This window comes from Hyla sarda, chromosome 2 (assembly GCF_029499605.1).
Source record: "Hyla sarda isolate aHylSar1 chromosome 2, aHylSar1.hap1, whole genome shotgun sequence".
NCBI classification, from domain to species: Eukaryota; Metazoa; Chordata; class Amphibia; order Anura; family Hylidae; genus Hyla; species Hyla sarda.
This window is the reverse complement of record NC_079190.1, coordinates 151,062,152-151,134,240: the sequence shown is the minus strand read 5'-3', so window position 1 is coordinate 151,134,240 and position 72,089 is coordinate 151,062,152. Positions and strand designations below refer to the sequence as shown.

The following is a 72,089-nucleotide window of genomic DNA, read 5'->3' as shown; positions in this document are numbered from 1 at the left end:
ACAAAAGACCACCTTTAGGTCCCTGTGAACATGCCTGGGAGACCCCTCTCAAAGAAAATCCTTTGTTTAGAACAAACTCCATGTGGCTTTCTGGTATAGGAACACCAAAAATAGCTATTCCATAGCATTCCACCTCTTGGTCCTATACCACAAAACCACATTAAAGGGGAATTCCAGGCAAAAACATCTTATCCCCTATCCAAATCTCCCTGCAGCACCCGCGTTCTATGCGGGTCTGCTTCTCCAGTTTCGGAAACCTTCAAGCCCTCTCCCATAGACATGAATGGAGGGGGCGTGGCGTGACGTCACGTCCCCAGTCCCGGAAGCACGGAGGTTTCCGAAACTGGAGAAGCAGCCCCGCATAGAATGCGGGTGTTGCAGGGAGATCGCAAAGGTCTAAGCAGCGGGCCCCTCGCGATCAGACATCTTATCCCCTATCCTTTGGATAGGGGATAAGATGTTTTTGCCTGGAATACCCCTGTAAAGCTGCTTGCTGGATCGGTAACCTTCTAAGTTCAGTATTCACAAGTTTTTAAGCTTACAATAGGTAGCCCTTAGCCCAACCACAAAAACAGTCCAATGTTCAGTGTTCCATGGAGTTATTTCCTTGATAACTGTCATCTTACATAGATCATGGTTATTATCACCCTCATTGTTCACTATGTAGCTGTAGCAAGAATCTAGGGCTAAGGTGATTGTTAGAGCTAGGACTCTCATTTGTAGCTTCTCTTCTCTTTAAAACGTCCATTGTGGTGTCCAAAGCATTTTCCACAATGTGTTGATGCTTTGCTTTTACTGGGTTCTCCTGTCTCGCAATGTCATCCAAACCCAGTCTTGTCGACTTGATCCTTGTCGTGTTCCAACCACAGGACGCAGAGGAACGGGTAACCTTCTTCACTCCATCAAAGGCATTGGTCATCTGGTCATCATCTTTGTGTAGTGAGCCTGGATTCTTATGGATGAGTTGGAGGCAGGGGCATGGCTTTAGAGCAGGATTGCACTGCCACTTATCTGCTGAATGGAAAATAAACAGGTTTAGAATCACTTTCCAACAATACAATTTTATTGTTTCCAGGCCCATCAGAGATTCTCTCTCCCTTCTGCCTGTGCTGATCAGTGGACATTGGAACTCCCCTGTGTAACCTTGGAACTCCCCTGTGTAGACAGAAACTCCCCTGTGTAACTTCAATGTAAACCAGTGGCAGCTCATACGTGACACCTGCCATTTGCTCCGGCCCTTTCAGGAAGCCACATTATTAGTCAGTTGGCAGGATTACGGGATGGACAATGTAATTCCACTGCTTCATCTACTACAACATGTGTTGGAAACGATGGCTAGTCAGGCCACTGGAGACGTGGCGCCTACATCTCACGGCCACATGAGCCCTGTGGTGGCTGAACTGGAGGAGGAGGAGAAGGAGGGGGAGGGTTCGAGTGGAGTACAGTTTAGATTTTCATGAGATGGACGGTTTTTCTAGTCATCTGACAGTAGAGGAGCAGGAGCAGCTAGAGAAGCTAGAGGGTTATGAGGAAGGCGAGACAGAGGACCCAGACACACTGTGGCAATATGCAGTGGAGATGGAGGCCGGCAGTCCCTCCGAGTCATTTGCACAAATGGCACGATGCATGCTCACTTGCTTGTGTAGTGACCGCCGAATAGTCACCATTCGGCAGCGGAATGACTTCTGGCTCTCCACCTTATTGGATCCTCACTACCACCAAAAAATGGGGTCCTTTTTTACACCCACTGAGAGGTAGGACAAACTTACCTACTACAGATCCTACGTAGTCAGTTGGCCAGTGCCTATCGGTGCCATCATCCATCCTCTCGCAGGTCTCACTCGGGGGGGGGGGGGGCCTCTGCGCTCACCTTCCACTGCCATGGCTGCTGGAGAGGGGAGGGGTGGCAGGAGCAGTATCAGCTCCATCAGAAGCCTGAGTCTACAGTCACTGATGAGTAGCTTTCTTCATCCGAATAGTGAAGCAGCTCATCAGCACCAGGTAGACCTGGAGCAGGACCGGAAACAGCAAGTGTTGGCATATTTTTACATGACCATGCCAACACACCTTGAAGATCCGCTGGACTCCTGGGCAGCCAAACTTGATTTGTGGCTGCAACTAGCAGAGTTTCATCTGCAAAAGCTGTCCTGCCTCGACAGTAGTGTGCCATCAGAGCAGGTGTTTAGTGTGCCGGGGGCAATAGTAACCCCAAGGAGAACTCGTCAGTCCACAAAAAATGTGGAGAGACTGACCTTTGTGAAGATGAATCAGGCATGGATCAGCCAGGATTTCCACCCACCAATGTCTGATGCATCAGAGTAGATTGATCATGGTGCCACACCAACACTTTATAAATATGGATAGTGCTAAACATATTTAAGGCGCTGCTCTTGAGTTACAGACATTCTTCTGCATCTGACCACAAGTAAGTTTTGAGGATACGCATTACGTAAAACTTAACTTTTAACAATATTCTTAGGATAAAATACATGTACCTAAAATATTTTTTAAATTAAACAAAAGGAAATGTATGCAAAAAACACCATGTGCCACCTACACCACAAAGTTTTGATGTGATGCAAAGGCCTCTAAAAGGTGGAAGGGAACAACGTATGGTCCATTGTAACCGGTGGCGGTAAAAACTTCCCCTGAAAGGCCCTACTTTCGCATTGTTAATTCCCTTCTTGGCAAAAGGGCAGCCCCACACAGGAACCTCTCCCTATTTCCCCCTTCAAACACTGCCATTTGCCAGGGTTTTTAGGTGGAAATAGAGATAGTTTTCTGTGTGGGGCCCCCCTTTTTAGGGTGAGTAACACTTGCCAAGAAGGGAATTAATAGGGCGAGAGTAGGGCCTTACAGGGGAAGTTTTTACCCCCATCTGCTACAATGGAAAATACTTTGTTTCCTTCCACCTTTTCGAGGAAAGTTTTACCTGTCTTAAAAAGGGCGGCCCCACACAGGAACAATCCCTATTTCAACCTACAGTGGGGATCAAAAGTTTGGGCACTCCAGGTAAAAAATTGTATTAATGTGCATAAAGAGGTCAAGGAAAGATGGAAACATCTCCAAAAGGCATCAAAATACAGATTAGACATTCTTATAATTTGTCAAAAAAAAGTTAGATTTTATTTCCATCATTTACACTTTCAAAATAACAGAAAACAAAAAAATGGCATCCTCAAAAGTTTGGGCACACTTCAGAATTTATAGCATGCACTGCCCCTTTTGCAAAGCTGAGACCTGCCAGTGTCATGGATTGTTCTTAATCATCATCTGGGAAGACCAGGTGATGTCAATCTCAAAGGTTTTAAATGCCCAGACTCATCTGACCTTGCCCCAACAATCAGCACCATGAGTTCTTCCAAGCAGTTGTCTAGAAATCTAAAACTGAAAATAGCCCATGCTCACAAAACTGGAGAAGGCTATAAGAAGATAGCAAAACATTTTCAGATGTCAATATCCTCTGTTCGGAATGTAATTAAGAAATGGCAGTCATCAGGAACAGTGGAAGTTAAAGCAAGATCTGGAAGACCAAGAAAAATATCAGACAGAACAGCTCGCAGGATTGTGAGAAAAACTATTCAAAACCCACGTTTGACTGCACAATCCCTCCAGAAAGATCTGGCAGACACTGGAGTTGTGTTACACTATTCCACTATAAAGAGATACTTATAGAAATATGGTCTTCATGGAAGAGTCATCAGAAGAAAACCTCTTCTACGTCCTCACCACAAAAACCAGCATTTAAACTTTGCAAATGAGCATATAGACAAGCCTGATGCATGTTGGAAACAAGTTCTGTGGACCTATCAATGAGGTTAAAATTGAACTTTTTGGCCGGAATGAGCAAAGATATGTTTGGAGAAGAAGGGGAACAGAATTTAATGAAAAGAACCTCTGTCCAACTGTTAATTCAATAAAATTTCAGCAAATTTTGGATGCTAACTTGATGCCATCTGTGAAAAAGCTGAAGTTAAAGAGAGGATGGCTTCTACAAATGCATAATGATCCAAAACAAACCTCTAAATCCACGGGGAATTACATCAAGATGTGTAAACTGAAGGTTTTGCCATGGCCTTCACAATCTCCTGACCTCAACATAATTGAAAATCTATGGATAGACCTTAAAAGAGCAGTGTGTGACAGACAGCCCAGAAATCTCAAAGAACTGGAAGACTGTTGTAAGGAAGAATGGGCAAAGATACCTCAAACAAGAATTGAAAGACTCTTGGCTGGCTACAAAAAGTGTTTGAAAGCTGTGGTACTTGCCAAAGGGGGCAGTACAAGATATTAACTCTGCAGGGTGCCCAAACTTTTGCAGACGCCATTTTTTTGTTTTCTGTTATTTTGAAAGTGTAAATGATGGAAATAAAATCTAACTTTTGTTGACATATTATAAGAATGTCTAATCTGTAATTTGATGCCTTTTGGAGATTTTTATGCACATTAATGCAAATTTTTACCTGGGGTGCCAAAACTTTTGATCCCCACTGTAAAAACCCTGGGAAATGGCAGTGTTTGCAGGTGGAAAAAGGGAGAGGATCTTGTGTGGGGCCACCCTTTTTAGGGCGAGTAACACTAGCCAAGAAGGGAATTAATAACGTCCAACGGCGCAGAAGTTGAATGTACTCCTGTCCTAGTTGCTGGTGCTGCAGTCCCTCCCTTTTCAAGTGGACACTCAGTCATGAGCATGGGGGTGTGCTCAGAGGCAGGGGCTGGGACAGTCAGTAACTGGCCTCCAGACCAACAGCTCGATTTTAAGATACAAGTACAAGCTTTTTCATTGCAGCAACTTATACATTGCAGCAATTATACACTATTGGAGCTGGAATTGCCTTGGCTGCTGGCACCAAACTTGCCCTCCAATGGGTCCTCAAAACAGAATTTAAAGTTTGCTCATTCCAATTACCAGGCCCTGTCATTGTTCCGATGTGCGGCAGTGATTCTAATAGCGACGCCTGTAATCTGCATGTCATACTGTATAACACGCTCCCTGTGCGTGTTTCGACAAGGCAAAATGTTCTACACCCCTATTAATGCTCTCTGTGGCCCATATATAGCCATAGTTAACCCCTTAAGGATGCAGGGCATACCTGTACACCCTGAGTCCACTCCATTTCTATAATGCAGGGCCACGGCGTGGCATCAAACTTGCCTTCCAATGGGTCCTCAAAAAAGGATTTAAAGTTTGCTCATTCCAATTACCAGGCTCTGTCAATGTGCCACTTTGCGGCAGTGATTCTAATAGCGACACCTGTAACCTGCGTGTCATACTGTAGAACACACTCCTTATGAGTGTTGTGACAAGTCAAAATGTTCTACACCCCTATTGATGCTCTCTGTGGCCCGTAGCGGGTTAATAAAGTTAGAGGCTGGGACCCATGGCTAATAGTGCATGGCACTGATCGAGGTGTCGCGCGCTATTAACCCTTTAGATGCGGCGTTCAAAGTTAATTGCCACGTCTAAAGTGAAAGTAAACTGCTCCCGGCTAGCTCAGTGGGCTATTCGGGACCGAAGCGGGATCCCGAACTGTTGGAGCACACAAGGAGGGTCTTTACCTTCCTCCTGTGTGTCCGATCGCTGAATGACTGAGATCCAGGCATGAGCAGTCAAGCGGCAGAATCAGTGATCAATGTTATCCTATGAGATAATAAAAATCGATGTAAAAGATCAGTTAGGGCAGTATTATAGCCACTAGAGGGGGCAATAACACTGCAAAACAAAGTGAAAAAAATAAGTTAATAAAGATCATTTAACCCTTTCCCTAATAAAAGTCCCATAAAAAAAAAACAGTGTACGTAAAAATAAAAATAAACATATCTGGAATCGCTGCGTGCGGAAATGTCTGAATTATAAAAATATATAGTTAATTAAAATGCACAGTCAATGGCATACACGCAAAGAAATTTATTCCAAAGTCCAAAATAGCTTCTTTTTGGTCACTTTTTATATCATGAAAAAATGAATAAAAAGTGTTCAATAAGTCCGATCAATACAAAAATGGTACCACTAAAAACTTCAGATCATGGCACAAAATATTAGCCCCATGCCGCCCCATATGCTGAAAAATAAAATAGTTATAGGGGTCAGAAGATGACAATTTTAAAAGTATAAATTTTTGTGCATGTAGTTATGATTTTTTCCAGAAGTACAACTAAATCAAACCTATATAAGTAGGGTATCATTTTAATTGTATGGACATACAGAATATAGAAAAGGTGTGATTTTTACTGAAAAAATTACTGCATAAAAACGGAAGCCCCCAAAATCAGCAAAATTGAATTTTTTCTTCAATTTTGTCACACAATATTTTTTTTTTCCATTTCGCCATGGATTTATGAGTAAAATGACTGATGTCATTACAAAGTAAAATTGGTGGCGCAAAAAATAAGCCATCATATGGATTTTTAGGTGCAAAATTGAAAGAATTATGATTTTTTAAATGTGAGGAGGAAAAAATGAAAATGAAAAGGAAAAACCTGAAAAACCCTGAGTCCTTAAGGGGTTAATAGCAATTTGCCGCAAGTAAATTCGGATCAAACCACATTTTTTCAGAAAATTTGGCAATCGCCTGAATCAAACTTTTCAAAAATTCTATCATCTCTAGCATTCACCATAAGAAAAAGAAAGAAAAAACACAGCACTCACCAGGCTATAGTTTGCTCCTTTATTCAATGATTACATACCTGGGAGGAAAGGGAATGGTGCTGGGACAACATAGCAGTCTGTAGTCCCGGCATCATTACTTGTCTTCGTATGTTTGTAATAATTGAATAAAGAAGCAAACTACATCCAGTTGAGTGCGACTGTTTTTCCTTACTTATGGTCAAATAATTTTTTTCCTTCACTATAGTTGAAAATATTCCATTTCTTTCTTTCTGGTAAAATAAAAACGGAGCCCAGATAACATAAGCATAGTTATTTTTAATAAACATTTTTGATAAATGAGGCCCATGTGGCAGAGATTAATACAATATTTAGAAGAATAAAATATTGAATCTCATAGTTTTAAGTGAATGTGATTTGGAAGAGAGAATGTTAAGAGTTGTTGTTGGGCTTTGTATTAAAAGTTTGACAATGTGCAATATGTATGCTCCAAATAATCGAAGTAAAGCTTATTTTGCAGAATTGACTGAAAGGATTTTAAAGGATTAAATTGTAATATTGTGGGGAGACATTTTAATTCAGTAAAAGATGCTAGATTGGATCCATGGAGATTACTGAATCCCACTGAAAAAGATTATACTTTTATCAGTCCATAGTTCACTGAGGTCAGACAATTTTTTTTATCTCTTCAGATTTGTTGGGTAAGATCTAAGGCACTCAAGTTCATCAAATAATTACTGAATATATATCAGGGTTGGATGATTTCCTACAGGTAATCTGGAATGTACTATGATATAAAAAGTATACAAACATAACCCCAAGACCAAAGGACTTGGTCTTCTCTAAACTTTGCTTTGCCTCTTACTTCACTTACTCTCTTATGACCTCTCTAACCACAAGCTTTTCTCCTTCTCTATCAAAAACTCTTCTCCTATTTTGGACACCCAACCTCATACACTTACAGAAACCTATGTGCCATAAACACAAATCAACTGATATATTCTTTACGATCTTGATTGTCCTCAATCTCTTCTTTCGCCAGCCTCAATCTATCAGCTGAGCATTATTAGGAAACCTAAGACTTCCCTTAGCGAAGCAGCAACCCCCAAAATCTGACACACACCAGCACCACACAATCATATGCAAAGAACCTTCTTTCTTCTGTGGTGAGCTAAGTAAACATTTTACTCTGCTGTTAACCTTGTCAAATAAGCATTTTTTTTTTTTTTTTTTTTTACTCTCATCTTCTTATCTCCTTTCCAACAACACAAAAGACTATTTAACACATTCAACCCTCTTATTAGGCCTAAAGTGCAGGTGCCTATCATGGACCTCCTTGACCTGGCCTCCTATTTTAAAGTTAAAATTGATGATCTCTGTCATGATATCATATCTCAGTACCCTAGTATTGGTGATTCTATTCACTGCCACACTTCCTTTTCATCCTTTTTGAGCCAGTAACTGAGAATAAAGTGCCCAAGCTCCTCTCTTCCTATCGCACCACTACCTGCACAAATGACTCTATCCCCTCACACCTCATCCAGTCTCACCCACACTGTCAACAGTAATTTAACCCTTTAAGGACTCAGCCCATTTGGGCCTGAAGGACCCAGACAATTTTATTTTTATGTTTTTGTTTTTTCCTCCTCACCTTCAAAAAATTATTACTCTTTTATAGTTTCATCCACAGACTAGTGTGAGGGCTTGTTTTTTGCGAGACCAGTTGTCTGTTGTAATGCCATCACTCACTTTACCATAAAATGTATGGCACAACCAAAAAAATACTATTTGTGTGGGGAAATTAAAAAGAAAACCGCAATTTTGCGATTTTTGGAAGGTTTCATTTTCACACCGTACAATTTACGTTAAAAATAACATGTGTTCCTTATTCTTTGGGTCAATATGATAAAAAATCTAGTCATGATAATATACTTTTCTATTACTGTTGTGCTTAAAAAAAATCTCAAACTGTTTAACCAAATTAGTATGTTTAAAATCCCCCTATTTTGAAGACCTATAACTTTTTCATTTTTCGGTACACACTGCAGTATGAGCGCTCATTTTTTGCGCCGTGATCTTTACTTTTTATTGATACCATATTTGCTTATATAAAGCTTTTAATCCTTTTTTTTATAAAAATTTTTTGGAATAAAATGTTATAAAAAGCATCTATTTTTTTTTTTTTTTCGTTCACCGTACGGTATCATTAACATTTTATTTTAATATTTGGGATATTTATGCATGCGACAATACCAAATATGTATATAAAAAAATGTTTACACTTTTGGGGGTGAAATAGGGAAAATGGGACAATTTATGTTTTCATTGGGGGAGGGTGTTTTTCACATTTTTTTTTACTTTAATTTTTACTTTTTTTACTTTTATTTTTACACTTTAATAGTCCCCATAGGGGACTATTTATAGCAATCATTCGATGGCTAATACTGTGCAGTGCTATGCATAGGACATAGCACTGATCAGTATTATCGGTCATCTTCTGCTCTGGTCTGCTCGAGGGGACCTCCGGCTGCCATACCGGATGATCAGATTGCCGTGGCAGCGCTGCGGGTGATCCGATCATCCATTCAAAGTACCGTGATGCTGCAGATGCCGTGATCTGTATTGATAACGGCATCTGAGGGGTTAATGATCGCGGATGTCCGCCATTACGGGCAGGTCCCTGGCTGCTATCAGCAGCCGGGACCTGCCGCGCATGACACGAGCATTGCTCCGATGATCGCAGTTATGCATAGGATGTAAATGTACGTCCTGGTGCGTTAAGTACCAGCTCACCAGGAAATACATTTACATCCTGTGTCGTTAAGGGGTTAAAGGGGTACTTTGAAGGATTTTTTTTTTTTTAAACAATAGATACCAGAAAGTTTTGTAGATTTGTAAATTACTTCCTGGCAAAGACAGAGGTGTCAGCAGAGACCACTGTGGTCAGACTGGAAAGAACTACACAACTTCCTCTGGAGCATACAGCAGCTGATAAGTACTGGAAGGATTAAAATGTTTAAATAGAAGTAATTTTCTAATATAACTTTCTGACACCCGTTCATTTAAGAACATTTAAATAAAATGTTTAAACTTTCTCTTTCCTCTGGTATCTTTGCCCTCCCTTTCATACATTTTGTCATAACCCCATTGCTACAAAAAAAAAAAATTGAAAAAAAAACATTAAAGGGGTACAGATTTGTAAATTACTTCTATTAAAAAATCTTAATCCTTCCAGTACTTCTTAGCTGCTTAATACTACAGAGGATTTTTTTTTTTTTTGGAACACAGAGAGCTGACATCACGAGCACAGTGCTTTCTGCTGACATCTCTGTCCATTTTAGGAACTGTCCAGAGCAGCATATGTTTGTTATGGGGATTTTCTCCTACTCTGGACAGTTCTTAAAATGGACAAAGATGTCAGCAGAGAGCACTGTGCTTGTGATGTCAGCAGAGATGTGAGTAAAGATGTGAAACAGACAGGCTCAGGTGTTGCGCTGTCCAATAATATCCTTTAGAGGTGGCTGAAGCTGTATAACATAATTAAATCAAAGCTTTAGGGGGGGGTCTCCTGTTAAACAAAGCATCAAAGCATCAAATGGCAGCTACCCGTGTGAGGACATGAGGCAAGGAAGTCTGGGAAGGTGGGATCACCTTGAATCACATGGAGGCATGCAGCAGCTAGCAGGCCCTGGGATGTCACAGTCCTATATATTTGGCAGCCATTGCCGAAAATGAGCATTTCCTTCCTGGACGTTTCCCGGAGCAGAGACTGTGTGTGCGCACTAATCACCGTTATTGACAATACAGATCTTTACAGTGGTGAATCCATTTCCTTCAAGCCAGCATTTGTTCTGGCTAGAGAGAGAGAGCAGACACTGTTAGGTCACTAATCAGCGTTACTGACAATACAGATCAGCACACGGGAAATCCATTGACTTCAAGCCAGCATCACTGCAGACAAGCAGGCAGGGAGAGTTTAGAAGTTGTCTCATAATCTGCCAATTGAGATCATCACAGGAAGCACTCCCCATTCAAAGACTGCAAGCAACCATCAGGCTCTGTGTCAGTGATTCTAATAGCAATGGCTGTAATCTGCATGTCATACTGAATGACAATATTATTTCACTACCCCAGCACACTCTCTATGCGTGTTACGGCAAGGCAAAGTGTTCTACACCCCTATTGAGGCTCTTTGTAGCCTGGAAATAGCAGCTTTTAATAGCAATTATATATTCGGATCGAAACAAATTTCTACGGAAAATTTGGCAAATCGGCCAAAATCGAATTTTTGAAAAATTCACCCATCTCTAGTATTTAGCTTTCAATCCGGGGAAAATATGACTATAAATATTTGTTTATCTCTAAAATGTAGTAATAGCAACTCAAATTTTGTACAGATGTAGCCAGAGCCAGCTTTATAGTTGCCACACTAAATTTCATGAAAAGCTATAAGCAAGATTGCTTTTGGACAGAAATTCCAACTCCATTTGCAAAGGTTCGGTAACGCTCTGTGCAGTTTGTATTGACTGTCAATGCTTTAAATGCCCATCAATATGATATATATAAAAGCAATTTTTCATATTCTTCAGAGTCTTTTTATTTTTATTTTTTCAAAATTTCCGGTGTCACTAATTTCAAACTGAGGAATTGGCAGTTAATTTAAGCTAATAACATATAAAAGAGATGGCAAATTGATTTTATTATATGGAACTAATTTATTCTTAGTTTCATAAAGGCACTAAAATACAGTATATTTGTGAGAAAACATATAAAATAGACAATAAATAGTTTAAAAGTTTGCTGGAAAATAAAGCTTTAGTGCATCATACTGCAATTCATCTGAAGAGTTTCGGCTGTTTTGTGACATTTTACAGTAGTGGGTGAGTATATAAGCCTATAAGTCATCTACTATACGCATCAAAATACTTATATTCTCTGAAATATTAATGTCAAGACTGAGTGTCTCAGCATCTGACTATTTACTACAAGATATGGCATTTACACATAGAAATACATTACTGTACAATGAAAAATCTTTAATTTTAAGTATTTACCCATTTTTAGTGTATGCAATTATTTAGGAAAATATATACATAGGAATCAGATGAATAAGCACACACAGGTCTATATGTACATCATGCATAATTTATATGTGAGATAAATGTTTGTGTAAATGTGTGTTTCGCATTTATAATGGAAACAGGTCGCAAAACAAGTATTGACATTGTGGATGTCCTAGAAATTTCACTTCAGTACTAAATGCACTTTACATTTTCAACAACAACAGTTGTACAAGAGGCAAATCAATGGTTTTCTTCATGTGGGGCCAACACAGGTAGATCCATGGTAAAATGTATGACTGCATTTGGCTATATTCACACATTGTAAAATAAATAGAAAAATATGGTTATAAAATAGGAATAAGTGAAAGTCAATAGAAAAAGGGGCTTGTTAATGCATTATTCCAACATTGAAGTTACCTTTTTTTTTTTTTTTTTTACAACATTAGGAGCCCTCATTTACTAAGAATGGAGTGTTTATCTTGGAGCTGTTTATCTTGGAGCTGTAGCTTTTCTCGGTGTATTTTTCACTCTGATGTACTAATCTGTCGCACATCAATTTCATTTTGTGTTGCAAGGGTTGAAATTTGTGTAGCACGCTAAATTGTGTGAAAGGCAATGGCCATGATTAATCAATATTTTTTATTTATTTTTTTAATGGTTTGGGCTGCCTTGATAAACTTATTTTTGGTTGTAATATACCCTGAAACCTGTTGAATTGTAATTGAAAAAACATTAAAAAAAATATTAGATTACAATAAATATAATCCTGATTGTGATGTATCATGTACAAATTTTACTTATAAACTAAAAGGTTAATAAGTAATAAAAATAGGTAATTAACAGATATAATTAAATACATTTCCATAAATTGGGTTTAAATAATATACAAAGATCTATATGAAGGTTTTCACCATAAACACTCCATTTTAATTACTTTACCAACTGCTCAAAGGTGTAGGGTTTTGGTTTCAACAAACTCACATGTTTTTATGTGTATTTTCTCACACACTCTGAATGTTTTTTTTAGTTTTGTCGGGAACATGCCCCTTTTTTCAAAAACAAAGTGATGGGATTACCTTAGTAAGTGAGGGCTATTGTGTGCCCTGACAACCACTCATTGACCTTCATTATACACTTTATTAGATTAAAAATATGGACATCATTTATTCCTATTTCAAGGAAGTATTTTACTATTTTTTTTCGCACTGTGTGAACATAGCCTTTGGATTTGCAGCTACAAACAGTGATATTATGTAACGTATGCCGATACCACATGGCAATTTCCTTGTTTGTGGAGGCAAATGACAGCCAGCTTTTTTTCTATCCAGAAGAGCTAGTTAAAAGTACTTTAAAGGGGTACTCTGGTGAAAAACTTTTTTTTTTTTTAAATCAACTGGTGCCAGAAAGTTAAACAGATTTGTAAATCACTTCTATTAAAAAAATCTTAATCCTTCCTGTACTTATTAGCTGCTGAATACTACAGCGGAAATTCTTTTCTTTTTGAAACACAGAACTGTCTGCTGACATCACGATCACAGTGCTCTCTGCTGACATCTCTGTCCATTTTTAGGAACTGTCCAGGATAAAAGGAAATCCCCATAGAAAACATATGCTGTTCCGGACAGTTCATAAAATGGACAGAGATGTCAGCAGAGAGCACTGTGCTCGTGATGTCAGCAGACAGTTCTGTGTTTCAAAAAGAAAAAAATTTCTGCTGTAGTATTCAGCAGCTAATAAGTACAGGAAGGATTCATATTTTCTGGCACCAGTTGATTTAAAAAAAAAAAAAGTTTTTCACCGGAGTACCCCTTTAAAGTTCTGCCATCTCATAGCAGAGACATTGTCAGAAGACAATGAAGTGTGGGTGCTGATGCCTCATTTAATCTCTAGAACAAAGGGTAAATGGCACTCTTTGAATGAAATGCTACTTCTACTCCCATTGGCCTTACTCAGTCCTTTTTGAAAGCAGCTCTTGTATACTATCCAAGAAGCACACCTTTACATGACTGTGGAGTGCATCATAAATGATCTATATATATCTATATGTATAGTTTATCCCTGCACTCAACCTGCGTTTCAGACATGGGGTGCTGTAAGGTACTAATTTATTTTTTCTCTCTGACAGTAAGAAAAACTAAAACTTCCCTAAAACTCCTTTCAAGATTTTATTATAGGTCAAATTTACAAGGTCAAAAAGATTCTGTCCCTGTATCCTTAACAATAACCTTGTTTTTTTTTATTATTATTTATTTCAGGGAAACAAAAGCATACAGCACCCTTTCATACCTCTTTTTCCTTCTTTGATTTTCGGACCTGTGCTAGATGATTGCCATGTGATCCAGAATTCCTGTTGTAACCTTACCTTTCATCACACAGGAGCATGAGGTGGTGTGGAGGCACAAGTAAAAAATATCTTCTGATAGGTATCCTGTAAGGTTAAATTCTGTAAACTTAAATGAGATCTTTCACTAGATTTTATCATATATAACTGATGGCAACAGATTAAATAGAGTAAAATAAGGTTTCTTAGCAGGTCCTAATATCCTCCTTGTTGTCCACTAAAGTACCAAAAATGAAGTTTAAAAATGTCCTGCATCAAATGGTAATCAGTCACAAGTAGTCATCTGGGTGTTTTGCGTTCTCATTTAGTCACCGAACTCTGGATTGTGACCACTCCCACTTATATGTGATAACAATCTGGGCACTACCGAACTCACCAATCCACTTCCTCTTGTTACTACACTCTTATGTAGGTTCAGAAGCAGCGTCTGGGCTAGTACTGGATTTCAGTGAAAAGAGGGAGCAGAGCTGTGATGTCGATGGTGCCCAGGCTGTCAATCACGCCTGAGTGGTTACATCCCGGAGCTTGGTGACTACATAAGGATGCAGAATGCCCCAATGACTACTTGTAAATATTTACCATACAACACAGGACATTTTCAAACTTAATTTTTGGCACCTTAGCAGATGCCAGTGACGACATTGGGACCTGGTAAGAAACCTTTTTCTGCTCTCTATAACGTGTTGCCAACAGTTATATAGGGTAAAATCTGGTGACAAGTTCCCTTAAATATATGAGATAATACATTGGTATCTCTGCTTTACTTTGCACATGTATTATTGCAATATATTGATCAAATGTTAATGTTTTGAAATATTTTTTTTCACTTTATAAAGTATAAATAACATTTTATGAACATTACATCAATAATTATTTACAAAACCACATAGCATACAACATTGAAAACTCAAATACATCTCCATAATTCCATATATCCCTGAGTTTTTACATGAATATCCTTTGTTTAAGACAGATCAGTGAGGCACTTCATATTACCATAGCAGTTATGTTCATGTTCGCTATTCAGTGAAAAGGTTTTATATTGTATAGATCCAAAGGTCATGTCTGTTGCTCCAGAACTTCAAGATAGTCAGGTTCTGAATGGAGATTAGCTTTGAGTTCAAAATATTCATTTTTGGTTTGTTCTACCAGTACTTTCCTAGGCCTTGAGTACATAAGTGTTTCCATTAATTTTAGCTCTTCCCGACTTTCAGGGTAATGGGTCTCTATCTCTGGTTGTAAATGTGCCATATTTTTTCTCAGATATTCAGCAATGCCTAGCTGTTGCATTTGTCTTTCTTTTTCGATGATATTTCTGTAAAGATAACTTGCATCCTGAAAAGACACAAACTCTGCTGATGGATCAGTGAACTTTATATGTGAAGTAGACTGCAGGGATTTTTTCTCATTTTCTGAGAGGCTACTAGTTATTTTCTTTGGGATACAGATCTCGTTTTCTTCCTCCTCGCTTTTCTCGACATGTTTTGGTGTAAAAGGGGGAGTCTGATAAACCTGTACAACCGGATTTGCTATCCTTTGCTCACACAGGACTGAACCTGGTCTTTCTGTCATATGATGTGTCATCTTATGACCGTACATACTGTACTGGATATGAACAGGGCTATTTGCTCGTATTTGTCCATTTTCCTGTTTCTTTTTGTATTTGCGTTTTCTATGTAAGACAAGGACTATTATACCAGCAGAACACAACACAGCTGTGATTAAAATGATGAGAAGTCCAAGTATTAAAACAGACAGCGGTATATAATCTGAAAGGGATTTTAATATGTTATCAACTTTACTAGTAGTTAATGCTGGTGTAAAATTTTCCCAGTTCAGTTGTGTTGGGAGAACTTGGTTGGTTATTAATTCTCGACAAAGGTCTTCTCTCTCAAGGGTTTTTAGCTCCATCATTGCTAGTTCTTTAGGAGACTGACAGTAGATGTCACTAATAATAGCCATTTTATGCATTTGTATCCATTTTTGGAGACCAGTTAAATTGCATGTACAGTCCCAAGGATTTTCTTGCAAATCAATTTGTGTCAACAAGGTCAACTCCTCAAAAATTGTCCTGGGATGAATATTCGAAAACAAGTTAGATTTAAGATTTAGTTTTATTAATGGAACTCCCAAAAATATATGTTCTGGGAGTGCTTTTAGAAGGTTGTTATTTAAATAAAGCACCTTGAGTTTTGGCATTTCAGAAAATGTTCCAGATGAGATCTCATTGATGGCATTGTACTCTAGATACAAGTATTCGATGCTCAACAATCCAATGAATGTGCCAAAATTCAAGCTTCTCAAATGATTTCCGTTCAAATACAATTTCTGTAGCTTGGTCAAATTTTGGAAGGAATATTCTTCAATCATTTCAATTTTATTATTACCTAGGTGAAGCATTTCCAAGGTCCCATATTCTGTTAAATCTGATTTATAAATTCTATGGATAATGTTTCCAGCCAAAATGAACTTTCTTGGATTTAGTGGTGGAGGATCCAGGTCAGAAATGCTTTCAATATTTCGCTCTTGACAGTGTATCAAAGTCCCAGAAATACTGTAAAGAGAACAATGACATGGGATTGGACAGTAGATACCTGGAAGACTAGTGGTTGCTTTTGTGAGAACAAATGTTTCCTTGGTTGGATTTTTCTGAAATGAAGTTATCTTTGTTGGTAAACGACCATCGCTTATTGAAGATGTACCTAACAAAGACAATGGAACTGAAGGTTCTTCAAGATCACTACTAGGAGTTGTAATACAGAACATTTCTTTTTTTAATTTTCGAAGGATAACACCTTTTAAATCAGGAGGGTTAAAGCAAACCACATCACCGATTGTAGATTGTCTAGGCATGTTCTCGAGCCATATTTTTAGCTGCAATAAGTCACAGTTACACATCCATCTATTATCTTCTAACTGAAGTTCAATAATTCTACCAATGTGTTCTAAAAATCCCACATAAGGAAGATTTTGTAAATGATTTCCTCTTAGGTCCAAGTGTGTCAAGGGCACAAAACGAAAAATATTAGCAGGTAAGAAGTGAATAGCATTATCATTAAGAATGAGAACTTTCAATCTGTTTAGCTTGCTGAATGTATTTGCTTCAATTGTAGTAATAAAATTGTTGTCTGCTTGAAGAAATTCCAAATTATCTAGTCCTAAAAAAGTGTTTTCTTGTAGTATTTCCAATGAGTTGTGATTAATATGGAGTTTTTTAAGTTCACGGAGGTCATTGAAAGCACCAGGTTCAATCTCCACAATATTATTAAAACCAAGGTGTAGAGATATAAGGTGACTGAAGTCTGAAAACTCATTGACATGTAGCTTATATAGGCCATTGTTCAAAAGATTGATCTCTAAGTATTGAGAGGGAGGTGCTTCTATCTCTGACAATGATGTGATATCCTTCTCTTCACAATTCATCAATAAAGTCCCATCTTTTTCCTCACATAAACACACATCCTTGCATGATCCCAACCGTAATGATTCAGATGCTAAGTTTACTGATGATACATTAATAAAAATATATATTAAGACAAAAACGGAGATGACCATTGTGTCCAAAATGGGTATCCTCCTAAGGAGAAAGAAAAACACCAATTAATATATTTCGACAGGCAAAGGTATTGTATGTAAAGGCCCTGTTGGCCATGACAACCAATCATAGATAATCTTTCTTAATATGCTCCCAAAAAAATAATCAGTTGTTGTGGGCAACATGGACATTGTTCTATTAGACAGTTTTGATTAATAAAAGCCTTTATATCTCTAGTAAATATTTGGCGTTATTAAGTGAAAATTACAATAATTTATCTACAGTATATATATATATATATATATATATATATATATATATATATATATATAATCTAATATACTCATATATATATATATATATATATATATATCATATCTTTATATGTTATCAAATAGACACCTATTGTTATTCTATTCCCTCTATACAAATCTACGCACATGTAACCTTAAGAGGAACATATCACACTGAAAATGCAGTTCAATCTGCGGGTATCGTAGTTATAATAGAGCAGGAGGAACTGAGCAGATTAATAAACAGTGTTTTGCGGGAGAATAATCAGCATCACTTGGATTGTATTCATTTAAATCTGAGCTTATTCTGGTCTTATAAGTCCAATGAGTGGTTCTCACCTTTAACTGACACAAATCAATAGATAGGACCACCTACTGGACTCCTAAACACAGAATGAGCAGATGTTTAAATAAATAAATTGGCAAATGCACATTTTCTGAATGTTACAATACCACAAACAAATTAAGGACAAGTGTGGCAATATTTTCAAAGGAAAACAGACATGTTTTTCTAAACATGGATAACGCCTTTAATGTTGTTGTGCATATTAAGAATAAGGTGAAGATATTAGAAATATCATAGGGAACTTATTATTCATCTATACAACCTTGAAAATGACTCTAAAATATGTTTCAAGTATTATTGTTTCCTGCTTGCCTTATCAAAATCACTACAACCTTACAACTATTGGCTGCAGCCAGTCACATGACACACCTCATTGGGCATGGTTTAGTTTAGACCTCTAAGGCTAGTTTCACACTGTGAAAGTTGCTCCATTACAAACGGACGTTAAGGGCTCTCATTTTTTTTTTTTTTCCCTTTGACCGCCCTTAACGTCCGTTATTGTAACGGAGCCTAAAGGTAGTCATAACAGGCAAAGAGGATCCCGTTCCCTTGAATGGGATTCCTCTAACGTCCATTATAGCTCCCGTTGTTGAGGCCAACGATAGCAAGAGAAAAAGACGTGTCATGCACAAATTTTTCTTCTGCTATCTTCCTAATGGACATCACCTACTGGGTGAAAACGGCAGTGTGAAAGGAGCCTAAGTCTATGCTCAAATATTTATTGACATTCAGGATACAAGAATAATCGATTATCATGAACAATACCTATTATTAAAAAGTGTCAAAAATACTGGCAGGATTAATCCAACAACAAAGAGTGACTCCAAATGAAAGCATATACAGAGCCTATCATCATAATTATCTAATGGTTTGTTTATAGATAAATTAACTTACTCTGGAAAGCTTCTACAGGTCTTGTATATTGTGTTGGGCTTATACATGTCTATAGTCCCCCTTGATCTTGATTAAACAGAAGCTTGTGCCCTACTAAAGAGTATACAAATGTCTGCATGTGGCAATAAAATCTTATTATTTTAATAAAGTCTTTTTCAAAGTCTTTACCCAGGAAAATACATTTAATAAGAGCAGTTTTACCATTGACGGGAGCTATATTATGTTTTTTTTTTTTTATAATAATGTGTTCTTCATTCTTTCTAAATTTATACGTGCGGCCAGCTATCCAGTGACATCTGAAACAAAGATCACACACATCTCAATGCTGTCTATGTGAGGCTCTCCCGCTGAGTCTTAGCTTGCAGCAGGGATGCTCACTTCTAAAAGTGACAGGAAAGAGGACAGAATTTATCATTAAAACATTGTTACAAAGCTCCCACAAAAGATGGCAAGGCCTTTCCAGATCTTGTTAGCGCAAGCCTTTAATGTAAGCAGAAGAATTACTTTTACATTAATTTCAGGAAATCTCCACGTAGCATCTTTTACCAAAGCAAATGAATCATTTGATCACTTCATGCAGAAAGTACATTTCACCATTTCCAAGGTTTAAGTGTAAAAATATGACATCAAGGACCAAGCGAAAAGGCAGGATAATATGATCTCCTATTGTAGGTCACTACAAAGGACTGTATGAAAGTGCTGCTGCTGGCAGGAGAAGAGAAAGAACATGACATTCTCAAAAATTGTGGAAAATTCCCCTTCAGGCACAATAGCAGAAAAACATTACTTTTAAATGTTTTTGTACTTTCTTAGAAAAGCAAGGACACAACACATCTCTTTTTTTTCTTTTTAGGTATTAATTTAAGGTGAAATATTGCAACATGGTTATGTAATAAAAAAAATTGTGTTTCTGTGTTGTAAGTATAGCACTGCTATTACAGGGGTTGTAACCCCTACAGGGAAAATGTTGCAATATGTGTAGGGTTTTCACATGAGCATCTAACCGTGTAATGAGTGGATGAGCCAGATACACCAGAATAGAAGCAACACATTTTTAACAGCTTTCCTTTTAATCTGTTGAGGACCAAGGGCCTACAGGTATACCCTTGCGTCCTGGTACTTATGGACCAAGGGCGTACCTGTACACCCTGGATCCTTAAGCCGCTTTGAAGTAAGAGCAGGAGCTGCTCTCGCTTCAGAGCAGTGAGTGTCGGCTAGCCTCACACTCACTGCTTATGCCAGGCAGCAGCGATCCCAACGCTACCAGGCTTTTAACCCTTAAGACGCCATGATCAATGCCGATCACGATGTCTAAAGTGAAAGTAAAAGATGCCTGCAGCTCAGTGGAGCTCACGAAACCTGTGAGCTAAAACAGCAGAGGATGGTCCCCTTACTTGCCTTCTGCCACCCGATCGCCGATTCAATGATGTAGCCTTGCTTAGCCAGGCTATATCAGTGGATGGCCGATTACACTTTATAATGCTATGCCATTGGCATAGCATTATACAGTACATGCAATCTTATGATTGCATATAAAAGTCCCCTATGGGAAAAGTGTGAAATAAAAAAAAAGTTTCTAAAATTATATAAAACACCCTCCCTTAATAAAAAATCAAATTACCCTTATTTTCTAATTTTACAAACAGAAGGAAAAAAACATATTTGGTATTGCTGCATGCATAAATGTCCAAACTAGTAAAACATAATGTTTATTATCCAGCACGGTAAACAGCGTAAATGTATAAAATATCCAAGCAACAAGAATACAGATTTTTAAACACATCATATATTGGGGAAAAAAATAATAAAAAGCTATCAAAAACTCCCATCAAAACAAAAATGGTTTCAATAAAAACTACAGGTCATGGAACAAAAAATAAGCCCTCATACATTCCTGTATATGGAAAAATAAAAAAGTTAGGGGTCAGAAAATAAAAATTTTATGCATACCAATTTTGTAAAAAAAAGTTCGTATTTTTCTTAAATAGTACAATGATAAACTATATAAATTGGGTATAATTTTAATCACATTAACCTACAGAATAAAGATAATTTATCATTTTTACCATAAAGTGCACTGTGCAAACCCCCATAAGTTTTCAAATTTGCAGTTTTTTTTAAATAAATTTTAGCCCGCAAATAATATTTTTTTGGTTGCACTGTACACTTTATGGTAAAATAAAAGATGTAATTACAAAGTACAATTGTTCACGCAAAAAGCAAGCCCTCATATGGGTCTGTAGGTGAAAAAATACATAGGAGGAAAAAATGAAAATGAAAAAATGAAAAAGGTCAAAAAGGGGCTTGGTTCTTGAGGGGTTAAGCACCACAAAGGGTGCCCAGGGTGTGATTTAGAAACTATGTATGTTCTTTGTGAGACCATAAAACATTGGTGCAGCATTAATGGCCAACATTGGTGACCCCCAAAAAGATGCCATTTTGTAACTTTTGAGGGCTTCCGTTTCTACACAGTACATTTTTCAGTGAAATTAAACCTTACCTTTATTCTGTAGGTCCATACGATTAAAATGATACCCTACTTAGAAAAATCGTAACTACATGCAGGAAAATGGATACGTTTAAAATTGTCATCTTCTGACCCCTATAACTTTATTTTACCGCGTTTATCAGTGGATGAAGTTTTTAGCAGTACTATTTTTGTATTGATCGGACTTTTTGATCGCTTTTTATTCATTTTTTCATGATATACAAAGTGACCAAAAATGAGTTATTTTGGACTTTGGAATTTTTCTGCATGTACGCCATTGACCGTGTGGTTTAATTAATAATATATTTTTATAGTTTGGACATTTACACACGCGGCGATACCACATATGTTTCTATTTATTTTTATTTACATGGGTTTTTTTTATGGGAAAAGGGGGGTGATTTGGATTTTTATTATGGAAATTAGTTAAAGGGTAGCTCCCACCATCCTATATTTCTTTTTTGCTAGCCCGTCCCCGTCCCCGCTACAGCACTAGCCCGTTCCCTCCTCCCCCCTACCCCCGCCTACCCCGTTCCCTCATTACACTTGCAGTTACTGCAGAGTCCGGCAGCGGGCGTGCAGGGACAGCGGCGGCAATGTGCGGGAGGAGTGGCCTCTCAGCCAGTGGCCTGGGAGCTAATGCGCTTGCTCCCGCCTGTCTGATTGACAGGCAGGGAGTGAGTGCATCCTAACTGAAAAAGGACTGATTGCCACTCCAAAATCAGTCCTTTTTCAGTAGCCGGTTTTTAAATGTAAATTAAACCTTTTTAATGAAAAAAAAAAATAATTAAAGTATATTAGAGATATGTTGTAGTACATAAGTACTACAACATATCAAAAAATAAAGTTGGTGACAGTGCCCATTTAAATGACCTTTAAAACAAATTCACTGAAATTGTAAAATATGTAATTAGCTGGCAGCGAACACTTGCCAGCTGTATCATAATTGGTTATTGTTTCTATCACCCCTGATGAACCCCATCTTGCTCCACTTTTTGGAGGGGGGAAACGCATCGGGATTGATTACTTCTTCCTAGTGTTTAAATGTACTGGTTGCATTTTGTAGGATAATACTGTTGTGATAGGTGATGGGATTGGAACCCCATTGATTTGTCTTGGCACTCCATCCATATGACCTATACCTTATGTAAACTTTATTTGTTATCTGAGGACTACTTATCTTATCACAAAATACTATTAAAGGATAAGTTTTAATTGAGCTAACTATTCTACTTCTGTGAACTATTGTTAAATGACCTTTATTAACTTTTTTTTTCACTTTTATTTTGCAGTGTTATAGCTCCCATAGGGGGCTATAACACTGCGCGCACTGCTCTTTTACACTGTTCACTGCAAAGCTATAGCTTTGCATTGAACAGTGTTATAGTCAGTCGATTGCTCAAGCCTGCATCCCAGGACACGCCGGAGACACCGGAGGAAGGTAAGGGGACCTCCGCTCGCGTCCTAGCTGATCAGGACACCGCACTTTCACTGCGGTGGTCCTGATCAGCCCCACTGAGCAGCCGGGAAGCTTTTACTTTCATTTTAGACGCTGTGTTCAACTTTGAACGCCGTGTCTAAAGGGTTAATAGCGCGCGGCACCACGATCGCTGCCGCGCACTATTAGCCCCGGGTCCCGGCATGAGTGACATGCTGGGTCCAACCCGATATGACATGGGGTCACTGTGTGACACTGCGTTATATTGGGGGAGCCAGCCAAGGACGTAAATATACGTCCTTGGTCGTTAAGGGGTTAAAATAGCATCATCTATGAAGTTAAAAACCGGAAAGTATAATTCAAGTCTGGAGACTGAACCGATGTTTACTGGCCACTTCCACTTGCCAGTTCATTGAAATACGTTTGACATTTGGTTAGAACACCATGAGGGGAATCCTCTACTGCAATGACTAATCCGATAAGAGTGGAGAGTTTATAACTGTGTAATGATTTTTTTTCTACTTGTGAGTGCAAGTATAACAAGGGGATATTTACTATGTCTGGAAGATATAAGGTTTCATATTAAGGGATTTTCACTGTCGAAATAATACAGTTTCAGAAGATTTATTCAACAGTGAATTTGATGTCTTTCTCGAGAATGTGGGAGAGCAAAGAAAAAGAAGCTGATTAATATATTGACCTGCACACTACAATATAATAATGACAGTCTTTTTTAAATGCAATAGAGGTAATACAATTACATGTATCACATATTTAATTGTATTTTTTACTATGAGTACAATAGTCTGTTAGTTTTATTACAGTTTTATTACCGCATATTACACATTTATTGGTGTTTTCTCATTTTATTCTCTGTTATTACTCTTTTAAGAGTTATTAAGTGTATTTAATAAATATGGTTATTAAATTGTGGGAACCATTTTTTTTTCTTCCCACTCCCATATATACTTTTGGGCTAATCCTGGCACCTTAATAGGTTTATTTTATGGTGGTGTGCATCTACACTCTTCTTTTTCCTTGAGAAAGGGACATTAGTAGTCACCGATACTAGATTGGTTTGATTTGGGCACTTGGTTCTTTTTAGGTCAATGCAGCATAAAAATCATAGGATTAACTTGATGAATTAGTGTTTATAGTGTCCCCTATAATAATATGTTTGTCATACTGAATGGATTCTGATCTTTGAACTAAATGTAACAAAGGCAAAACACAAAAACTGTTTCTGAAGAACTACTTCATTTATTAAAGAATAATAATGTTTAACCCTTATATCACAGAGCATGCTTTACTGTCATAGTAACTGGCTAACTACTTTTGTAACTTACTGTAAAAGGAAACTGTGGATAAAATGTAATAGACATCGTGTTAAAGAAGTACTCCAGGTTTTTTTGTTGTTTGCCCATTACATGTACACATATCAACACTAGACATACAGCACCATTTGTGTTAACCCTGGATAGCTGCATCTATTCCTTTCATTGCTCTAACTTGGGCATGTGATCACTAGTCTGGCCTAAAGTAAATTACATATGTCAGTCAGTCCTGCTTTCTTGTGAACTATAGGATGACATTATCACCTACTGCCTTTGCTAATTTCCAAGCCCCTCCCCTTATAGCTCTATCTGTATGTTGCTGCTGTTATTTCTATGGGATCAGGATAAACAGTAGAGATACACCTCTTCAGATTCACAAATGTCTTTTCTTGATGAATTTGTTTTTGTCAGGATTTTCTCAAAATAACAAATAAGAAAGGTATTAAATGTGTCACCCATCATAAACACTTTGTGGCATATCAACTTCATGTGTTATAAACGTCTTACCATTGAGGTCTAGCTGCTGGGTCACATTGATCATAAGAACCAGAGGTGGTCAGGAAAGCGGAGCAGCTGAAGTGCGGAAGTTTCACAATGTGGGTAACTCCTATTGGCTTTAATGAGAGTTGTGCAAATGGTGTTTTCCAGTGTGCTATGCTATTTACATAACTCTCAGAGTCACAACAACAGATTAGCTTGTGGGGCACCACTGTTTGCACAACTCCAGTAAAAGTCAATGGGAGATTTGCAACTTGCTTAAAGAAGAAGTCCCAAGCCTTGGGACTCTCCCATAGAGATATATGCAGCCCCCACTTCGGGCGGAAGTCATGACGCGCCTCTCTGGAGGAGAGCCGGGGCTCCGTACAGGAGATCGCGGGAGGCCACATCAGTCGGACCCCCACCCCTGCAATCTGAAATGTATCCCCTATCTTGTAGGGAATACATTTTTTTGTACTTCAAGGCATGGGACTTCTCCTTTAACTTTTATACTTTAGCTGCTCTTGACTTTCCTGACCACCTCCAATGGCAACAAACAGACCAGAAAAAATTACAAAATGTGATACCCCTTTAAGTAATATTCCGAGTAAAACGATTAAACTGAGATATGTCTAGTGCAGCCCTGACTTAAATGAAAAAGAAAATGCACAGCAGCAGATATGCAGCAAAATATGAAATGTGTGCCGCTACCCGAAGGGTGTATTCACACATACAGAATCATGTGCATATCTGATGCACAGGATATGAAGCTTCAGATTTTATGCTGCAGAGTTCAATGTAAACTAAATGATCAAATGCAGCTTCAAATCCTGCACATCAAATATGCGCAGAATACTGTACATGTGAATAGACCATAAAATGGAATCCATTAACCTATTATTTAAGTAGACACCTTGGAGATGCAGGGTGTATGCCCTCATCCCCAAATCTTTGAGGACTCAGGGCGTACATGTATGCCCTGGTCTTGTTAATGGGGTTTAAACCATTTTCATGAGCGGAGAAAGGGTTAAAACCAGTGGGTCCCGGTTGCTACGGGCAACCAGGACCAATGGCTAATGCCGGGCACCACTGATCGGGCCGATGCCCAGTATTAACCCTTTAGATGCTGCAATCAAAACGGAACCAAAAGTATCCGCTCAGCTCAGCGGAGCTGATAGGGACTATCGTGACATAATCGTGATGTCCCGATCAACTTACTGGACAAAAGGAGGGTCCTCACCTGCCTCCTCGTCATCCGATCTGCGATCTACTGCTCCAAGTCTGCTCAGCAGGCTAGAGCAGAAGAGCGCTGAGAACACTGATCAATGCTATGCTATGGCATAGCATTGAACAGTATATGCAATCAGAAGATTGCATGTTGTAGCCCCATTTTTTTAAATAAAATAATGTAATAAAAAATAAAAATAATCATATGTGGTACCACCGCGTGCGTAAATGTCCAAACTATTAAAATAAAAGGTTAGCTAAGCCACATAGTCATAAACGTAAAAAAAATACCAAACTCCAAAATTGTGCATTTTTGGTCACTTCATATACCATACAAATATTAATAAAAAGTGATAAAAAAAGTCTCATCAAAACAAAAAATGGTAACGATAAAATCTACAGACCATGGCGCAAAAAAATAAGTCCTCATATAGCCCTGTATGTATAAAAATAAAAAAGTTATAGCGGTCAAAATATGACAATTGTAAATATACTAATTTTGGTGCAAGTATTTAGGATTTTGTTTGAGTAGTTAAATAAAATAAAATCTACATAAATTGGGTATCCTTCTAACCGTATGGACCTACAGAATAGAGACAAGGTGTAATTTTTATCGAAAAGTGCACTGCGTAGAAACAGGAGCCTCCAAAAGTTGCAAAATGGCATTTTTTTTATTTCATCCCACAAATATTTTTTTTGTGTGTTTTACTGCAGATTATGTATGTTATAAAATAAGTGATGTCATTGCAAAGTACAATTAGTGGCGCAAACAACAAGCTCTTATATGGATCTGTATGTACAAAATTAAATGCATTCTTAAGCTGTTAAACGTTTAATGAAGGCAAATGAAGGACAATTGACCATTTTTATTTACAATAGGATACATCTGAACCCAGAGGCGTAGTTTTTAGCTTCTTGGCCCCCCGATGCAAAATCTGTAACAAGGCCCATATGCCAATAATAATACTGGTCTCTAATGGGGCAGATGTGCTTTGGGGCCCCCAGGGCCCTGGTGCAACTGCTACCTCTGCTACCTCTATATCCATTCCCCTGTCTGCACCACGTAGATGTATCTGTAAATAATGTTGCTGCATGCTAAATCTACCATTGTGGCTCAGAACAGTATGGTGGATACAGTCTAAATCCCAAAGTAAAAATCACAATCTCAATGGCAAGTCTGTTAAATAAATATAGGAATTGTGCATAAACATTAACCCCTGAAGGTTGCAGTCTTTTTAGCCCTTATAGATTACAGGCCCTATAGTTCAGACATTTAACCCTGAAGCAACACTTGTTTTTTGTTTAAAATTTAACAGATGGGAAAAGGGAGTGTTGTAAATTTTTAATATGGTGTATTTTTTTCAAAACCTTTTATAAATTTTTTTTATTAAATGTTACATTCCACACATTTCTAAAAAATAAACATGTAATTTCCTATAATATCCTGCCTAGTGAAGAGATCAGATAGGGTTTCTAACCACCAAGATGTTATGTTTGCAATTGACCACAGATTTAAGGCCACTACAAGACAGAGATTGGAGTTATCTGCAGTCCTAGCCACTGACAGCTAGTGTCAGCTAGTGAAAGAGGCCAGCATCCCTTACTCTACTGAACATTTACAAATATAAATTACACATAAACCTGTCAGTATATATTTGGAAGAAACCTAAGTAAAACTCATGCAAACAGAGGTGAAACATTTATGAAGATGTTACTTTTGGTTGGATTTAATTTAAGCCAACAATGGTAGCCACCCAATTTTATCTATTTATTTTCAAATCAACTGGTGCCATAAAGATATACAGATTTGTAAATTACTTTTATTTAAAAATCTCAAGCCTTCCAGTACTTATCAGTTGCTGTATACTCCAGAGGAAGTTGAGTAGTTCATTCCAGTCTGACCACAGTGCTCTATGCTGACACCTCTGTTCATTTCAGGAACAGTCAAGAACAGGAGAACTTTATTATGGGGATTTGTTCCTGCTCTGGATAGTTCCTGACACAGACAGAGGTGTCAGCAGAGAGTACTGTGGTCAGACTGGAATAAACTTCACAACTTCCTCTGGAGCATACAGCAGCTAATAAGTACTGGAAGGATTAAGATTTTTAAATAGAAGTAATTTATAAATCTCTTTCTGGCACCAGTTGATTTGAAACTGTTATGTTTCCCCTGGAGTACTCCTTTAATAATATAATGTAATCAAATGTCCAAAAGGGAAGAAATGATTAATCCTCGAAACATAGTGACAGATGTAACTGTCAGAAATATTGCTCCAAGTGAAATCAGTGGATACTGGATTATTTCAATGTTTATTGCATAATAAGTACATGGGCTACATGTGTAGGTTATTTAAAGGTTATATTTTTCTCAAGAAAGAAAATGGCCTGCAGTCATTTTCTTTAAACAGGTGTTTTACAGCACTGACTGTGTTCGCCTTCACTTTAAAGAAAACAGAAACATATTCCAAACAGGTGAAGTGCACAGTCACTGTAATTATAAGGACACCTTCTGATGTATAAAATCACTATGTAAGTCTGTTTTAAGGTTATAAAGTATACTTCCTTACAAAACAATAAGCTGAGGTTAAAGTGGTATTCCGAGCAAAAACATTATATCCCCTTTCCAAAGGATAGAGGATAAGATGTCTGATCATGGGGGGCCCGCTGCTGAGACCCCCGCGATCTCCCTGCAACACCCTCTTTCTATGAGGGTGCTGAATCTCAAGTTTCAGAAACCTCCGGGCTTCCGTGACTGGGGACGTGACTTCACGCCACGCCCCCTCCCATAGACTTGAATGGAGGGGGCGTGGAGTGACGTCACGTCCCCTGTCCCGGAACCCCGGAGGTTACCGAAACTGGAGATTCCGCACCCACATAGAAAACAGGTGCTGCAGGGAGATCGCGGGGGGTCTCAGTAGCGGCCCCCCCCCCCCACGATCAGACATCTCATTCCCTATCCTTTGGATAGGGGATAAAATGTTTTTGCCCGGAATGCCCCTTTAAGAATTTCAAGAACATACTAAGCTCTTCAGAACAGAAGCCCATAAAAATATTTATATCACCTAAAGTAAGTTATAGAAACAGCATATTACTACACTGACCAAACATTTGCAAACCAAATATGTTACCGCATACTGTTAAACATTTTTGCAAAGAAATTTGTATATTAAAATAACTCCATTGGGAGAGCTCCATCTGCTTTGCTAATTTATGCCATTACAAATGTCAGCATTGAAACAGTATAGGTCTGATATTTTACATAATTGTTTTTCAACAGCAGGTTCCAAAAATAGTTTGGACCCAGCAGTTTCCATATTCAATAGGTTTGTAATGTTTAATATAAAATATAAAGCAATGGTACAGTGGCATGGAATGTTTATTTTAGGGTCAATACATCTCATCTATTTGAACCTGACCATTATATCTGAAGAGCATACTTGACGTTCTGTTAAGATGAATGTCTCATATAATGAACCGTTTTTTTCATATATCCCATTGTCATTTCACTGAACACTGTAGGCCCTTTACACATGCCTCTACAAGGTCCAGTGATGTAATGCTTGACTAACAAATATGTTATAATTTATATTGCCTAATGTTCTAGCCTTGACTTCCTTTGTCCTCAGCCACGATACAATGTACCATGGATACATGCAAAATATTTACAATGCATGTTTATAGAATAAGTAGCATTCATTTAGTACTGCAGTCTATTACCTAATAATAAATGCAAGAATTATTCACAGTATATCTTTTTAATATACTTAATTTTTTTTTGTTAATCTGCTTAACCCCTTATCGACCACGGACATAAATGTACGTCCTGGTGCGGAGGTACTTTGCGAACCAGGACGTACATTTACGTCCTGTGTATGACAGTGAGCATTGGAGAAGTGTTTGTGTCATACATCAGCAGGCGGGGAGCCGCTGGTAATGGCCGACATCCGCGATCATGCGGATGTCCACCATTAACCCCTCAGATGTCGCGATCAATACAAATCACGGCATCTGCGGCAATGCGTTTGTTAAAATAGATGATCAGATCACCCGCAGTGCTGCCACAGGGATCCAATCATCTGTAATGGTGGCCGGAGGTCCCCTCACCTGCTTCCAGCCGTCTCCTTGGGTCTTCTGCTCTGGTCTGAGATCGAGCAGACCAGAACAGAAGATCACCGATAATACTGATCAGTGCTATGCCCTATGCATAGCACTGAACAGTATTATCAATCAACTGATTGCTAATGATAGTCCCTTATGGGGATATAAAAAATGAATTTTTTTTTTTAAGTAATAAAAAAGTGAAAAATCCCTTCCCTCAATAAAAACAAAGATGGTCCCTTTATCTCATTTTATCCCCAACAAGCCCAATTCTTTTTAAACAACATATTTGGTATCACCGCGTGCGTAAATGTCCGAATGATCAAATATAATGTTAATGATCCCGTACGGTGATTGGCGTAAAAAAAAAAAATTCAAGTCCAAAAATGCTGCTTTTTTGTCACATTTTATTCAAAATAAAAATTAATAAAAAGTGATCTAAAAGTTTTATATATGCAAATGTAGTATCAGTGTATAGTGTGAAAATGAAACCTTCCAAAATGTGCAAAATTGTGGTTTTCATTTAAATTTCCTCCCTAAAAAAATCATTCTTTGGGTTTGCCATACATTTTTTGGTCAAATTAGAGGTTTTATTACAAAGTACTATTGGTCAAGCAAACAACAAGCCCTTATATTGGTCTGTAGATGGAAATATAAACGAGTTATGGATTTTAGAAGGCGAGGAGGTAAAAACGTAAACACAAAAATAAAATTGGTCTGGTCATTAAGGTTAAAATGGGCTTGGTCCTTAAGGGGTTAAAACAAGCAGACCTTACACTTGCCCCTCTGCTTACTAGAGTCTAGGGGTTACCTTATAAAGGGATTTTCCACAGGTTGCATCTGCAGTGTAGCTGCTGCTCAGAGGACCAAGCAGGAGCACTAAGGCCATGTTCACACATCGGAACTTCCATGCGGAATTCTGCTTGGAATATCCGTGTGGAAATTCTGCTGCAGCAGAGTCCCGTTGAATTCAACGGGATTTTGCTGCTCTGTGAACACAGTGGAATTTCCATGCCAGATGTTTTCGGCACGGAAATTTCATTTTCTATGTCCACACAAAGAATGAACACGTTTATTCTTTGTGTGGAGACTGCATGGAATGCATAGCCTTCTATGGGACAGTGCATTCCCGCGCTTTCTGGAATGTCCGCACAGAGATTCTCCATGCGGACATTCCCTCGTGTGAACATGGCCTAAAAGTGGCCAGAACTAGTTCCACAAACAGTGTAAAAGTAATTACTAGATCCAGCAGTAGTACAAGTCCCAGAATGACAGGCAAAATCTAAGTTAGACAATCTAGTGATCAGCAACAGACAATCAGTTTGAGGGAAAATCCTAAATCATGGTTGAGTATCACGCTAGTGACAATATTCAGTAGAAATACAAAACTAGTGGTCACAGAATATAACCAGATTAATGGCTGGCACAGATATGTGCACCTTAAATGAAATCTTTCACCTAGAAATACCTGCTTGCATGGTTACATATCACTGGTAACAAAGGAAGTAAAAGTGTCTGTAGTTAGATTGTCCATAGACCCATTAACGAAAAAATAATAATTATTTGCTCATCTGATGTGTCAGTGCACTGGTTTACACTGTATATGAAGAGGCATAGGGTTTCATTCAGTGGCAGATGGTGTGCCAAATTGAGGTCCACAATTCTAGTGTTACACAGGGATCATGTTCCACTATCTTGTGCACCTCCTGCTTCTGGGGAGGAAACCCTGTGCCTTACTAGATATAGCTGCTGGCTTACTGAATCTTTACAAGTAAACAATAAGGAAAAAAGTATTTCTGTACTTATGAGCAGTGGCACAGATTCTCTGGATTGGACACATAGTGCCCTGTGCAAAGTGTCCCTATGTCTGTTTTCATGATGCCTTACACTATGTAGAGTGCCACTGAAAGACAGATATCCCTGCTCCTTGCAAAACACACTGCATGAATAGTATACAACACTTTTCAACAACTACTATAAAGTTGTCACTGGCTACATCTGTAAGTGTAACCATGAGAGTGGCCTATAAAACAGTGGTATATCGAGCTGTTTCCCCTCTTTTAGTTGTCACTTACAGGCAGAGAGAAAGGAAAATACATCCAGCCATTCTCTGTTTCTCTGTCCAAGTCCCTTTCTGAAAGTAGCCCCCACCCTTCTGAGAGATACAGACCACATGGTTTCTACCCTGCACTAATGAGTCATGCTCCCTTTATCTGGGAGGTGTGTGCAGCCAATCAGACACTAAATCTCCCTGCTGACAGAGTAGAAGGATGGGGGCTGCTCTCAAAGAGGGAGCTGTAATGAGCTGGAGGACAGTGAGAGCAGAGCTGCAATGGCTGCTAAGAAATGTAGTGTTTATGCTGAAGAGGAGGGAAGGATTGAAAAGAATATCAAGCAGCCAAAGAAAACAACATGGGCCACAGGAGCCATGCATATCAGGTAGTATGGTGGCTTTAAACAAAAGTTGTAAAAAAATTAATAAATCAAAAAAATCTGGTAAGAGGCAATTGTTTAGTATTAAAAAGTGTATAATGCATACTGTATATTGCATACAAATCCTAGATATATTAGGTATCTATACTACCACAAATTTGTTATACACAAAAAAAAAAAGTGGTAGTTTGAGCATACATATACATTTTCTAATTTATTACTGTATAACTTATATACTTTACCATGGGGTATTAATCTAGAAAAAACATGTTACACTTGTTTTACACGGTAAATGATTCACTTTAAATATCCTTTTCGTTTTAAAAGGATTGACATCTTTTTAACTAGAATTTTGCAAAATATAGCAATGATTATAATACTTACTCATACATAGTCTTCAATGTGGGCCCATTCTCTATAGTTATGTAGTTCTAACCCCCCATGTGATGATACACATGACTCTGTCACTGCACTTCTGCTCCTTGTTTATGCACAGTGCACTGCCATAGAGGAGGCAAAGAGAAATGTATGGATGAGCACCTCACTGGTAGATCAAATGTCTAATATGGCTAATCTGCAAAGTAGACTGGCACATCTACTGCGAACTATGATGAAATGCCAGATTTATGAAAAATAGGCAAAATGAAAAAAATATTTGAAGTGTTCTGCAAAGTTGTAGTAATGAAACAAAATTAGGAAATTGATGTACCCATGTACAGTAAAAGTACTAAATAAAGAGAGAAATAAATTATATTTTCATGGTCTAAAGTTTGAATCCAAATCATAATTTGTTTAACAAAACATAGAAATTAAACCGATTCTAGTCTGGGTTGAATTTCCGTTCCATTCGAAGATTAAATTCCTGAATCATATGAAAAGTATTAGTCTCTTTTCAAAGTACCAGATTTATAAATTTGATATCAGACATACTATAGGCCCTTTATACTGTCTAATTCTAAGGCAGTGTCAATGTAGACAGACAGTTGTCAAATGTACCAAATTCCTCAATGTAGCTGGGGCTAAATGATCACTTAGAATCTCCAGTAGACTGTCCAATTTTTGGTTTACTTTAGACCAAATTGATATGTCAAAAATGTGGTGCATGTGTGGTATAACAATCAATTTCATGCCCTATTTCTGCCATATTGTGCACCTTTTCAACGAGACCCACCCCTTGTCCAGTGAAGTGCAGTTTATGATCTTTTTGTTGTACTTCTCTTAATAAAGCCTTAGTAAATCTAGGTCACAATGTTCAATATCCCAGCCCCATAATTACTGGTATCCTATTAATATACTTGAGTATATTTCCTATACTGTTTCCAAAGTGGGCCAGCGCAGCACTGCTTTGTTGTTTATTTGGCTTCAGGTGCATCCTAGTATAGTAGAGTAGGGGGATCTTTATAACTACACTATTCACATAAATGGAGCTATGGAAACATGTTTAGCTGCATCACATTGTTATTTTTATTACGTATTTAATTTAACAATATGAACAAAGTATGCAAAAGTATGCTTGCCATGCAAGATTGAAAGGTCATAAAGATCAGTAAACAATAATAGAAATATGTTAGAAAACTTACTATAAAAACTTGGAAGAAAGCATTACATAAGGAGCATTAACTACAATGTTCAATGTGAGGTGGTGAGTGAATGGTGTCAGATTCACAGTAGAAAGACGCTCACCAACCTTAGCTATAAGAGGAAGTATCAAGTCTAGTTCATAGTCATTTAACACAAGTTAAAGGAATACTTTGCCCCTAGACATCTTATCTCCTATTCAAAGGATAGGGGATAAAATGTCTGATTGCAGGGGTCCCGCCGATGGGTGCATCTGGTGCACGGAGCGAACTTCACTCAGTGCCAGATGACTGGTGATGCATTGCGGAGGCTTATGACGTCCCTGTAACGCCCCGCTATTGAAGTCATGGCGATGCCCCCTCAATGTAAGTCTATGGGAGTGGGCGTGACGGCCGCCATATCCCCTCCCATAGACTTGCATTGAGGGGGCATGGCCATGATGTCACGAGCGGGCACAGCCGTGACATCACAAGCTTCTTGCGCTGCAACAGTGTACTGAAGAAAACTGTTCCTTGAAGAGAAATGTTCCCAAGCAGCTGATGATAAACGCTGAGTCAGCAAAGCCACTGTGTTTGGCTGAGATGCGCACACCTGCCCCATACTAATGGTTGTTGGGGGATGTGTGCAGTCTGCTCTGCTCATGTGGTGTCCCGGTACCGCATCCTATACAGTACCTGTATATAGGTCCCCATAGCCAGAGTCCCTAGGACGTTGGGGTCCTTCTTATTTAGTCCACCCCTTGTCACCTCTCATCTAGATATTAGTTATCTTACAGTTTACTCAGGATTTATATAAATATAATTGTACAAATGTATATAAGTGGTGAATTACCTGTACGGAGCGTAACAGGACCTGTAGGTCACGTGATCAGGTAAACTCTATGGTTTTTGCTTAAGGACCTTTGGGGGTCCCTGTGACGTATTGCGCCCACAATTCCTTGCAACAGTGAGTGACAGATACTCGGACCAATTAAAACGGCCCTGCCCATATAAGGGAGCTCTCTTGTTTCCGGGCTTTCATGAGAGAAGGATCTGCGCTGCTGTCATCAGTGAGTTTAGGCCTGGGCCTTGCAGCAATGGGTGATCATTACCAAACCGTGAGTGTATCAATCCCTAAGCACTCTGCAAGATCACCGGACCTTATCTATCCCCTAAGTCCGGACGGATCTTCGCAATTAACCCTAAATCTAGAGACTTATAAAACAAGTCAAGGTCCGCAACAACTGTCAATCACTGAAGTGTATAGAGACTGTTTTGATGAGGCTGTTACTGTTCATTGGATGTATAGGGCGGAGAATTATCTCAGCATACTAGCCTTCAGCCTGGCGTCACGAACTATAGGGTTAACCTTAACCCCTGATATACTGAAGCAATACCCTGACTGCATTACCCCTACCCCAGAGGCCTACCACAAAGCCTTTTTGGTGTCGCACGAACAGGATTCAGGTGTGTGCCTACTACAGTCGCCACTAGTGAAAGTGTATCCCCCGCCAGAAAAAGAACTTTATTCATGTGCTGTAAACCGTGTTGCTGTGTACGGGAGCGGTGTTTGTGGTGCACCATACAAGGGGGCCACGAGAAAAGTAAGGGGGAGGCGAAAATTCATCTACAACTGAAATGTGTAAACTGCGCAATGAGTTCATGCTGCAATCCTCTGGTCCGGTCGGCACAGGCGGAGCCGAACTGCTGCCGGAAAAGCTTGCGAAGAAAGCCCGTGCTGTGCCATGCGCCGCCCCTGGGCGTGGCTGCCAAGTTGCTGTGTCACAGCCAAAAGGGAACTTGGAGACACAGGAGTCGTCTCTGGAGGGACCGGAAGTCGGGGCTGCACCGATAACGTCCTTCCTGCCGGCCACCATTTTGGGGAAGCCCACTACAAAAGATGCCACGCACAGCGACCTCTTCAGTCTGCACAGAGAGCCGGAGAGTACAGACATGGCGGAGAGCAGCGTTCCACGGGGTGAAGTTAGCAAAATGGCACCGGAGAAGCGGAAAGTTGTGGCAGTCGCAGCCCGACTTTTCCAAGAACTTGCTGACCGTCTGCAGCGGTTGTCATTAGACGAAGAGGGGGCCTGCAATCTTCCCCCACTGCCTGATGATGACGACGATTGGTCAGACGCACCTCCAGCGGAGAGCGCAGGGACACCTGGAGGTGCATCGCCGGTGAGATTGTCCCCTCACCACAGAACTTGGGGCTCATTGGCCGAGATCCCATCGGAGGAGTCTGCAGTGAGTACCCCCCAGAGGCGGCCTATTCTTCCTCCTCCAGCCCTGAGGTCATACCTCGATCAAGCTTGCCAAGTCTACTATTTTGCAGTTCTCTGCAAACCCTACAGATCAGGGGAACAATTCTCTACAGCCTCCCTCCCTCCTTCCCCTTCAGACAGCCAGCAGCAGAATATGTCCTTTATCATGTCCCTGATCTCTATGCTCGCTCAGGCAGATGTCAGGGGAACATTTCTATTCAGGGTCTTCTTGCACCAAAATGTACAGTGGAAAATTCACATGATTTAGCATTTCTGCAATGTGTGGCCATACCCTTAGGACAGTGGTCTCTAAATTGTTGACCTCCAGCTGTTGCAAAACTACAACTCCCAGAATGTTCAGACAGTTGTTTGCTGTCTGGGCATGCTGGGAGTTGTAGTTTTGCAACAGCTGGAGACCCACAGTTTGCAGAACACTGTGCATAGCTCTCTAAACTGTGACCCTTCACATCTTGCAAAACTACAACTTCCAGCATGCCCAGACAGCCGTTTGCTGTCTGGACATGCTGGGAGTTGTAGTTTTTCAACAGCTGGAGGTTTGCCCCACAGTTCAAACTCCCAGCGGAAAACTCACTGAAAACCCTGCTTGTGTGAACGGACCCTAAAAACACTACACTACTCTACACAAAATAAAGAGTAAAATGTGGTGTCCCTCCACCAAAGGCTGTCCTGCCAGCAGTGGATCTGCTTTGGCATGCCTTCTGCACCTATATTGGGTCCTCTGTGAAAGTGTTTCTTATGTTTATTGTGTTAATGCACTTCATTATATTTTCCTATAAGCACTGTATATTATGTTATTCATGCCTTGTACTTTTAAGGAATCATTCTGATGTGTGTGGCCGTCCCTATTCTGTTACCTCAAATGCGCACCCCGCTCAGGTGGGGAGAAAGCGATACGCATTTGAGGTAACATGCAAACCCCGATGATAGTGACTCAGTGACCCATAACCCATTTTGGGGGTTAAAACTTTTTTTCAAGGGTTTAATGAAAGAGGTTTTTGGAGGGTTTTGTTGGGATTGTTTGGGCTCAAATTCTGGAAGACAATGTACTCTGGACTGGTACATTGGAATAGAATTCTGGGAAATTAAACTGAGGGAAAAGGATTACAAATTTAGTACTCCATGAAAGTGTGATACTCCCTGAAGCAGTTTTTAATGCTGAGGCCTGGATGATCGGGGCAAGTGTCGCACTGAGTGGTGGTGTCCTTCCGAATCCCCCTCCTGTAACACACTCTGCATTTTTTCTGGGATCATCCCTTCTTTCCAGTGTGGGGGACCTCACCTGGAAAGTGTTGGGCGGGGACGATCCGGGGGGCCCACAGTTCCAGAGGTGCTCTGATCCGCTCTTTGGCGGTCACCAAAGATTAGGGCCTTTAGGACTGCCTCTTGAAACTGGAGGAATGTTCCTGTGTTGCCAGTGTATTGGGACAGTACAAAAGAGTTTTACATGGCAACCTGTACCATGTAGACCGCAACTTGTACCATGCCCGTGTTTTCCTCATGGCATTATATGGCTTGAGGACAATAGCGACCTCCCTTCCAGGGACATAGGCCTCCCACAATTTATCTCCGAAGTGATTGAGGACCGGCCTGATTTTATACAGGCGGTCATATGTGGGATCAGTTCGGAGGGACATGTTGCATTATCAGCATAATGGCCTCAAATCGTGAACGGGTCATGGCCATACTGTAGAGCGGGGTCTGGTAGAGGACATCCCCATTCCAGTATTGCCTGACACTGAGTTTTTTTTAACTAGGCCCATATGCAGCACATGGCCCCAAAAGGTCCTCATTTCTGCTACGTTGACTGGGAACCAGCCATTGGGCCTAGCCAACACAGAGCCCGGGTTTGCGACGACAAACTGTTGGGCGTACAAGTTCGTCTGATCAACCATAAGATTGACGTCGCTGAAATAATAACTACAATAATCAATTTCAATGAACCAGATTATGTCAATCTTGATTTCTGAGTCACCAACAAACTCAGGAATCACGGGCTGGTGGTCCAGACATTTCCAGACAAGTTCACCGGTATGGGACATCAGTGAACTGGGCTGCGGGGGGGGGGGGGGGGGTTGACTAGTATGAGCGCCAGGGGGACTCATACTAGCATGGGGCACAGGGTCAGTAGAAAGGGAGGTTTGTGGTCCCGCATGGCGGTATCTCTGCCGCCTTAGTTGCCCATCATCACTAGATAATGAGGGTGAAAAAGAGAATAAAAATGTGAGGTATTCCTCGCCCTCAATGGCATTTTAGTGTCAGAGGCAAGTAAGTCAAATGCCTCCTGTGCCATAAAAGCCCTGCGGGCCAATTCCCTACTCTAATTGGGGTGGGAGTGTGTGTATGTGAGGGAACACTTTTATTGGTTTGTGTGCTGCGTATGGTGTGGTGCTTGATTACCTGCCCTAACCCACCACCAAACAAAAAAAAAAAAATATCTAAAATTAAATTAAACTAAAAAGGGAATTTTTTTAAAAGGGACTTTTAGCACAAAAAGCCCTGCGCCGAAAAAAAATAAAATAAAAAAATAAAAAACTCCAGCTGTTGAAAAACTACAACTCCTAGCATGTCAAGACCGCAAACGTCTGTTTGGGCATGCTGGGAGTTGTAGTTTTGCAAGATGTGGATGGCCACAGTTTAGGGAGCTATGCGCAGTGATCTGCAAACTGTGGGTCTCCGGATGTTTCAAAACTACAACTCCCAGCATGTCCAGACAGCAAGTGACTGTCTGGACATGCTGGGAGTTGTAGTTTTGCAATAGGTGGAGGTGAACAATTTAGAGACCACTGCCCTAAGGGTATGGCCACACATTGCAGAAATGCTAAATTGGTTCCCCTGATAGCTGCCAGAGCGAGCATAGAGATCAGTGACATGATAAAGGACATATTCTGCTGCTGGCTGTCTGAAGGGGAAGGAGGGAGGGAGGCTGTAGAGAATTGTTCCCTTGATCTGTAGGGTTTGCCGAGAACTGCGTCCAGGCACCGCAAGGCTGCAAAATAGTGAGCATAGCAGACTGCACCCCCCCCCCCCCCCCCAACAACCAATAGTATAGGGCAGGTGTGCGCATCTCAGCCAATCACAGAGGCTTTGCTGACTCAGCATTTATCATCAGCTGCTTTGGAACATTTCTCTGCAGGGAACAGTTTTCATCAGTACAACGGGTGCAGCAGGGAGATAGCGGGGGTCCTCAGTAGCGAGACCCCCGTGATCAGACATCTTATCCCCTATCCTTTGGATAGGGGATAAGATGTCTAAGGGCGGAGTACCCCTTTAATGTATCTAATGTCATGGTAAGGAATCATTGAAAGTTTGTGTACCTTCTCAATGGAAGCTGGAAATTGGGACCTAGTGCACAACTCCTAGTGGTCATTGATCACTATTTGGCTAAGGGGGCAATTTCACGTGCACTGGTCACAGACATTGTCAGTTGGATCCACTTCTATTTTATTTTCCAGCTTAGTAGAAGCTTCTCAGAAGAAAACTATTGCTTATCGTACATTTATTGTAGGGTCCTTTAGCCTGGGCAGATTTAGTTTACTTTCAGTTTCCCAATTTGTACAAATGATCGTTCATACAGCCTACTCTACATTATTGTTGGCAGTGTATTCCCTGTTTACACAAGGGAATTTGTTGGCAGCAAATCCTCATTTTATGCCTAAATAACAGATGTGGTCAAGGACAAATGTGCATTTTATCATTTGACATTTGATTGTCAGGCTTGTTCACATCACAACAGCGACAGCGGATGAACGCTCGTACAAATCATCATTTGTGATAGAAAAAAAAACCTTTAGAATCTACTGCACAGGTGAATCTGTCGAGTCTGTTGGCTTTCTCTGCACCATAGACAATAATATTGCAACTAGAAGCCAGTTTTCTTGAAAATATAGTAACTGTTGGGCCAAGGAAGGCTACTAAACTAAACCTACTAAGCCCCACAATATGAAAGCATCTAGCTCAGGGCAAAAAATGTTTACAATCGCTAAATCTTATGCTCATTCTTATTTCATTGTTTTGCCTGTTTGAGGTTAAAATGAAATGTATGGGAACATAGTTTTACACCGAGTCAGAGTTCAGGGACTGTGCTTGACAGAAAAAAGTCAGTTTTTTTTCATTCAAACGGCATTGCGGTAAACATTCTTGGAGGCGGTGACTGGCTGAGAATAACTGACTGATAAGCTCTTTTCAGCTGAATGCTAGGGCTGGGCGGTATGGCCAAATATGTGTATCGCGGTATTTTTGTAACTTATGGCGGTTCCACGGTATATAACGGTATTTCTCCACCCCCCCCAAATTAATTATTAGCCAAGCGCTGCGCGGTCCCCATCGGGGTACTACTCACGTCACCCGCAAGCGCTGCTCTCCTCGTCCTACTGTTTGTTGCGGGCGCTGACACTCTATACTATATCCCTATGCCCGGGCTGCAAAAGGTAAACAAAAATTAACTTTAATGCATGTTCCTACATTGGCCTCACGCTGGGGACGTGAACGTCAGACAGCCGTCAGCCTATTATCTTACATGACAGTACGCTCAACCTATCACCGGCCGAGGTGGAACATCGCTGCGGCCGGTGATAGGCTGACGGCTTTCCGACATTCCATTCCCCAGGAAGCAGGTCCGGACTGATGGGGAAGGTGAGTTAAAGTTTATTTTGTTTACCTTTTGCAGCCCGGGCATAGGGATACAGTATAGAGCAGTGGTCTTCAACCTGCGGACCTCCAGATGTTGCAAAACTACAACTCCCAAAATGCCCGGACAGCTGTTGACTGTCCGGGCATGCTGGGAGTTGTAGTTTTGCAACATCTGGCAGTTGAAGACCCCTGGTACAGAGTGTCAGCGACGGCGGCCGCAACAGCCAGGAGGACGAGGAGGGCAGTGCTCGCGGGTGACATATGTGAGTAGTACCCCGATGGGGACAGCGCAGCGCTGGGCTAATAATTAATTGGGGGGGCAGAACAGCGCTTGCAGGTCACATATGATTAGTTCCCCGATGGGGACAGCTCAGCGCTGGGCTGATAATTCATTCCTTCCTGAGGGGGAGGGGCCAAACCGGTATTGCGGTATGGGTTAAAATTCATACCGTCCAGCACAAAAATTTTGGTATTCGGTATGAACCGGTATACCGCCCAGCCCTACTGAATGCCAATAGAAAAATAAAGACCACCAAACAACGGAAAGTTTATAGTGGGAGCATGGACGTGCATAGACATTTTGGAGGGCAAGGGCTCAAGTAAAAAGGGGGCAGTTCTTATAATTTAAAAAATGTCTGTCAGACTTAATGGGTATGCTCTGCAGAAAGCGGGCGTGATATCACAGGGGAGAGGAACTGTGGCCCAGAGACACAGTGGACCTCTGGAAAAGCCTCCTTGACATTTCTAGCCTCCATAAAAGTTGGTGTTTTTGGAAAATAAAGTCAAGAACAGCTTCTGTGAAGGTCTGCCATGTGTATATACACTTTGGCTGTGCCGCCAGTTTTATTTACAGAAAATGTGACAGATGCACCTAAATATACTGTATTATAGAGGAGATTTATCAAAACCTGGGTGGAGGAGGAGCGGCACAGTTGTCCATAGCAACCAATCAGATTGCTTCTTTTATTTGGCAGAGGGCTTTTCCTCTGCAAAGGTTTTGATGAATCTCCCCCTATGTGCCCTGGCCTGAGCCCTATATGACAGAACGTTCACTATATCTAGCCTCACCCATCACCAATTACCAATCACCCAGCACCCACTCCATGCAGGAATCTCCACACAATCCTAGTTCTCACACTGAAAAAATCGCCACCACACAAATATATGCTACAATATACAAGAATTGGCAAAAAAAAAAAAAAAATAGGACGTGAGAACAAAGAATTGTAAATATGCAGAAGGTGGGCGGGCATAGCACGGCATACAGGACGGAGGCAGGAAATCTCGGCAAATCAGCTCCGCCTCCATTTCGCACAAGACTGACTTTGCATACTAGCAATGGGGGCAATATCTAAAAAACGGCTGGACTTATTTTAGTAAGTATAACATTATTTTTTCTCATGATGTTCCCCTTCACCAAAACACAGTGTATTGGGTTTAGTGCAAATAAACAGCCTATAAGTATTCCTTTAATTATATACTGTACCCCCAGTAATTAACTATATAGCATTATTTAACTATATACTATACCACCATTAAGGATGTATACACTGTTCCAGAATACATGAAGAATATACTGTGCCAATATAAATAAAATGTACACTGTGTTTCCATAAATTTCCTATGTACTGTATACACTGGCACCTACACACATGTAGGGCTGGGCGGTATGACCAAATATGTGTATCACGGTAATTTTGTAACTTATGGTGGTTCCACTATACATATAACGGTATCCCCCCCCCCCCCGAAAAATTTATTATCAGCCCAGCGCTGCGCTGTCCCCATCGGGGTAAATACTCACAGATCACCCGCAAGCACTGCCCTCCTCGTCCTCCTGTTTGTTGCGGGAGGCCGGCGCTGACACTCTATACTGTAAAGATAAACAAAATAAACTTTAACGCACCTTCCTACGTCAGCCTCACTATCTTCCTGGGGACGGGAACGTCGGAGAGCCGTCAGTCTATCATCGGCCGCAGTGATGTCCCGCCTCGGCCGGTGATAGGCGGAGCCCACTGTCATGTAAGAAGCCAGCCGGATAGGTTGTATCACTGGCCGAGGCAGAACATCGCTGCGGCCGGTGATAGGCTGACGGCTGTCCGACGTTCCCGTCCCCAGGAAGCAGGTCCGGAACGACAGGGGAAGGTGAGTTAAAGTTTATTTTGTTTATCTTTTGCAGCCCGGCCATAGGGATACAGCGTACGGTATAGAGTGTCAGCACCGGCGGGCCGCATCAAACAGGAGGACGAGGAGGGCAGCGCTTGCGGGTGATATGTGAGTATTTACCCCGATGAGGACAGTGCAGCGCTGGGCTGATAATTAATTGGGGGGGGGGGGGGGCAGGACAGCGCTCGCGGGTCACATATGATTAGTTCCCCGATGTGGGGACAGCGCAGCGCTGGGTTGATAACTCATTCATTGCCGAGGGGGAGGGGCCCAACTGGTATTGTGGTATAGGAAAAATGAATATCGTGCAGCACAAAAATTACGGTATTCGGTATGAGCGGTATACCATCCAGCCCTACTCACATGCATACAAGCACATTACAGAGAAGCATATACAGTACATAGGTAATATTCACACATACAAACAGACATTTTGACACATACATATATGCGCAAATATACAAATAGAAACATATATATACACAGACACATATAGAGCATTGAATATATACAAACAGATATAGCCAACAGGAACATCATACATACAGGTACACACATAAATTTACTCAACAGATATATGTATATATATATATATATATATATATATATATATACACACACACACACATTCACTCACATATATACACATGAATAATTACAGTAAGTACAAGGGCCCCATGCCTCTCTGCACAAATACATACAGGCACACAAACACACACACACACACACATATAGACACATCACACAGGCACACACATACATTCACTCACATATATACACAGTTACTTACAGTAAGGGCCCCATCCCTCTGCCTTCTCTGCTTTTGTCTCCTCTATGTGGAGAGCAGCAGAGAAATGGTGCCCCCTTCCTGCTGGGAGGGCACAGTACCCTGCATTAAGCATACACACAAATCCTCAGCAACAGATCCGTTTACTGCACCTGCAGCTCCTTTTGTGAGGGCACTACAGGGGCAAGTGCAGAAAAGGGGCCGAGGCTTTAGCCCCATTTTGCTCTTATGTGTGTACATCCCTGAGTGGGCGCTCTAAGAGTATGGTTACATGCAGTGTAAATGTCGGGGATTTTTTTTTACAGTGAAAAATCTAAAGCATTTCCACACTGGGGTCTACAGCAGACTATCCGTAACAGATTGTGCAGATTATATTGAAGTTTTTAGAATGTATTGTTTACTACAGATTAGTGATGAGCGGCAGGGGCCATATTCCAATTTGCGATATTTCGCGAATATATGGATGAATATTTGTCCCATGTTCGCGAAATTTGCATATTTATTATGTTCATTCTCTTTTTTTTCATGTGAACATTTGGAATGAAATTTGCTTATTGCGCATGCGCAATTATATCTTTCACCTAAAAGAAGGGAGGGATTAGTGTCCAGTCTGAAAGTGCCAATATTTGCATAAATATTTGCATACATTTGCTTAAAAAATATTTGTCATTCCGAAAATATAGCACTATAATCTAAATATTCAAATTGCGAAGTGCATATATTTGTGGTAAAAATTTGCATTTCAAATATTCGCGCTCAACACTACTACAGATTTCATTGGTGATTATGCAATCCATATTCTACAAAAAAAAAAAATTTTTTTTAGAATAATGTACATGTAGATCTGGCTGTAGACCCACAGGGTTTCTGCAACAAAAGCTGCAACACTGCAACTATGTTGTGGATTTTGACTTCTCCTGTTGAAGTCAATGGGGAAAATCTAGAATAAATCCATACAATTTTAAACACCAAAATTGAATAGCATGTCAATTTTTGTACAAATTTTGTGAGAATCTTTTCCTACTGTACTTGCTGTGGATTTTCTGTGTATATATATATATATATATATATATATATATATATATATATATATATATATATTTTTTTTTTTTTCCCCATCTTTTTACAAAAAAAAAAAAAAGGTGCCATAAGACTGTTTTACAACAATCAGGCAGCCAAATAGATTGCGGTCTTTTTCCCATTATAGAGTTCAATGGAAAAACAGCTAAAAAAAATTTGTCTGCCTTTTGAGCAAAAGAAAGTGTGTAAAAAGAAAGTAACAAAGACTGTGTGAACAGGACCTCATAGAGTTTTTCTTTCTTTAATGCGCATAAAGCATAATCACTGTATCAAAAATATTAAAAATGTCATGTAATTTTTATGTTTCAGTTTTATGATATTTAAAGATCTCCATCAAAAGTCCCTTGATGAAGACACAATACGGGTGGACATTCCACACATTGGCTTGATCCGACGGCATAAAGACCGCTCAAAAAATTTCCCACCTTCATAGATGACAATGCTTTTCCGAGCAGAATCCGCAGAAACTTTGAACAGTTTAATATTTTTGTAGAGGTCGGAATCAGACATCTGCTGCAGAAATTTCACCATGTGCACATGGCAGGAGAATCCCATTGAAATCAAGGGTACTCTGCTGCAGCCGAATTTATACGCTGAATATTCACGTGGAATTCGAGGAGGAAAATCTGCCGTATGAATATGGCCTAATAGTTGTTTAAAAATTGTCCTAAACTATCAGAGATTATTAACACAAAGAGCACAATTTATACTAGATACAATTATATATAGCTCACATTAAACTTTAACGTGGTCATGGCAGGACACAATCAACCCCAAGTGCAGTTGTGCACCTAATCTGGGGTGGAGGTCATGCAGGACCTCCACCCCAGCTTAGGTGCACAACGGCACTTGGGGTTGATTGTGTCCTGCCATGACCACGTTAAAGTCTAAAGTGAGCTGTTTTTGGAGCTTAAAGTTGATGCTTAAAGTTATTGTGTAGCATTAAGGTTTCACCTGTGAGGCCGGCAATATATGAACCAACCAGGGTGGGGCTTGTAGCCTGTCTCTCCCCCCTCCCATTGTATGTGTGCTTAGTCACACTGGAGGTAACATGGGGAGCAGTCTACAAGTCGGACCTAAGGCTGCTGTAATTTGGCTCCTTGCTTTGCTCATCTAGCACAGGTAGGCTTATGTTAGGTCCTGCACCATATGAGAAACGTTGGCGTTGGTGTGCGGGCTCAGGTATGTCCTTCATATAAGGATATACTGGCTGATGTCTAATTTTTACATCAGTTTTGAGGGTTAGCTAATGCTTGCATTGTTTGCATCTACCACAGGAGTGAACCCATATTGTGGTCCATAATTGCAGGTCCTCCACTCCAACGTAGGTGCACAACTGCACTTGGGGTTGAGCACCTCTTATCACTTCAGACCACGCTAATGGAGTTGTTTAATATACAATTATATATATGTACTCAAGTAGAAAACAGACATGGTGCACATCTACAATCTTGCACAATGATCCAATTGCTTCTCAGCATAATTTCAAAAACTAACAGGTTGTTAGTATATACGTTTTGATCAAAAAGCACAAAGCCCACTCGCCACGTCAAGGCCACCTATTTAGAGTGGGTCCCTAACGTCCCTAGCAAAAAATGGCGTAGCACTGGGCGGCGACCACCACCGCCACGACACCAGTGCCCACAGGGGAAACGACCCACTGGCAGAGCGGCCCCAACGCCACTTAAACCAGTCCATGGGTCACACCCCCCCGCAGACACGGCCCCACGTCAGCAACGGACTCCGCACAGCACCACACCAGTGTGATTTTTTTTTTTTTTTTTGAACATGTTGTCTGCACTCTTCCCCACCCCCTCAGCCCAACCCTATATAAGTAGTAGTTAGCTACACATGGGCCTTTTCTTTCCTGGCAGCCTCCCAGTTTGACTGGGAGAGCATGGTAAGTGAGCTATTACACCTTCTTCACACTGGTGTGGTGCTGTGCGGCGTCCATTGCTGCCGTGGCGCCGTGTCTGCGGGGAGATGCGACCCATGGACTGGTTTGAGTGGCGTTGGGGCCGCTCTGCCAGTGGGTCGTTCCCCCTGTGGGCACTGGTGTCGCGGCAGTGGTGGTCGCCGCCCAGTGCTACGCCATTTTATGCTAGGGACGTTAGAGACCCACTCTAAATAGGTGGCCTTGACGTGGCGAGTAGGCTTTGTACTTTTTGATCAAAACGTATATACTAACAACCTGTTAGTTTTTGAAATTATGCTGAGAAGCAATTGGATCATTGTGCAAGATTGTAGATGTGCATTATGTCTGTTTTCTACTTGATTATACAATTATATATACTTCACTTTGAAACACTTAGATGGAGAAAAGTTAAAAGGGTACTCCACTGACCCAGCGTTTGGAATATTTTGCAATTTATGGACAATGCTATGCTGCGGTTATTCCTTTTTCTGCATTGAGAGCCTCTGACCAAGACTTGAATGTCAAGCAATCTATTCCTGTTTTGGATGTGCTGCTTTTCGGAAGTATTTACTTAAAGGGTGCCAGAAAGTTAAACAGATTTGTATAATACTTCTATTGAAAAATCTTTATCCTTACAGTAATTAATAGCAGCTGTATGCTACAGAGGAAATTCTTTTCTTTTTGAATTTCCTTTTTGTCTTGTCCACTGTGTTCTCTACTGGCACCTGATGCCCGTATTAGGAACTGTCCAGAGCAGGAGAAAATCCTCATAGCAAGATTCAGAAAGCAAAGAATTCCCTCTGTAGCATACAGCTGCTAATAAGTACTGGAAGGATAAAGATTTTCTAAGGCTAGGTTTCCACTTGTTTTTTTGTGAAAAAACGCTGCGGCCAGATGTTAGCTGCAAGTCAATAGTAAACTGCAAAATGCCAAATCCACTTGGCGTTTTTCAGTTTGGCGTTTTTTTAATCCTTTTGGCTTTTTTGGGCTCCTTGGCAGTTTTAAAAAACGACCTCTTGTCAAGACTTTGGCATTTTTTCGGGAAAATCTTGGCGTTTTTCTCCCATAGAAGTCTATGGGAGTGAAAAAACTCCAAAAAAAACGCCATGTGGGTTTTAAATTTGGCGTTTTTTCAGGCGGTTTTTATTCTCTTTTGGACTTTAGCGATCCAAAAAAGTGTTGGAGATAGCTTTTTTATTAAAATTTAGTAGGGTACCATTCAAAAATAATAATAAAAAAGATACAGTAATGATGGAAAAAACTGTATTTAACGAAATGTATCTTTTTTATAACAACATTTTTATAAATTTTTAAACAGGGATCAATTTATGTGCACGGGTAGGGCACAAAAAATGTAGCCGACAATAATAAAAATGTAGTGTGTGCGTGTGTTTCACTTAATTTTTTTATTTTTTGGGTAGTACTACTACTCCCAGCATGGAACACACTGTTCCATGATAGGAGTAGTAGTTACCTGTACTAATTGACAGATCGCTGGGGTCTGTTGTGATACTCTTGTATAATGTATAGATGCAGAGGCCGCTCTTCTATGGTCCCCTGCACTGCCGTATATATACACATATTCATATTTCCCGCAGAGCTGTGATTGGTCAGATGGTTCCAGCCAATCACAACTCTGTGGAAAATAGGAACATGTGTATATATACGGCCGTGCAGGGGACCATCGGCCGCTGCATCTATACATTATACTAGAGGATCGCAACGGGTGTCAGGAGGAGTGACACTCACTGCGATCTGTCTATTAATGCAGGTACTACAGCTCCCAGCATGGAGCAGAGTGTGCTCCATGTTGGGAATATTAGTACCTGCAGTAAGGGACAGATCACAGGGATGTCACTCCTCCTGACACCCGCTGTGTCGGGATCAGCTGTTCTCAAGGCTACAGAGCCGGGAGATCAGCTGATCCTGAGCAGTAGATATACATCGTATACATACTGCCCAGCAAGAACTTACAGTGAGCCTGCAATGTGTATACAGTATACACATTGCTGGCTCACTTAACCCCTTGCTGAGCTGTGCGCTATGCACCAGCCCAGCAAGGAAAGAGTTAACTTACACTGCTAGACAGTGTAGGTTAACCCTTTGGGCGGTATACACTATATACAGCTATCTATAGATAGCTGTATATAATGTATACAGAAGATGGAGAAGTCCCTTACCTCCGTCCAGTCCCCGCGGGTCCACGTAGCTCCACACCCTAGTGATGACGACATTAGGGGCGGAGCTACAGACGCGATCCAGGCTGGCAAGGGTATAAGGCTCTGTTCACATTGTCCATATTGAATAATGGGAACAGACTCTTCTGTCAGTATCTTCCCAGACAGGGAGACTCCAGCTGTTGCTAAACTACAACTCCCAGCATGCCCAGACAGCCAAAGGCTGTCTGGGCATGCTGGGTGTTGTAGTTTTGCACATATTGGAGGCTCACTGTTTAGGTAGACATTGCATTATGGGCGCTCTCACCTGCAGAGAGCACAAAAAATGTCCTAACCTATTTTTTTAATGTTTTTTTTCTTCTAGTTTCAGTTCCGTGTATGCAGAGGATTACGACGGATTTGATGGATTACGACGGATGAACAGGATTTTTTTTTATATTTTAATAAAATGGTTAATGAGGGCTGTGGGGGAGTGTTTTTTTAAATAAAATAATTTTTCCAATGTGTCGTGTTTTCTTTTTTATTAAATATTCAGGCTTAGTTATGGAGGCTGTCTAATAGACAGAATCCATGACTAAGCCGGGGCTTAGCGTTAGCCCCAAAAACAGCTAGCGCTAACCCCCAATTATTACCCCGGTACCCACCGCCACAGGGGTGCCGGGAAGAGCCGGTACCAACAGGCCCGGAGCGTCAAAAATGGTGCTCCTGGGCCTAGGCGGTAACAGGCTGGCGTTATTTAGGCTGGGGAGGGCTAGTACCAATGGTCCTCACCATTGTTACTGGCCCTCCCCAGCCTAAATAACGCCAGCCTGTTACCGCCTAGGCCAAGGAGCGCCACTTTTGACGCTCCGGGCCTGTTGGTACCGGCTCTTCCTGGCACCCCTGTGGCGGTGGGTACCGGGGTAATAATTGGGGGTTAGCACCAGCTGTTTTTGGGGCTAACACTAAGCCCCGGCTTAGTCATGGATTCCGTCTATTAGACAGCCTCCATAACTAAGCCTGAATATTCAATTAAAAAAAGACACAACACATTGGAAAAAATATTTTATTTTAAAAAACACTCCCCCACAGCCCTCGTTAACCATTTTATTAAAATAAAAAATAAAAATAAAGTTCATCCGTCGTAATCCATCGAATCCGTCGTAATCCTCTGCATACACGGATCTGAAACGAGAAAAAAAAAACACAAAAAAAAAATGGGTTAGGACATTTTTTGCACTCTCTGCAGGGGAGAGCGCCCATAATGCAATGTCTACCTAAACAGTGAGCCTCCAATTGATGCAAAACTACAACTCCCAGCATTCCCAGACAGCCTTTGGCTGTCTGGGAATGCTGTGAGTTGCAGTTTAGCAACATCTGGAGTCTCCCTGTCTGGGTAGACACTGGCAGAAGGGTCTGTTCCCATTATCCAAAACGGACAATGTGAACAGAGCTTCAGACTAGCCTGAATATGTCTGTAGCTCCACCCCTAATTTCATCATCACTAGGGGCGGAGCTACACGGACCGGCAGTGACAGAAATGAGGGAGGTAAGTAGACCTCCTGTTCTGTATACACTATATACAGCTATCTATAGATAGCTGTATATACTGTATACCGCCCAAAGGGGCTATAGGAGCAGGGAGTCCTGTCAGACTGGTGACAGGATTCCCGGCGCCTGTATAGTATACACAGGTACATTATGCCCCCTGTATACTATACTGCCGGGGAGGCGAGTAGTGATGCTGTATATACATCACTCCTCATCTCCTTACACTCTGTGAACCGGGCGCTCAGCATCCAACCCACAGAGTGGTACCAGAAGGCAGTGAGAAAACTGCCACTGGGGACAAATTTGGCTGTTTCCACACACCAGGGAAAACGCCAGAAAAAACGCCAGAAAAACTGCCAAAACTCAGGAAAAACCTGTGGCAGTTTTTCTGGCGTTTTTGCTGGTGTTTTTTTAAGTGTACAAAAAAAACCAAGTGGAAACCTAGCCTAATAGAAGTAATTTACTAATGTGTTTAACTTTCTTTCACCAGATCATTTTAACAAAAAAAGTTTACCATATCCACTTATATCAGCTGTAAGAAGGACTAGGAGGGGCATTTATCAATGTTTGCTTATGTACTCCTTTTTTTTAGTACTTTTTTCTTTCCTTTTTTTTTTTTGCTTATGTGTGACTAATTTATCAACTGGTTTCAGCCTGTTAATAATTTTCTTTCACGTAAGCAATTTTTTCCTTTTTTTCTTTGGTAGTAGCTTTTTCTGCTCCATGTTTGAGCTGGAGTAAATTTAGTCAATTTTTAACTTTGTTGCAACTTTCTTTTTTGCGCAGGTGCGACTGTCGCAGTTAATAAATACCAGACTACCCGTAGTCCATTTAAAAACTATTACTACATAGTTAAGTTTTGGAAAACTTGCTTTTCTCGCTTTCCAGTCAAAATGTTGCACGAAAAAATTGCGTAGTCGCAGGTGCGTCATTTGTGCGAAATTTTTGGTAAAAAAAATTGAACTAAATCGTTTGATAAATGCCTGTCTAGGTCTATATGGTTGTTCTGCCTATGAATGTAAACAAGAATATTTTAATGTATTCACAGCAAACAAAGATCTTGGAAATGGCAGGAGACTGAATCACAAACAATGCCAGAAAATGAAAAATGATTAGAGTTTATACAACAATTAATCATTTTTTTTTTTTTTTTTTTTTTCATAAAAACGGAAATTCACTTTAACCAAAGCTATAATATGCAATAAATACACAGATATAATATAATGAAGTGTCTAACTATGTGAATAAAATTTTATCAGAAAGACAGCATTTCTTTGTTTATTTTTAATATAAACATAAAGGACATGTGTTGGTCCTTAGTGTTCCTGTGCCAGGAAAGGGAATGTGTTTCGGCATGCAATGTAGACATGTTTACGTTACTGCAGAAGCTTATCAACTGCTTGTAAAACTGAAGTGGTGTTGTATGACTTTCAGTTTAGGCAGGTATGCAGTTTTCAATTATGTACAAGGCAGCCTGATCCTCACATAACATAGAATATCTCTGCTTTATTCATCTGGACACACATTTCTTTCTGGTTCAATTAAATTGAAAAGAATGTAATGGATGACTAGGAAATAAATCAAATCCTAGTTATCTATAACTGGCATGTTAGTTCTGAGATGTAAACTTTCTTAGCATCCAGACCGTGTATTCTATTTCCTGAAATCATGAAAAATTAGGCCAGTATTTTTTTTTTTTTTTTAAAGGGGTTATCCAGGAAGAGAAAACCCTAGCTAATTTATAGCTATTTGTTTTTTTCAAAAACAGCACCACCCCTGTCCACAGGTGGTGTGTGGTATTACAACTTGGATCCATCCACTTTAATAGAGCTGAGCTGCAATACCACACACAGCCTGAGAACAGGGGTGGTGCTGAGAAAGAAATCTGCTCTTTTTTTTTTCTAATAATGGATAACCCCTTTAAGGCCAACATGTACAGCTTGTTTTCCCTTTTCATGATATAAGCTCATAAAACTCAAATACAGATACATTATATTATTATTATTATTAGTAGTAGTAGTAGTAGTATAGAAAAGAAGAAGGCTATTTGACTGTTCTGTAAGATTTGAAATAATTTTTATGAGGCTGTTCTAGCTGTTAAATGGGGCCATACATTTTCCAAATACAGTGGAGCAAAAAAAGTATTTAGTCAGCCACCAATTGTGCAAGTTCTCCCACTTAAAAAGATGAGAGAGGCCTGTCATTTTCATCATAGGTATACCTCAACTATAAGAGACATAATGAGAAAAAAAATCCATAAAATCACATTGTCTGATTTTTTAAAGAAGTTATTTGCAAATTATAGTGGAAAATAAGTATTTGGTCACTTACAAACAAGCAAGATTTCTGTCTGTCACAGACCTTTAACTTTAACCCCTTAAGGACCACTGGCGTATGGGTATGCCCTGACGTCCTGGTACTTAAGGACCAAGGGTGTACCTGTAAACCGATGGGAATTCAGCAGGTATCCCATGTTGGCGATTTGCGGTGATTCTGGGTCAATCGGGTCCCCGATGACCCGGAAAAAAAGGGTGATAGGTGCCGTCCGACACAGCATCTATCACCCTATAGCAGCAGGAGTCAAGTGGCACTGGTGTGGGGGTGTCCCTAACGGCACCCGTTCCGCCCCTATTCCGGAGGGCGAGAGCAGGTGTCAGGAGTGAGTACCTTGAGTTACATAGTTACATAGTTAGTACGGTCGAAAAAAGACATATGTCCATCAAGTTCAACCAGGGAATTAAGGGGTAGGGGTGTGGCGCGATATTGGGGAAGGGATGGGATTTTATATTTCTTCATAAGCATTAATGTTATTTTGTTCCATGAATGTATCTAATCCTGTTTTAAAGCTGTTAATTGTTCCTGCTGTGACCAGTTCCTGAGGTAGACCGTTCCATAAATTCACAGTCCTCACGGTAAAGAAGGCGTGTCGCCCCTTGAGACTAAACTTTTTCTTCTCCAGACGGAGGGAGTGCCCCCTCGTCCTTTGGGGGGGTTTAACCTGGAACAGTTTTTCTCCATATTTTTTGTATGGGCCATTAATATACTTATATACGTTTATCATATCCCCCCTTAAACGTCTCTTCTCAAGACTAAACAATTGTAACTCCTTTAATCGCTCCTCATAGCTAAGATGTTCCATGCCCCATATTAGTTTAGTCGCGCGCCTCTGCACCCTTTCCAACTCCGCAGTGTCCCTTTTATGGACAGGTGCCCAAAACTGAACAGCATATTCCAGGTGAGGCCGTACCAATGCTTTATAAAGGGGGAGTATTATGTCCCTGTCCCTTGAGTCCATGCCTCTTTTGATACATGACAATATCCTGCCGGCTTTGGAAGCAGCAGCCTGACATTGCATGCTATTGAGTGGGGGCCCCCGATCCCCACCATCAGCGGTGGGATCAGGGCCCCCAGAGTGGAGACAGCGGCAGCTGGAGGATCCTGCAGAGCAGCAGCAGGAGGTAAGGCTGGCCTCCTGCTGTTGCTTAGCAACAACTCCCAGCATGCACAAAAGGGCATGCTGCGAGTTGTTGTTATGCAACAGCAGAAGGCACTTCTTAAACTCCCAGCATGCCCCTTGGTAGTTTGTGTATGCTGGGGGTTGTTGTTATGCAAAAGCTGGAGGCACATTTTTTCTATGAAAAAGTGTGCCTCCAGCAATTGCATAACTACAACCCTCAGCATGCACAAACTACCAAAGGGCATTCTGGGAGTTGCAGTAGTGTGCCTCCAGATGTTGCATAACTACAAGTCCCAGCATGCCCTTCGGCTGTGAGTGAATGCTGAGAGTTGTAGTTTTTCAACAGCTGAAGGCACACTGGTTGCAAAAACACTGGGTTTGTTACCTAAGTCAGTGTTTCACAACCAGTGTGCCTCTAGCTGTTGCAAACTACAACTCCCAACATGCACTGATTGACTGTACATGCTCTGAGTTGTAGTTTTGCAACAGCTGGAGGCATACTGGTTGCGAAACACTGAGTTAAGTAACAAACTCAGTGTATTGTAACCAATGTGCCTCCAGCTGTTGCATAACTACAACTCCCAGTATATATGGTCTGTCAGTGCATGCTGGGAGTTGTAGTTTTGCAACAGCTGAAAGTTTGCCCCCCCCCCCATGTGAATGTAGATGGTACATTCTCACGAGTGGGGGTTTACAGCGAGTTTTCTGCTGCAAGTTTGAGATGTGGCAAATTTTCCGCCGCTCAACGAGAAACTCATTGTAAACCCCCGCCCGTGTGAATGCACCCTAAAAACACTACACTACACTACACCTACAAAAAATAAAAAGTAAAACACTACATATACACATATCCCTTAAACAGTCCTCCCCCCCCCCCCCACAATAAAAAATAAAAAAGTCTTTGCACGGCACTGTTTCCAAAACAGAGAATCCAGCTGTTGAAAAACAACAACTCCCAGTATTGCCGGACAGCCACTGACTGTCAAGGAATGCTGGGAGTTTTCCAACAGCTGGAGACACCTTGTTTGGGAAACACTGCCATAGGGTATTTTGGTGGCAGATGCAAATCCCCAATTTAGGCCTCAAATGCGCATGGCGCTCTATCACTTTTGAGCCCTGTCATGTTTCAAGGCAACAGTTTAGTGCCACATATGGGGTATTTCCGTACTCAGGAGTAATCGTTTTTTTTTTTTTGGGAGGGTGGGGGTTTTCTCCTTTTACCCCTTATGAAAATGTAACGTTGGAGTCTACACTAGCATGTCAGTGTAAAAAAATAAAATTACACTAACATGCTGGTGTTGCCCCATACTTTTAATTTTCACAAGCGGTAAAAGGAAAAAAAAAGACCCCAAAATTTGTAACACAATTTCTCCTGAGTATGGAAATACCCCACATGTGGATGCAAAGTGCTCTATGGCGCACAACATGGCTCAGAAGTGAGAGCGCACCATGTACATTTGAGGTCTAAATTGGTGATTTGCACAGGGGTGGCTGCTGGTTACAGTGGTTCTGACAAAACAATAAATACCCACATGTGACCCCATTTTGGAAACTACACCCCTCTCGTAATGTAACAAGGTGTATAGTGAGCCTTAACACCCCACAGGTGTTTGACAAATTTTCGTTAAAGTTAGATGTGAAAATAAAAATTAAAAATTAAAAAAAATATTCACTAAAATGCTGGTGTTGCCCTACATTTTTCATTTTCACAAGGGAAAATAGGAAAAAAGCCCCCTAACATTTGTGGCCCAATTTCTTCTGAGTATGGAAATATCCCGTATGTGGATGTACAGTGCTCTGCAGGCACATTAGAAAGCTCAGAAGAGAAGGAGCACCCTTGGGCTTTTGGAGAGAGAATGTGTCCGAAATTGAAGGCCATTAGTATTTACAAAGCCCCCATAGTGCCAGAACAGTGGACCCCCCACATGTGACCCCATTATTAAATCTACACCCCTCATGTAATGTCATAAGGGGTGCAGTGAGCATTTACACCCTACAGGTGTCTGACAGATTTTTGGAACAGTGATCCGTGAAAATTAGACATTTATATGTTTCATTTGCACAGCCCACTGTTCCAAAGATCTTTCAAATGCCAGTGGGGTGTAAATGTTCAATGCACCGCTTATTAAATTCTGTGAGGGGAGTAAGTTCCTAAATTTGGTCACATGTGGAGGGGAGTCCACTGTTCTGGCACCACGGGGGCTTTGTAAACACACATGGCCCCCGACTTTTATTCCAACCAAATTCTCTCTCCAAAAGCTCAATGGCGCTTCTTCTCTTCTGAGTATTGTAGTTCGCCCGCAGAGCACTATAAATCCACATATGGGGTCTTTCCAAACTCAGAAGAAATGGGCTTACAATTTTTGCGAGTTTTTTTCTCCTATTATCCCTTGTGAAAATGAAAAATTTGGGTTAACACAAGCATTTTAGTGAATACATTTTCATTTTCATAGTATGCCATGTGTTTTTTTTATGTTCAGGCACCAAAGGGGCTTCCTAAATGTGACATGCCCCCCAAAAAACATTTCAGCTAAATTTGCTTTCCAAAAGTCAAATGTGACTCCTCTTCTTCTGAGCATTGTAGTGCGCCTGGAGTGCACTTGACGTCCACACATGGGATATTTCCATACTCAGAAGAGATGGGGTTACAAATTTTGGGGGAATTTTCTCCCATAACCTACTGTAAAAATGTAAAATTTGTGGAAAAACCAGCATTTAAATCGTCAAACACCAGGCTCACTGTACCACTTGTTACATTCCTTGGGGGGGTTAGTTTCCAAAATAGTATGCCATGTTGGAGTTTTTTCGCTGTTCTGGCACCATAGGGGCTTCCTAAATGTAACATGCCCCCCAAAAACCATTTCAGAAAAACTTTCTCTCCAAAATCCCATTGTCGCTCCTTCCCTTATGAGCCCTCTAGTGCACCCAAAGATCACTTTACGTTAAGTTATGAGGTATTTCCTTACTCTAGAGAAATTGGGTTATACATTTTTTTTTTGGGGGGGCTTCTTCTCCTTTTACCCCTTGTAAAAACTGGGTCTACAAGAACATGTTAATGAGATTTTGAATTTTCTCCTTCACTTTGCTGCTATTCCTGTGAAACACATAAAGGGTTAACACATTTTCTGAAAGACATTTTGTATACTTTGAGGGGTGCAGTTTCTATAATGGGGTCATTTATGGGGTATTTCTAATATAAAGGCCCCTCAAATCCACTTCAAATGGACTGGTCCCTGAAAAATTCAGATTTTTAAAATTTTGTGAAAAATTGGAAAATTGCTGCTGAACTTTGAAGCCCTCTGATGTCTTCCAAAAGTAAAAACATGTTAACTTTATGATGCAAACATAAATTTGACATATTGTATTTGTGAATCAATATATCATTTATTTGGTATGTCTATTTTCCTTACAAGCAGAGAGCTTCAAAGATAGAAATATTCTAAATTTTAAACATTTTCATGACATTTTGGAAATTTTCACCAAGAAATTATGCAAGTATTGACGAAAATTTACCAGTTTTTTAAAGTAGAATATGTCACACAAAAACAATCTCGGAATCAAATTCATAAGTAAAAGCATCCCAGAGTTATTAATGCTTAAATTGAAAGTGGTCAGATTTGCAAAAAATGCTCTGGCACCTGTTTGAAATTGTGATCAGTATAACAGACACCTGTCCACAACCTTAAACAGTCACACTCCATACTCCACTATGGCCAAGACCAAAGAGTTTTCGAAGGACACCAGAATCAAAATTGTAGACCTGCACCAGGTTGGAAAGACTGAATCTGCAATAGGCAAGCAGCTTGGTATGAAGAAGTCAATTATGGGAGCAATTATTAGAAAATGGAAGACATACAAGACCACTGATAATCTCACATGATCTGGGGCTCCATGCAAGATCTCACTCCATGATGTCAAAATGCTCACAAGAACGGTGAGCAAAACCCCCAGATCCACATGGGGGTCCTAGTGAATGACCTGCAGAGAGCTGGGACCAAAGCCACAAAGGCTACCATCGCTAACACACTACGCCGCCAGGGACTCAAATCATGCAGTGCCAGATGTGTCCCCCTGCTTAAGCCAGTACATGTCTGGGCTTGTCTGAAGTTTGCTAAAAATCATTTCGATGATCCAGAAGAGGATTGGGAGAATTTCATATAGTCAGATGAAACCAAAGTAGAACTTTTTGGTAAAAACTTAACTCGTCATGTTTGGAGGAGAAAGAATGCTGAGTTGCATCCAAAGAACACAATACCTACTGTGAAGCATGGGATGGAAACATCATGCTTTGGGGCTGTTTTTCAGGAAAGGGACCAGGACGACTGATCTGTGTAAAGGAAAGAATGAATGGGGCCATGTACCGTGAGATTTTGAATGAAAATCTAATTCCATCAGCAAGGGCATTGAAGATGAAACATGGCTGGGTCTTTCAGCATGATAATGATCCCAAACACACCACCCGGGCAACAAAGGAGGGGCTTTGCAAGAAGCATTTCAAGGTCCTGGAGTGGCCAGTCTCCAGATCTCAACCCCATAGAAAACCTTTGGAGGGAGTTGAAAGTCCTTGTTGCCCAGCAACAGCCCCAAAACATCACTGCTCTAGAGGAGATCTGCATGGAGGAATGGGCCAAAATACCAGCAACAGTGTGTGAAAAACCTTGTGAAGACTTACAGAAAACGTCTGACCTCTGTCATTGCCAACAAAGGGTATGTAACAAAGTATTAAGATGAACTTTTGTTATTGACCAAATACTTATTTTGCACCATAATTTGCAAATAAATTCTTAATTTTCTTTCTCATTATGTCACTCATAGTTGAGGTATACCTATGATGAAAATTACAGGCCTCTAAACTTTTTAAGATGGATAACTTGCACAATTGGTGGCTGACTAAATTCTTTTTTTGACCCCAGATTCTCCTCTTTCATTCTTGTATCCCAAGACAATAGTTTTCCAAGGGTGGTTTAAAAAAACACAAAAAAAAACTTATACTCACCTGCCACTATCCTTCCCTGATGCTGTCTGGACGGTTCCCATTGCTCAGCATTTCCTGTTTACTTCTTAGACATGCAGGAAATACCTGCTCAGTCAATCACTGGCTGAGACTGGTCACTGCTATTAGTGGACCGAGTGGACATCTGAATTGACAACCAATTTTACAGTTTCTACTAATAAACAAATTGCCTAACCTGCACTAACCAATAAGAAAATAGAGGTGGCACATATTACATATATTACGAAAGAATTGTAGAAGTTTAGTAAAACACCATACCAAACAAGCTTTGATCTAAATTATTAAGTCAATTGAGACAGTTTGGTTACTTACAATACACTGTCAGGTAGCAAAGAAAAGGTTGTTCTGGAGTTTCTCCTGAAGAATAGATCCCACACCAATAACTGAACAGATGACTTTTTCTTTACGCTTGCCATTTAAAACATACCAGTAGACACTTCTAGATTTGCACATGAAAGAAAAAATAACCTAGGGAATGAGTGTGTGATCAGTGTCCTCCTTCCCCCTCCTTTTCTAGCCAGCAAACACTCCCCCCCACCATTGCCCATGACACAACCACTCTCACCTCTGACCCTTTGTCATTGTCTTCAGCTCCCGTCCCCCTCCTCCCCTTGCGGCGAGGATGCAGCAGCTCCAGGCAGCGGGATGTCTTCCTCCTCCTGCACAGCCGGGGCAGGGACTGTGACATCAGGTGCGTGCTTGCAACGTCTGCTGCTCTTAAAGCGGCAGTGTCCCTGCCCTAGCTGACTTTACGTTGGGCCGGGGGACCGGACTGAGAAAGGCCCTCTTCAGCGCCACAAGAGAAGGGGGCCCCGTGGGGAACGGAGCTGCCAGGGCCACTTCTTTTAACAAAACAGGGCAAGGCAGGGGTGGACAGTCAGGGCATTATGTTCTGCACTGTCCTTGCCCTGCCCTTATCTGGTCTCTGCTGCTGCTGAATGGGAATGTCTGGCAGCAGCACTGGCCCCTTAGTAATGATGGTGAAAGCCGGCCATCATGCAAATATGGCAAGGCGCAGGGCCCCGGTCACCATGGCAGCCTCTGCGACCTCTATAGCTACGCCACTGGGTCCAACAATGGTTGTCAGCTTTTTTCCTTTCCTACATAGCCACTGTTAATCCTCAGGTTTAATAACCCTAACCCTCACCTGGGTAGGTGTGCCTGATTAATCAGAAGGTCCTTGTGACTCTTTAACTTTTAGGGAATTACTCCCAGCTTAAATCGTCTGCTCACTCCTAGTTTTCACAGCCAAACAAAAGAAGTAACTTTCTTTGTGTCATTATTAATAAATCAAACCTTTTTTTTAACAGGTTGGTTTTACCTTGCTACATACAAATTGCCAGTTCAATCTTAATTATGTGCAAAAGGTTGGATTTTTTCTACAACCCCACTCACTCGTCTTTTAGAATAGAGAAATGTCGTAGGGGTCAGTGCAGAAAAGGTGGGCGCTGGGCAATAAGTGTACAATAAATCGACATTTTTCTTGTTGCTTTGTAGCTTCCTGGTTTGAGTTCCCCTAGTTTAGTCTTTGATGTGCCTTTGGCTACGGTAAGTTTCCACTTGTTTTTTTTTTTTTCTGGCAGTTTTTGGAAAACTGCCACTGTAGTTTTTGAGCCAAAGTCAGAAGTGGATCCATAAGGGAGAAGTATAAGTCCTTCCTATATATTATTAAGCAGAAAGATTATTGGGGCTCAAGGTCAAGGATTTGAGGACACAGGTGTATATATAATAATTAATTGATTTATTCTAATATAATAAACAGCTATACAGTGATACCAATAATACACAGGGCCCTTGTGTAATTATGGTGATAACTGTAAATGGTTAAGCAAACAATATGTATATAAAAATGTATTATTAATTATTAATTTTTATATACATAATGTTTGCTTAACCATTTACAGTTATCACCATAATTACACAAGGGCCCTGTGTATTATTGGTATCACTGTATAGCTTTTTATTAAATTAGAATAAATCAATTAATTATTATATATACACCTGTGTCCTCAAATCCTTGACCTTGAGCCCCAATAATCTTTCTGCTTAATAATCTATTATTGGTACACCGTGGGTAGAGGTGTACAGTTTGGGCAGCCCAGGTCTATTTTGGTTTTAGTAAGAACAAGAGCCACTCCACTTCTTTCTTTTACATTTCCTTCCTATTTATGTCCTATTCCTTTTGGATACACTTCTGGCTTTGGCTCAAAAACTGCAGTGGCAGTTTTCCAATTGAGGTAGCCCTTGGGGGGTGTATGGTAGGGATGGTATGATGCTGGTATATGAGGGGTTAATATTAACCCAGTCACTCGTGACTCCAGGGTGAGGGCTGGTATGCTGAATCTATGTTCCGGCCTATTGGCGCCCTTCCCAGAAGCGATAGGTGCAATGAAATGACTGAAGGTCCACAAGCAGATTTAAATTGAACTTGAATAACTTTACTGCAGTGGTTGCAATATCCAATGCGTAGTAACAGTCTCATATAACAGTTCTTAGGTTGCTTAGCGACTGGCAGAAGTTGCGGACCTTGCATTAAACTTATAGTCTCTGAATTTAGGGAGTGATGTGCAGATCCGTCCAGATTTAGGGGAAATATTGGGTCCGGTGATACTGCAGAGTGCTTAGGGGATGACACACTCTATAATTTAGATCATTCAGCCGTTGCCGCAAGGCTCAGGCCTAAACTCACTGCGATTACTGCTTTACAGGTCTTGCTTGCTTGCTATCCCAGGAACAAGAGAGAGATAAGATGGCCACCGCTCCCTTATATGGGCAGGGGGCGTGGCGATTTTGATTGGTTCGAATGTCTGCCACTCACTTTACATGGTATCATGGGATTGCTTACATCACAGGATCTATATATGTTGCAAAACCCAAAATGAGGCTAGAGATACCAAAGTGAGGCCTGGAACGCATCCAGAATGAGGCTTGGAATGCATCACATGACCCGAAGACCTTGCAACACCATGGAAACAAGTAATTAACCATTTATATGCAGAAATAATACTATATACATTATTCTATGGATCAATTAGGAATCTATACACTATAATAGAGGTGACTAGGGGAGGACTGACTAACAGATATTACTAAGTCCTAGGGACTCTGGCTACGGGGACCCATAGATAAATAAGTACCATATGAAATGCGGTACTGGGACACCAAACAATAACTGCCAGAAAAATAACCAAGTGGAAACTTAGGGTTTGGACTCCCGTTTCCACAATCTTTGTAGAAAAGGTCATGTATAAAATTGCTTTTAGTGTGGTTGTTTCCTGTGTTATATTCCTTTTTCTTTTTGTGCTGAGTAATAAACATGTATTGAGCAAGTGGTGACAACTACCGATACTACACTGTGTTGATCTTTCAACCTTTTTAATATATACCTGTAGGGAATTACATTGACTGAGAAATTGTTTTTCTCTCTATTACCTGTGTGACACTAAACCATTTATATCTTGCTCATTATCCCTCTACCTGCATTTTCTAATACTGTCACTTCTTTTGTTTTTTTTAAATGTACTGTATGTTTAACTTGAATAAAGCATTTTCATATGTGCTCATTTTGACTCCGGTGAAGCATGTATAGGATTTGCTTTTTAAGATATATTTGGAGACAAAAGCACATCCCTGTGTCTGGTTGTATAAGCCCATTCTTTAGTTTATATTTTAAAGTTATGTCAAAGTGGACATATTTCTAGTCTTTTTATGGACAGGGGAGGAACTACATTCACTTACATTCGTAATTAAATCCTCTTCCAATCCCCTAAAGTTCTGATCCAATTCCTGGCCACATTTCCTCTTCATCACTCTCAGTTTTTTGACCTGTAACTGATGATGAAGTTTCCAGGCTCATCTCCACCTCCCGCCCCACTACCTGCTCTAGTGACCCTATCCCGTCACACCTCCTCCAGTCTCTCTCCCCTCCTCTGGTATCTTTCCCTCCTCCTTTAAGCATTCTATCATAACCCAGTTACTGAAAAAAAACATCTCTGGACCTGTCCTCTGCAGCCAACTATCGACCAGTTTCTTATCTCCCCTTTATCTCCAAACTCCTGGAATGCTTGGTCTATTCCTGCCTAATCCGCTATCTCTCTGAGAACCCGCTCCTTGACCCCTTACAGTCTGGTTTCTACTCCCTAGACTCCACAGAAACAGCCCTAACCAAAGTCTCTAATGATCTTCTGACTGCCAAATCTAATGACAATTTCTCTCTATTGATTCTCTCTGACCTCTCTGTGGCTTTTGACACTGTGGATCACCAGCTCCTCCTTAGTAGTCTCTGCTCCATTGGTCTTAAGGAATCTGCACTTGCCTGGTTTTTCTATTATCTTTCTGGCCGCTCCTTAAGTGTCTCATTTTCTGGCTCTACTTCTTCTCCTCTTCCCCTTGCGGTTGGGTTCCCCCAGGGATCAGTCCTAGGCTCTCTACTCTTTTCTCTCTACACATCCCCCATTGGAAAAACAATCAGTAGATTTGGTTTCCAGTACCACATCTATGCTGATGACACCCAACTCTAAACCTCTTCCTCCGACATCACCCCTGCACTCCTACAAAATACCAGTGACTGTCTCTCTGCTGTCTACAACATCATGTCCTCCTTATATCTGAAACTAAATCTTTCTAAAACAGAACTTCTTGTTTTTTCCCCAACTGATGTACCTAAACCTGACATTTCCATCTCTGTATGTGGTACTGCTATAACTCCTAGCCAGCAAGCTCGCTGTCTTGGAGTAATACTAGACTCTGATCTGTCCTTCACTCCCTATATTCAGTCCCGTTCACGTTCTTGTCGCCTGCACTTAAAAAACATATCTAAAATCTGCTTGTTTCTCATTATTAAAACTGCTAAACATTTTTTACTTTGATTCACTCCCACCGTGACCATTATTATAACTCTTTACTAATAGGCCTTCCCTTCTCTAAACCCTCCCCTCTTCAGTCCATCTTCAATGCGGAAGCCAGACTCATCTTCCTCTCCAGCTGTTAACATCGATGCCTTCCCCCTGTGCTAGTCACTACACTGTTTGCCCATTCAGTCCAGAATACAGTACAAAATCCTCAGTCTCACACACAAAGCTCTCCACAGTGCTGCACCTCTCTATTATCTCTGTCTACGATCCAGCACGTTCTCTCCGCTCTGCTAGTGATCTAACACTAATATCTTCTACAATCTGAACCTCTTACTCCCATCTCCAAGACTTCGCTCGAGCTGTACCAGTTCTCTGGAATGCAATGCATCGATCCCTCAGACTCAACCACAACATCCACAGTTTTAAACGTGGCCTAAAGACACATCTTTTCAAGCAGGCCTAAAAGATTCCCTAATTGGCTTCCACTACTACCACTTTGCCCCTTTTGACACCTCTAGGTCTTGGAGATATCATAAGCTTCATATTCAACAGTCTTTTCCTATTCTCTATGTACTTTAGACTTTTAGAGAATAGCTAATGACTGGCTCATTCTCCTGTATGTAACCTTTTTATTCATAAAATATGAACCATTGTTTCAATAAAGCCCTTTATGCCTTCTGTCTCATCCCCAATCCTTGTAGTCTGTAAGCTCTCGCGAGCAGGGCGCTCACTCCTCCTGCTTAAATAGTTAGTGTGTGATATTGTTATATCTGATACTTGTCTTTATTTGCACCCCAAAATTGTAAAGTGCTGCATAATCTGTTGGCACTATATAAATAAAATTATTATTATAATTATTCACTTACAAGCCACCAGACTCAGATTACTCAGGTCCTTGGAAAATAATTGAGTTATGGCGTGTAAAAGGCAACTAGGACAAAATAGAAAAATAAAAGTCATTACAGGGTACACCAGCAGAACAGGGATTTTTTTTCCCTTTAAGATGCCTAGGCTGGGACCAGGGCTCAATATGTTGCATTGCCGCTCAGTCAATCACTGGCTAAGATGGAACACCTCTGTGGGTAGTGATTGGCTAAGCTGCACTGTGATGTATTAACCCCCGACACCATGAAGACAATTGCACCTGTAACCGGATCAGCAATACTGAAGGAATCAGGGGAGCATGGAAAGTGAGTAGTGTTTTTTTTTTTTTGTTTGTTATGTCAAACGGCCTAGGCAACTTCATAGAAAATAGAAAACATCCTTCTGCCAGGGTAGCACTTTAATAGGTTAAACAATGTTTTGCTTTCCTATTATATCTGTGATATTTATATTTACTGAATGGTATTTGCTGAAATTGTAGATGGCACTAGAAGGACAGTTTTTTTTTTCCCTTCTGAAGGAGGGCTATTTTGTATACACTTCCAAAGACTACCTACTAGTTGGGTCCTGCAAGAATTCAATCAGTTTTTTTTTCGGAAGTGATGCTCCAATGATGACTATATGTTTTTACACTGATGCAGGAGACCAACCATGTTTATAGAAGACCATTGGTATTGTGTCCATAAACATAAGTAGAGAAGGTTTCAGGGCAGCACAATTTATATGATTGCACAACAATTGGATACATGTATTGTTTACAATTCTGATTTGGTTTGCATTTACTTTTAATAACAAACTAATGATTTTCCTAAATATACAGGAATTTTGGATACAAATGTGCACATTAAGTGTACTATCATACAGCATATATGGGCTTTTCAGAACAAGTAAATGTGTAGAGTATCAGTAGCACAGGTAAGATATTGTTAATCCATCCTGTTAAAGTTCCAATGACCCCTTAAAATTATACATTTTGGTTTACACTTTAACAGGCGTACTGTACAGTATGACCTATTTCTCTGCTTCTATCACAAGCATTGTAAAATGTACATCTATAGAAAGATTGCTTGAAGATTTAATATTTGTCTTAAATATACAACTATTATAGAACTAATCAATGTAATACTACATAGATAATGGTTGGTAAAGCTTTGACTCGATTCATGTTTTAGGACATAATTTATTACACATTTTCCATCAATAAGAGAATATTCTTGGCTTGCTTCAGCAGATGAGTGTAAATGATTAGAGAGAATTAAGAAGCCGCCCTAGACGTATATGGTATTTATTAACATGGACATAGTAAAGTAATTAGTGCAGCTGCCTTCAAGGAATACTTTCCTTCTTAATTTGCCAAATTGTCATTTAAGATATCAAACACCCAGCATCAAATAGGACATCACATTCCAACTACGAGGGGGGTCTAACAGCCAACAATTTTATATGGTCTTCCCAGGACACAAGATTTTAAAGTTTAAATGGCTAATAATTACGGAATAAAATAATTCTATCATATAATTAATATAAAGTGCTACCCTTTGTGTATACAGTTGAAATAAAAAAAGGGATAAGCAACGTGTCCTTCCAGCTGACAGTCATTACATGGAACTTCCATTTCCCTAATTATTAACATTACATCCTGACAGATTGGGTTTAGAGAGTCGGGAAACACATTTTTTATTTTTTTGGTTTCCAAGAATTTTAAATGCTTCAAGTTTTTTATTTACCCAAAAAAATCTGTGATTCTAATTAAAATCCGGCTGATGCCTCTTAAAAAATAAAACTTAATAAACAACGGAAACTGGACTAGATCCCACATTAAAGCAGTGCATGCCGGATATATACAAAATGTATAGAATAGATAAACAATGTGTAGCCGTACACATAAGTGGATTAAGTGCTTGCTAACATTCAGGTCACAACATACTTCAAGCTTGATTTGACCTATTCAGTAAGACCGATGTATTCATACCTTTCTACAGCAGACTAATAGAAATAGACATATGCAGTACAGTAGATTCTCTTTAATGCAAAAATCCAGTCAAATCTAAGAACTTCATAACTCTGTAAGGACTGAGTCACCAAAATTCAACTAAAAGGGCAAATATGCATAGGTAGCTGGAAGTAACTGCCTGTGACTAATGTCCATACCACACCTTACAGCCAAGAAACCAAACAGACATTCTGAGCAAGGGGAATTAACCCACAGGGCATTTCTCTTTAGTTTTTTTTAGTTTTTTTTTAGTTTTTTCCCTACATGTAAAAAATGTCCTGCTTATTATCATTGGAAATATTTGTCCAGTACTATATACTATAACCAAACTGAAAGTTTAAACAACTATTTGTATTAATATTCTTCACTGTCCCCATTGAACATACACAAACAAGGTTATTTGTTACATAGTAGCGAGGATCTGTGATTCTATTTATTTTAGTCATTGAGTTATTACGGTGCAGAACAAAAACAAAAAAAAAAGACAAATGAATAATACAGTTGTGACCCCTCTACACCTGGCGTATCGGTCATTTAACTGCTTCTATTGAATTGTGACAAACATGTACGCAACACCTTGTTAAACCATATGAAAACAATAGATGCTAATACAGAGTATCAATATTGCTTAATACGGTGTTTCCAAACCAGGGTGCCTCCAGCTGTTGCAAAACTAAATCCCCTGTTGTAGTTCTGCAACAGCTGGAGGAAGCCTGGTTGGGAAACACTGGCTTAATATCTAAAGCAGTGGTCTTCAACCTGCGGACCTCCAGATGTTTCAAAACTACAACTCCCAGCATGCCCGGACAGCCAATGGCTGTCCGGGCATGCTGGGAGTTGTAGTTTTGAAACATCTGGAGGTCCGCAGGTTGAAGACCACTGATCTATAGCATTACCACTTCACCTGACCACACAGGTAAATAGTAAGGGCTAAAAGGTTAGGTGTACTCTTTCACCGTCCTAACCAGGGATGTGCGCAGACATTTTGGGGGGGCACTTCTAATTAAAAAAATGTTTGTAAAAACCTTACATATGTTACCACAACATAATTCCTGAGGTAATGGACACCTGGCAGTCATAGGTGTACTCTTTCACTGTCCTAACCAGGGATGTGTGCAGACATTTTGGGTGGCACTTCTAATTAAAAAATGTTTGTAAAAACCTTACATATGTTACCACAACACAATTCCTGAGGTAAGGGACACCTGGCAGTCCTAGGGGTAATGGGACCCGCATCACCCCCATGGATGTCCCAATCAGTGAGGGCATTAAAGGGCAGGTGCATTAAAAGGCAGGGGCTCAAGCCCGCTTTTCAGCCTCTGTGTGCACCTCCCTGGTCCTAACAGGTTACTGTTAAACTGCACGTGTATGTTTTTGTATCTATGTAAAAAAAAATACAAAAAAAACAAATACAAAGCTAAAAGTCATATGAAAGCACAATACTAGAATACTACATTACCTGATACCTAATATAACAACTTGTTCTGTATTCTAAAAGCAACCTCCCCTATTTACACTTTCTGTAGGGTACATAGTGCATATTCTTACCTGAAAAAGCTCTAAACCAATAAGATCAGATGAAGAACAAGTCCCAACAGTCAATCTGATATCTGCTTTCCTTCCCAGCAAAACCTTTCACCAGGGAGAAGAACATTGCCATCTCAGAATGAACTTTGCTGCAAGCTTGAACATATCCATAGAGATGCATGCAACCCAGAGAGAGGACAAGCTGGGGCTCTGGCTGAGGATCTCAGTGCACAGTGAGCTTGTGGTATAATACAGGGGCTGATCCAGTGACATGCATCCCTGTCTTATTTAAAATTCAGAGCAGATATCCCGGCTATCTTAAATTTGACTGGACCAGATTAACCCTTTCCAAGGCAGCCAAGAAATAGGTGTGACAGATCCTTCCACTGAGCTGCAGATGTTGTCAGTGTCAGCTCCTCTAGTCTCATTCCTCCCTTTCTAGTCTTTCTTGTTAGCTCAGATTACTATTAGTCAGATTGTTAGGAGCAGGGAAATGGGCGGAAACAATGAGATTTCTTGGCTTTTGACTGAGGCTTCAAGCCCTTCCCAGTAAAAGAAGGCTTAATGTGTGAGTGTCATTTTACATGCAACTCCACCACGTTATCTTTACAAAGTCTTTCTCTCTGCTGCCATTCTATTATTAATTCACACATGTATAGGAAATATGCACATATGCACTGTGGTTGTCACATTCAGTACACTGCTGCATTGTAGTAATGTGGAGCTATTTTATGCATGCTAAGGTACTGAAGATTCCAACGCTATATAGTTGTTTGAATTGTGCATCCTGTTTTGCTATTTTGCTACCATAAAATAAAAAAAATAAAAATGTTGTTTCTGTTAGGGGACTGTGTGTCAATGAAAGGCTACATAGTCTCCTCCAGCCATCTCCAAATCGCTCCACTGCAAGTGTTTCTGCCACTTTCTGTCACATAACAGTTAGGACACAAGGACATTGGAAATGGCTTTAATGGCAAGATTCAACTGTATAGCGGTTTATTTGTTCCAGTATAAATATATACATAGAAGAAGGGGCTCCCTGGAGCAAGGATAATATTTGTGGACTGTATTATGGTACTACTACCTTATGTTTGTTTTCATCCCCCTTACCATGATCCTCATATTGATTCCATCATCCCTTGTTTGCTAACAATTCATGGTCTATGGAAAGGGGATTTCTTTATAAATTCTCACCACTCATTAAAGGGGTTGTCCAGGAATAGAAAAATTGGGGGAATTTCTTTACAAAACAGCTCCATGCCTGTCCCCAGGTTGGGTGTGGTATTATAACTTGACTCCATTCACTCCAATGGAACTGAGTTGCAGAACCACACCCAACCTGGAAACAGACGGGGAGCGGTTTTGGAAATAAATGACCCCTGTTTTTCTGTTCCTGAATAGCCCCTTGAACATTGACTGGGATCCCTCCAGCATCTCAGAGCAGTCACATAGGCTTCCTGTAAGGTATGTAAAGCCCTTGTGAACATGCATAAACAGGGTAGTCATTATGTAAAACTTTATACTTATTGGTATACTTAAGCAAAGTATGGTAGCATGCTATCATAGTATTGTATTACTTCCCTAGAAAAAAAAGTTGTAAATAGAAAGGGGGGGGGGGGGGGGGGGTCCTAACTAACTAACTAACATTGTTTGTAAACAAATGTATATATTGGACAAAAACATTGTTAAAGGGGCCTAAGGCTATGTTGACACTAAGTACAGACCTGATCTGCAAAATAGGGGGAGGTTGCAGTTAACAACAAATAAAAATATAGTATTTTTATAATATTTCAGGATTCACTCCTTCTTTTGGTGTAATTGTATTTTGCACTTCTCCCTCCAAAAACAAACACCCTATGATACTTACTTGTGAAAAGGTCAACGCCCATCATCAAAACGTAATGAAGTTCACAAAAACTTTTTTTTTTTCTTATAAAGTGCAGCATAGGTGATTAGAAAACAATGTAGAGATTCTTGTGTATGCATTGTGCTTACCTGCTTTAGCTGATGTAACATGCATAGGTTCCATCACTAAAATGGTTTTCTGCTGCTTCCTACATTTCCCATGAATCTTCTGCCAAAAGATCGCTGTAAAAATAACACATTTTTACAGTGATTTGTGCAATTGTAGGAAAATAGCGCAATTTTTCCCGCAATTTGAGAAAAATCACATCAGAAATAGAAAAAAGTGGCAATAACACAACATGTGAACACTCCCTTAGGGTAAAGGTATAACTGCTATACATGCTGATTGTATAGATATAGCAGTAGCATACAGATAGAGCAGTTGTGGGAGGGTCTGTGAGCTGCGAGGAGACATCTTATAGGTTGTGATGTCATCTTGTAGTTCTTAGACACATAAAGACATGTCACATGTCACCCAAGTATAGTAATGAAATGCATAGATGCAGCTGTGCTGGAATAAAGGAGATGGTGCCCAAGCACACAGCACATTAACTCTCCTTCATATATTCAGTATTTTCCTACCACTGTTAACACCATCTTAGGTTTCGGGCACTCCCTGAATTCTCCTCCATTCTCCATACCTTTATACTCAGGTGACAGACTGACAAGAGGTTAAGATTTTTATTAAAGATAAAACCACTGAGACTTGTGACTGGGTCAGTCAGTGGACTACTAGAGGTCCTGGCTCTGTAGTGGCATACTGCCCACTGAATATAACACATACACCATGCCCTCTGCATAAAACGCTGCCACACACTGCCCCCTCTGAATACATTACCACCAGAGACTGTACCCTTTGACTATAATCCCAGCACGCACTGTACCCTCTGATTACAATACTGCAGCATATTGCACCGTCTGAATATAACCCTGCCACAAACTGCACCCCCTAAATACAATACTGCCGCATATAACACTCCCTGAATATAATTCTGCCAAACACTGTTCCATCTGAATGCAACACTGCCACATACTGTAGTCCCTGTAACCATGTCACCCAAGAAATCTTTTACAATATATACTATTCCCCTGAAATTTAAAACAAACAGTTGCTCTTGAAACACATTATAATACACTGAGCCCTACATATTTATTATGCACATTAAAGGGGTACTCCACCCCTAGACATCTTATCACCTAGCCAAAGGATAGGGGATAAGATGTCTGATCGCGGGGTTCCCGCCGCTGGGGACCCCCGCAATATAGCACGCAGCACTCACCTGTTACTGCTCTGGAAGCGCTGGAGGGTCTGGCTCCCAACCAGGGGACGGAAGATCGTAATGTCACGACTCCGCCCCGTGTCACATCATGCCCCTCCCCCTCAATGCAAGTCTATGGGAGGGGGCGTGGCGGCAGTCATGCCCCCTCCCATAGACTTGCATTGGGGGCGGGGCGTGGCATCACACAGGGTGGTGTCGCGAACCCTTTGGTTGGGGAGAAGATGTCTAGGGGCGGAGTACCCCTTTAATAATGTGAAATGATAACACTGTGCCCCATATGTGACAAAACAAAAGATCCAGGACAGTTGGGAGGTATGGTAAGTGTATGAGATATGGACCAAAACACAAAAAACCTTGAGTGATTCTTTAAATATACATGGGTGTCATCCACTGTGTCACAATTATGTAAAAACTGGTTTAACTGTAATTTTGTACATTTGACACAGTTATGCAAACTTAAAAATCTATGCAATCTTTTC

General features: G+C 40.4%; 1 protein-coding gene across 2 annotated transcripts; it reads right to left on the bottom strand.

Annotated features, from left to right (window-relative positions):
* Window positions 1–14,669: 14,669 nt before the first annotated feature.
* On the bottom strand, window positions 14,670–70,490 carry SLITRK6 (SLIT and NTRK like family member 6). Of its 2 annotated transcripts, none has more exons than XM_056560481.1 (2): window positions 70,421–70,490; window positions 14,670–17,588 (listed from the first exon to the last, which is right to left on the bottom strand). In XM_056560481.1, exon 2 carries the CDS (start codon window positions 17,564–17,566, stop codon window positions 15,071–15,073), a length of 2,496 nt encoding a protein of 831 aa, XP_056416456.1. In that variant the 5' UTR covers window positions 17,567–17,588; window positions 70,421–70,490; the 3' UTR covers window positions 14,670–15,070. The 2 variants fall into 2 exon arrangements, with proteins under 2 accessions (XP_056416456.1, XP_056416455.1); XM_056560480.1 differs by lacking the exon at window positions 70,421–70,490 and adding an exon at window positions 68,447–68,911.
* Window positions 70,491–72,089: the final 1,599 nt, after the last annotated feature.

Excerpts from the sequence above, each read along its gene's own strand:
- SLITRK6 (XM_056560481.1), bottom strand. The coding sequence starts at position 17,566 with ATGGTCATCTCCGTTTTTGTCTTAATATATATTTTTATTAATGTATCA.